The 54,756-nt window shown below is 40.0% G+C and overlaps 1 protein-coding gene across 3 annotated transcripts; it reads left to right on the forward strand.

Annotated features, from left to right (window-relative positions):
* Nucleotides 1-358: 358 nt before the first annotated feature.
* LOC110962640 (CD166 antigen homolog) lies at nt 359-44,305 on the forward strand. Of its 3 annotated transcripts, XM_022210636.2 has the most exons (16): nt 361-735; nt 28,255-28,361; nt 28,601-28,817; nt 28,951-29,015; nt 29,460-29,547; nt 29,781-29,954; nt 32,086-32,210; nt 32,361-32,493; nt 32,845-32,957; nt 33,056-33,182; nt 33,715-33,836; nt 37,972-38,104; nt 39,514-39,543; nt 39,992-40,103; nt 42,427-42,566; nt 42,667-44,305. In XM_022210636.2, the coding sequence occupies exons 1-15, from the start codon at nt 666-668 to the stop codon at nt 42,527-42,529; spliced, it is 1,719 nt and encodes a 572-aa protein (XP_022066328.1). In that variant the 5' UTR covers nt 361-665; the 3' UTR covers nt 42,530-42,566; nt 42,667-44,305. The 3 variants fall into 3 exon arrangements, with proteins under 3 accessions (XP_051813931.1, XP_022066328.1, XP_022066329.1); XM_051957971.1 differs by lacking the exon at nt 42,667-44,305 and having other exon boundaries at nt 359-735; nt 42,427-42,571; XM_022210637.2 differs by lacking the exon at nt 39,514-39,543 and having other exon boundaries at nt 362-735.
* The last annotated feature ends 10,451 nt before the right edge of the window (nt 44,306-54,756 follow it).

Raw genomic sequence — 54,756 nt, forward strand, 5'->3', positions numbered from 1 at the left:
GGGATTACTTTTTAGTGCTTGTTACTAATTAAGATGTACTGTTTTGGCGTTTAAATGCAGGCAAAGTAGGGGGGTCTGTGTACTTGTTCCACAAGTCTGACATGTTGCTGCTTGAGTAAAGACTTCCCTTTGTACCTGTGTGTGTGCAGATGGAAGATGAGGGTGAAGAAAGAGTGGAGGGGGGAGGAAAAAGGGGGGGAGTTGGAGATGAGATGAAGCAGAGGAGGAGGAGGAGGAAGGGGGTCTTCAGGAAAGAGGTGGAGGAGTTGGAAGGAAGAATGGGAGGGAGGAGGGAGGGTGAGGCTGGTGCTGGAGGGGAGGTGGGGGAGTGAGGGGGCGGAGCTGCAGACAGGATCCTCCGCCCCTCTCTTCTCGCCTCTGAGCCCCTTCTCCTTTTTTTTCCTTCTTGCAATTACCTGTTCCACCCGAACTGATGCGAGCGCGACTTGGCTGAGCACATGCCACGTTGGGAGAAGAGCCAGAAAAACTGAAGTACAACTGAATCCACAGCAGCCAGATTCGCGGGGACAATTTAATTTAATCCACCTCCACACACAAGAAAACCCAACTCATCCAAGTGGGGGTTTATTTGCTTATTTTTTCTTTTTTTCCCCCTGAACAAATAACAAACCACTGCCGACAGAGGATCTGCGAGACGCGCAAGGATGCACTTGTTGTCCGCCAGCTGCGTGTGCGCCCTCCTCACCATCACCACCACCGCGCTGCTCCGCCAAGGTAAGCTTTTGTTTCATTCACTGGCCAGCGGTGTTGGCGGAAAGCCGCAGGTAGGAAGCAGGAAATTCCCAGCTGTCACATGCAGGTGCCTCCAAAACTTCAGTCCGGGTTATCGACCGCAATCCCCGGGAGACGTGGCGCACTGGTGTCGGTGTTTCCAAGTTTTGGAGTCAGAGATGCTCCTCCTGTGTGCCCATGTTAGATATGATTTCCACTTGAAATTGCTCTTGTTTCTTGCTTATAAGCCACCTATAATCCCATGATCACCTCTTTCCGTCTCTTTTGTGTTAAATGATAAGCAAACTTCCCCCTAACTCCACTTTGTTCTATAGGTAGCCTAATCCAGATTCATATCATTCAAAAGTGACTTTTTTCTGTTCAGAAACTGCTTATTATGCCACACTGAGATAATCATCACCCCTCAGTATTCACATGTGCTCATCCCATGATGTAGTCCATGACTCATATTTTTTTGCTCTGTGTGTGTGTGTGTGTGTGTGTGTGTGTGTGTGTGTGTGTGTGTGTGTGTGTGTGTGTGTGTGTGTGTGTGTTCTTTCTTTTCCTTAAGGCAGCCTGTTGTGTTGAATGATGCTGCTCTCACATCCTGTATGATTTCTTGTAATTATGGGCTGCCTGTTAGGTGGAGGAAAGCTCTCCTGACAGGCTCCTTCTAGTAATTACACGTAGGATGTGGGCAGTTTGTAATGGCTCGCACAAGTGAATGCACCCAAGTTTCAGAAAAAGAGAAATTATTTCGGGTGCATGATGTGATTGGAGCAACCATGCATTAAGTGGTGATTTTAAATTATGGCTTTAGAAATGGATGATTTGTTTCCCACTGTGGTGGCTCTCAAACAAAGAATGCTTTCCCCTCCACAAACAAGCTCTTAATTTTGTAAATTTTTTTTGAAGGGGGGATGTTTTTGTGTTTCTTTTTTCCTCTGCTCTGTGAGGCCAACAGGTAGCATGTGTTCCCATCACTCAGCCCGGGCCATAAGCAAAGCCATAAGCTCAGAGTGCCTCCTCGGGTTTTGGGAGGGGGAGGAAAAGGGGGGAGGCGGAGGAGAGGTTGATCTCACTGTGCTCTCTTTCACCTCGTCACACTACGGTGGCGCCTGTTGTTGTAAATTAACACCATGCAGCACCTATCAGTCAAGCTCAGGTGGTGTATTTGAGAGGAAACGAATGGCCCCTTTTTAGGGTGTTTTTTTTTTTTTTTGCACTGCTGTGCCGCTGCAGTGCCGTGTGCTTGAGACCGGAGGAGGAAGAGTGCTCTGAGTTGGTAATGAGGTTAGACTTTACGGTCGTCCAGCCACTGCTGTGTGTTCAGCAGACACATTGCCCTCAAGTGATGGTCAAAGCATGTGTGTTTGCTTACACTACCGACGGCCCAAAGAAGTGGTGCAAAAGGTGAACCAAACCTGAGGAGGTTTCTTTTGCCCTGTTTGCTTGGAAATCTGCCTTGAAGCTGGTTATGTGGAGTTTCTGGATTTGCAATAAGAGCCAGAAACTGTGTTTACTATATTTGAGTGAAAAGAAATAGAACCATGTGCTCGAGGCGAAGATATAACAAGATAACACAGTCTGGAATTAGTCTTGGAACAAATTGCCTAGAAAGATGTTTTTTTTTTGTTCACTCCCCCCCTGTCTCCACCCTTCCCCCACCCTCCTCACCCTCCTTCCTGAATAGACAGACAAGCGCTCGGTGCCACAGCTGGTATTACTTGTCAGGCGAGTGGGGCTCTCCCTTCTGCTAATGGACTAATCTGTTGTGGGGGGGGGGGGGTCACCCAATTTCACCTGAGATAGATCCACTCTCGGTCTCTTCATCTTCGCTACCTAACAGGGTTGTGTTGGGACTTGCGTCGTGCGTGTTGTGATGTTAATGCACAGGAAAAGGAGGCCAAAAAAGTAGCTTTAATTGTATGTTTGGGCTACATTTGAGATTTTGTTCAACTGTTCATTTGTGTGCTTGTGCACGTCTCGTCTTGTTTATAGGCGGTTTCCTCTTGATGTCTGAAGACTGCTTGTGGTTGTTTCTTCTTTCAAAAGGAGATTTCTTTGTGACTTGCCAAGTATCGCATCCCTTCATGCAAAATTCAGATGCATTCATGAGAAGTATGGCAACTCAACCGAATCATGGCTTTGAATAGAAATCCCGCGTCTATACTTCATTTTCGAAGCGATCACTTTGATACTTCATCTCCTCAAGTGGATAAATTGTTTGTGGATCAAAAGTTTTTTTTGCAAATGAATCACCGGATGTGACGAGAATACAATCAGCTTCTGAAATCAGGACGGAGTAAATATATGACTGGATTGATTGGGCAACAAAACGTGTGTAATCCGAGGAAACAACACCTCAAACTAACAAAGGGAACAAACCTCCTATTAATCAATAGTTCCTCACATTTACTGTAATAGAAAAGCTTAAACTGCTCCCATATGTGATATCTCTAAAAGTTATTATCCTGCTGGATGCTTAACCCAAATTGGCGGCTCATAATACCTCTCAAAAGACTTTGTAGGACTCTTAGTTCTGTGTGTGCAGCGAAAGTGTGAAGTGGAATCTTTTTCCAGCCTCGCACAGTCGGTACACTTGTGTTCTGGATGATAAAAGGCTGTAATATTAAGTGTAAAGTGAGACAGATGCTATTAGTCAAGCAAGGAAGTAAGTGAGATATAGGAAGGAGACAGATGTTCACTAAAGAGAATTGTTTGTTTATGTGCGTCACGTGCTCCATTGGTCTTGATCAGAATAAGGAATAAGTGGAAATCTGAGTAGCTCCTCAAACAAGAGAGGCCCCATTGAAGACATGCAAGGTCGTACTGTAAATTAAAGCAGCGTCAGGGTGGAGGGCCCAGTGTCACTTCCCATCAGGGGGTGCAGAATTCCTCCCAGTGCCCCTGGCAGCGGCGCTTTATAGCCGAGCATCAAGCCTGAACAGCTACTGACATGATTACTTCAGTTTCGGCGTTACAAACGACTAATAATAAAACCGGGAAGCTTTGGGGGTGACGTCAAACTAAAAATAACCCAGGGTTATGATGAAATTGGAACGTGACTGTTACATAGCCTTTGATGCCGCGCTTTAAGAGCAAAGAGCAGGTTTTTCTGCAAAATCTAGATTAAAGTTGATGCTAACCTGCTCTACTTCTAAAAGAGAAGGGGGGAAGCTTTGGATACTACAGTTTCTAAGAAATCAGGCCGGTGCATCAGTGTTTCCCCTGAGAAATGATGCTCGTAACATGTGCATCTTTTACCATATGGTGCCTGGAGTCTGCTCAAGCACACCTAAAATTAAACGTAGACTAATTTATGGATCGTGCAAGTAAACGCACAGTTATCTGTAATACAGTTCATTGCATTGCTGATTTCGTGTGGTCTTTGTCTGCCCGGCACCCCCCACACACACCCTTCTGTTCCACACCACCCACAGCAGGACGCTGAACAGGTGGAGGAGTGTTGGTTTTTTTGGGTCGTGAAGGGGGTGCGTGTCTCTTTATGATTCCTCTTTGTGTGTGTACAGTTGTTGAAAGAACAGCTTGCTGCCGTCACTCACGTTAAGCCAAGTGACAACTTCTAGCCTCATTATTTGCTAGCAGTTTACGAGAACAGCTCTGAAACTGTTTTTTTTTTTTTTATAATATATTGAGACGAGCCTGAAGAAATATGAGCTTCCACATGAACATGCTGAGTTTTGTACACGTCAGAACAGAGCAATTCCCTTTTCTGCTGGACTCAACAAGCTGAGAGATGTATGAGTGGCTTTGCCTTGAGAAAATGAAAGGACCTGGGTGGCAAAAGTAATCACTCTCAGGCAATGACTCAATGAGAAAAAGGTCCTTTGTTCGCCTGTGACAGTTTTACACGCAGGATTATCAGTAAAACAGCAGCAAGTGAATCTTAATTACACTTTGGTGATTGGCTTGCCCCACTTTTACAGCCGGAGTGGGAGATATATTCAATTATTATAATCTCAGCTAAACTTGCCACTTCAGCTGTCCATTTTCTTACTTTCATTTGCAGGTCAGGTTGAGGGGAAAATAGTTTGAATGTAGCACTTTTTATTGACTTTTTGTACATGCTGCTTTACAATTCACACAAGGTGAGATCGTTTTCAAGCCAAAAGAGAGAGAGCTTTCATAATGTTCCACCAGACAGACTAACATCTCAGTTTCTGTCTTTGCCGTTTCCTCATTTTCCTCATTGCACACAGGTTTGTCGCTCTGCCATGCAAAATAATGGTTTATTTGTGATCCGAGGGGGAGGGACCAGAGTTCCATTGTTTCTGCTGTAAAGAAAGACTTAACAACAGGAGTGAGATGACTGTGCTATGCAGTAGTGCTTCTTTCTTTATGCAAGAATACCCCCATTGAAATGCATGAAGCTATCCTTGGTTTTGGTGAAAGCAGAACGGCACTCTGAAATTGGGCAGCTCTTGTTTCAGGGACACACACGCACAAAAAAAGTGAGGTTGTCTCTGTCTTTTGTCATTGACGCATCCCCCCAGCTTTCTCTGGATTCCTGTGGACTCCCGCCGACTATTTTGTGAGGCTGGCTCTTTTTAAACAAATGAGTGTATGATAGCGACTTCTTGCTCCCGCTCCTCTCTTTGTCATTAATATGGAACAGCACACACCCCTGCTGCCGGTCCCTGCACTTCACATGTGCAACCTGACTGAAGGAAGGAGGGGGAAGCATCTCTCCTTCATATGAAAAGCCTGTGGCCACACCCATCTTTAACAGGGCTGGGATCTTTGTTCAAATTCTCCATTAGAGTCATTGCTCTGTTTTAATGAATTCTCTGAGTGGCCTCCATTAACTGTGATGGTAATGATTCGACCTGTGAGGATATCTAAAGAGCGCCACAAAGGAGCCACATGTATATGGGAAGCAACAGGGCCTGGTGCTCATGTGGCTTTTGTTTTATGTGAATTACATTTAATTAACTGCTTTGTCTCATTAAATATTTCTTATATATTAAACAAAGACGAAGCGGCAGCAGCACAGTGTCACCACATGGGAGCACCAGCAGCAGGAGGCTCACACTGACCCACAGAAGGGGGGTGATTCTCTTGATATTTATGCCAGCACTCCCATAAAGTCGGTATTTCTGCCCATTTACGAGGGCTGCTCGGCAAGGCAGGAGGTTGCTATTGTACCGAACTTTCATTTTGACTTTGTCTGAGGTTCAGGCAGGTTGACGCAGGTTTTGTCCAACAGTTGAAACATTCATTTCAAGCCTCGGGCCAGCTAATAAAATGACATGCAGTTTTGTCTTCCCATTCATTTCTGAATCATCCTCTGTTGGGTCAGAAGCTCTTTTGCAATACAGAGAAGTAATCTATTCATTCCCGACACTGTTTAGCAGTTTTTCATTCATGAAACATTGCACCACTCCACGTTATGTCCCACCCTTGGGACTCAACAGAACAGTTTTCTGTCTGCGTTTGACCTCTGTATTCACATTCTTGCCATTTTAAAAGCTGTTTCTTTGTGTTGTGCTGATGTCCACCATCCTTCCCGCGAAGACTGCAGCAGCAGCCTGCAGCGCCTGGAGCTATCTTTGATTATATGCTGCTACGGTTGAACTTGTGGGAGACAGGAGTTCTCATTCAGGGAGATTCTCTTTCACAAGGGATTGCAGGAGTGAATCTCCGACTGAAATTAAAAGCCCATCAGTCTGGCAGCGTCTGAGTAACAAACAAGATGAAAGATTAAATGGTTGGCCCATCTCTCAGGGTCATCAGTGTATCAGTGCACTTGTGACTACCATTAGCTTTTTATTATGGTCTAAAACATGCTTTCGGAAACAAATAAGTACCTTAGATGCTGTTTTTATGGTTCATCCTTCCGTGACATTCAAAAAATGACAGTATTCTTGCTGTGAAATTGTTAGATTTCAAGCTTCTCAACCAGGAATATTTCCACAGCTGACATTCACATATCTGTTAATATGTTATGTAGTAAATTTATGATCACAATAAACACAACAAGACAGAGCTGCAATACCTTATAAGTGCATTTTGTTAGCTAATTTTAATGTTTACCTCAAATTAATGAATGGTTCTTATAACTAGAAGTAATTTATATAGTTGAAACAATCAGCCAGAAGTGAAAGACAACCTATAAGCAGCAGATAAACGTTTGAAGGAGCATAAACTACAAAAAATAGCAGAAAAATGTGTATTTCTATATATATGTATATTGGATAAACGGTTGAAGCGCCCTGCTACATAAATCATAACCCCACATTTCCTTCTTAAGGCGAAACCTTTTTACATTCCTGTCTGCGGCCAGTTAAGACTTTCATTCTAGCCTCGGGGCATGTACTTCCTAATGTGCAGCTGCTTGGAAAAACCATGATTAAGTGAAAAGAAATATAATCCTCACAACAGATTACAGTATGTTTCTCAAAGAAGCACCTTGTTGTGAGCGAAACGCATCAGCAGTATCGGCGCTGTTCCCCTCACATTCAACTTTCATTCTAAGAAGTCAAGTGGCAGCTTTTTTTTTTTTTTGTGCAAGGCAATTACCCCACAAGTGATGCTTTTGGCTGATGCACGACTTGTGGATGTGTTAGATGTTTCCTGATAAAACACTCGGCCGTGTTGTTAAGTATTCAGCTGTTCCACTGGCAGGCCTTACGAGGAAGGTGAAGAGATACTTGTCTGGTAATTGGATGCAATACTTAATTTTATAATGGGGCGTCTTAAGAGGTCAAGTGGCCTTGTGTTCCTGGAGAGAATTTCTAAGTATTAGCACATCCCACTGGTGTAATTTAAACACACATGCTGACTTATACTCTTGATGAAAAGACGAAAAAAAACCGCAGTATGAGCATGCTATTCGACTGCAGGGTGGTCACAAAGGAAAACAGCAGGAAGGTTTAATAGTAAACTCACAAGCAGCGTCTTACCGCAGGCCCTTGTCACATAAAACTTGCATTACTACCGCGTCAGGCTCATGTATGGAATGAGGATGCTGGTAAATGAACTCTGAAGTGTTTAATTTTGAGTAATGATGAAGCTATAGGCCATTATGCTGCCATTCATTCCCCCCCTTAGTACACGTAATGGATGCAGAAGAGATGACACATCATTTCCTCATATAATGATAGTGATTTCATTTGGGGTCAGACGGCAGAAGACCTGACAGTGAAAAATGATGAATTCTTCAGCAAGTGCAAGTTTCAGGACATTACGAGCACAGCAGCCTGGATTTTCTACTCTTTTGCAAGGAAATCTCAGGATTACCTGTTTTATTGTGGCGGGGCTTGCCAGGATGCGCTCGTCTATAACAGATACTCCAATCCAAGACACCCATCACAGCCACGGTTTGTTCAGACTGTAATGGTTCCTAGTGGGTTTCTAATAATTGGACAATTTGGTTACCTTCCTGCTCAGGGCCGCATTACTCCAGATATCATGCTTGAATGGACGCACTTCTTATTGTAATGCCTTGTGTTGAATTCATTTTCATATCTCAGGTCATTACAGCTGCTAATATGCAGGGTTTGTATTGCAAGAGTAAAGACAGTGAAGGAGGGTACTTTATATGTTGTTGGTTTTTTGTTTTTAATGACTCTTTACTTGGATAAACAACCTTAGCATGCTAGCATGCTAGCATGTTAACATGGGCACTTCAGCTAGTCATTAATTTAAGTATTGGACAAACTGAGCTGATGATTACATTGTATGGAAAGAGAAGAAGTTAATCTTTACTCGATGTGTGCTCATTTTTCACTGTGGAATAAACTTCTGCTTCTCTATGGAAACAGCCCAAACATGGCGAGAAGTAGAGAAAACTCAAAAATGTATTTTGGTCAACATAGCAATGGAATAATGCCATAAAACAGAAAAAATATTGTTTAACTTCTGTATTTATTTTAGAAAAATTGAAAACACTAACAATTTTTTAAAAAAATGGTAGCATCGCTCCAAGTCGCCTCAGGTGTTACCAATCCTGGAAAAAAGAAATGTTGGCTGTATATAGTATAGATATTTTAGAACTTACATCTTTAATACTTTTCTCCTTTCTGCCCTGTCTAAACACATCCTGCAGTTTAGTCCAGGTTAGCTGACAATTTTGGATTTTTTGTTGGATGACTGTTGGTTACAACTGAATCACTAAAGACTTTCTCCTTGCACTGAGGAGTGCAAAATTATTTTGTTTTTGTTTTTTACAGAATCTGGTTAGAACAAAGTGTTTAATTTTGGTGAATTATTTTAAATGTAGAATGAAGCAATATTGATAAAATATCTCAATTTTAAGTTTAAATTTGATTAAGTTTTAAATTGAATAGTTCAAGGGCTGCTAGAAACTACAAAATCTAATCATTCTTTCTCTGTTTACAGTTTTTGGCTCTATTAAATGTTATTTCGATGATTTTCCAAAGCCCTTCAAACCCCTCTGGCGGGTTTTAGGGTTCAGACGGTTAGTCTTATGGTTACTTTCTTGATTAATTGGCAAGATAATGGTCAAGATGAAATCAGAATTTCCCATTTCCTGCTGTACCAGGAGCCAAAGATACTGGATTTAAGGCAGTAAAAAGCATCACATCTGTGCATTAGAGGATCATTAAACGTTCAATCCACTCAGCCTTTGAGGACACATGCCGGTCAAGTGCTGGTCAAGTTACAACTCTGTGACGTCAGATTAGCAATTCTATGGTGTTTTTGTTCCGGAGCTCAAATGTCTGCATAAAATTTCACGGCTATTTGTCGAGTAGTTCAGTAACTGACTGGGCCAAAATGGTGGACCAACTGGCAAACCAACATTGGATTCCTCACATCTCCTAGCAGGACCAAAAATACATTCACATCATAAATTTGCAAATACAGGCAGCACTGGGATCTTAATTATCAGAGGTGTTTTTGTTCTGTTACAATTTACCGTCTTTTCTGGACTTTCAGGGGAGCTTTCGCCCCGGAGCTGCTGCTTTTGTCTGACCCTGCAGAAGAAGCAGCTCATTGCTTCAGAGGACTTTGTGAACAGCAAGTTGACTCAGTTTGCTTGAAGGGGGAAAGTCTGCGCAGAGCATTTCCACGGAGACTTTTACTCCTGAGCTCTTTAGGCCACATTGCAGATATTTTGAACATCTTTCAGCTGTAGAAGAGTTGTTGGCATATTTTTATTTTTTTTCTGCTTATTGACAGGTTTTGTTGTGAAGTCGGGTGTTTCACCGCTGCCAGTACATCTCACTATCAGACAGATCTGCAGGGCTTTTTTTTTCCTGCTCGAGATGCACCACACAGGACAAGAAGCAGGAAGAGGGGAAGCGGTTACAGAGTGCAACTGCGGTGTGCATGGTTAAAAGCACTTACCTTGATGTATAGCTTCTCCTCATGTCATGATGGAAGAAGAAAATGCAATAGCCACCACTAACGAAATTATTATACCCTAAAGGCTCCGTGTACCCAAGCTGACTGTGACATATGCTGAATTACATAAACTCGGAGTGGTTATCTCAGAAACAAAAGACGCAAACAAAAGAGCAAGATTGGGTTTGTTGTGACAGTTTTATCTGGTATGTGTCTTTGAGAAAAAGGAGGATAACACTATTAGTGACCTTGCTTTGAGACAAGATAAATCGCCTTTTGGATGTAAGTGAATTTATTGCACATAAGCAAACAATTCCCCCATTTATTGAACACACAAAAATCAGCTCGGCTCCACTGGAGTTCAAACCCCTCGGGCCAAATCATGTTCGCAGTTATCCCGCCATGTAAATCTGAAAGTCCCGAAGTCATAGGAAGACCCAGTGGTGTAGCAGCGCGTTTTAATCTCCTGCCTTTCACAGCACTCCATCAAAGCAGACGCTGGTTCATGGGTATTAAATGTGAAACCACACAGATTTGATGTGCAAGCAGGTACATAATCCTTTGTATGTATTATCTGCATTCCATGTATTCCTCCCGCCGCTCCCTGCTCTGGTTAGCCAGCAGAGGCTTTAGGACCCCCCTAGAGCCAAAATTTGAAGCAGGACACAATTTGAAACCGTCATGCCCCCTTAATACCAACCAGGCCTGTTTGGCTTATTGGAATGAGGAGCGTTGCCCGCTCAGTTTCACAGTGAAGGGTTAGAAGGTCAGCTCTGTCATTACGAGTGCGCGACGGCGTACGCGAGTCTTTGCCCAACTAATGCAAAAGTATCAGCCCTGCCGCGCCAATTACCGGAGATGAAAGCTACCATCTGCCGAACAAATGAAAATATCTACCTGTGTTAATATTTCCCGTTGTTTACAGCATAACAACGCGCATATTATTGACACAAAAGTAGGCGCCGTGCATTGCATTCAGACAATCATAAAAGTCTTGCACATATTTCCATTAATCATCCATTTTGTGTCGGGGAAATATTAGGCCACGGCTCATGCAGCATCTAATGAAGCACTTTAAGATCGATAATTGGATGCGTTCTTGTTTACCCACGTAGTAAAGTGATGGGCCCTGCATCACCCTCTTTTTGTTTTGTTTTTCCTGTTCTTCACTACTCTCTCCAGTCTGGACTGTGAGGAGTTTTTGTTGCCAGGATCCATTTACCTTCAGCTGGGGCGTGTTGTGGCAGCAGGTTTGATTGGTATCCTCAGGCACCATCTGAAACTGTAATATGGGCACACAGATAGTATAATAGTAAACACAACTGCTCCCCCAGGACCAACGAGCTACAAATGTTCAAAGGGTTTCCTACAGAAGGAGGCGTGGGGGCAGGGACTGGGTGGGGCTGCCTTTTTTTTTTACAGGAGAGCGAGCACTTGTGGTGCAGACAGACAGGCGGGCACTCGAACAAAAGACGACTGCAGTTGTGTAAATACAGAAATCTGTTGCTGCCAGCTGGACTAATATTTCAGAATAAAAGAAAATGATTCACTCATTTTGCCACCAGTAGGAGGATGCTGTTGCTCTTGACCTGCATGTCTGTTTTTTCATGGAATATTTTGAGCACGAGAGCTGCAACTAATAGTTATTTTCAATGCGTGCTGTGATTTCAGTCAGAAAATAGTAGAATTATGACCATCACATGTTCCCAGAGCTTCTTGGTTTATGCAGCCAGTAGCTCAAAGCCCCAAAGATAAATTAAAAAAAGAGAGAAATGTCACATGCCAAAGACTGTGTGACATTTCTCACTTGATAAATGACTTAATTGAGTGATAAGAAATTAATCACACGCAGCTTTGATAGCTGATATTTAGCTTCAGTCATTTTTCAAGCAAATGTCAACCAGCCTCTGCTTGTCAAATAAGGATTCACTGCTTTTTCCCCTTTTTGTGTTATAAAATTGATATCGTGACGACTGCTGTTCTCATTTTTTTTGACATTTCTTTGGCCAAATGATTGTTCCCGTTACATAAAAACCATCAAAAAATAAATCATTTGACTTACGAAAATAATCACGAGTTCCAGGCTCATGTTTTCACAGCATTTGTAATGAGGTTCGGCTGCAACATGTGATCATTACAAAATGTCATGTAACTACAAAATAATCTGTCAGACTTCCTGTTATTCTCTTTTGAGTAATGCTTTAACTGTATAAAAGGTCAGAAAACAGTGAAAAGCTCAAGGCGACATCTATAGACTGCCTGCTTCTCTTTCAAGGAGCCCAAAGACATTCAATTTACAGTTAGATAATGTGGAAAAAAGCGGAAAATCCTGCATTTTAAATGTTGGAGGCAGCAGTTTGTTTGACATGTTTGATAAAAGACACAAACAGCAAATCTGAATAGTTGACTCTGCATATCTATTAATCAATGACCTGTCTGTCATTACTTATTTTTGCTGTATGGCTTTAATGCTATTGCTGGCTATTAATAAAAATGATTACATATGTTCCATCTTTAATCCAGAGAGCAGACACCCTACAAGTCAGTCCTCCTCCAGTTGGCTCAGTTGCTTGGGGCGAGACAAGCTGGCAGGTTTATGGCCTGTATGCATAAAAAAAAAGCCTGATACCTCCTGTCTGATGTGATACCTCTTGAAGAGACCTGGTGAGACGACGAGCACTTTGATGTCAAGGAGGTTGTTTTGAATGTGTGAGGAATATTTTAAAGCTGCCTGTTAACACGTCTGACTGGACAGGGGTGAACCCCCCTCGCTTTAAGAACTTGAGTTCTCATTTCTCAGATTTACGGATATCAGTTCAAACTCTTGAGTAATTCAAAGGGCACTATATTCATTAATGCAAAACGTTTCCCCACTGCTGCCTTCATCTGGAGTATCACACCATCTGCTGCACCTCTTTAACCCTTCTATTGGTTTTACCAGACTGTAAACGTTTATTTTATCATCAGTGCAAGTACATTTTAAGTCTTAATTGGGCTGATTTTACTTCCTGTGATTGCTGAAGGAAAAAAAGTCTGTAATTTTAATTACTTTGGCTATAAATAGAGTTTTCAAACAGCGAGCCCTACCCTCCGAGAAACCAGTGCATTTATCTGCGACTCATCTCCAGCGCAGAAGAAACACAAGGGAGCCATAGGAAGCATGTGATCAGATACCTGCTATCAAAGCTCTGCTAAACTCAGATGCATGCAGCCGAAGTTCTGTGAGTTTAGCTGAATCCAGAAAAATATACAGTAGGAACAGGAGTCTGAGCTACAGATGGTGTTTTCAGGACATGTGTTGCCTCTCATGTTCTTTTCAGCCACACACCCACGGTGTAAATGTTGGATTCAGTGTGTAGCGTGCCTCATCATCTGTGGTTTTACCTTGTAAAAAGCAGCAAAGTGTGCTTCATTAGTGAAACAACTGGCAGGGACCAACCACAGATAAAAAAAAATAAAAAGCTTTGGATTTAGCTCAACTTTACACCCAAAAAAAGAGTCTTAGAAGTGTTGCGGCAACTGCAAGATTAACTAACTTGAATTGAAAGCCTCTGTGATTAAGAGCGGAGGCATGCTCATCATGAGGACAAATTCAATAACGCTTGTAAGATGCTCCAGTTTATTAAAGTTTGAAGGCTCCTTGCCATATGAAAACGTTATCACATTTAAATTACTCCGAAATAATTAAGAATGAATGACTGTTTCCTAATCGTGTCTGAATTAAGAGTTAGTAGGCCTCAGCCTTGCCATCCTCTACACAAAACCAACATTTCAAATAAACTCGTGAGCGAATATTTTAAGCATCGTTTGGTGCTTTTAGACATGGTAGAAAATTTAATCAGAATAGTGAATTGCACTTGAGAGCAGAGTAAATATTTATTTTAATACTTTAGATCTATTTAAATGAAAACAAGGCATAGAATTAATTCTTGTGAGGTTGGAGGTCTTTTGTTTTTCGTCATTTCAAAAAAGTTTTAAACTTCATATTGACCCATCATCATCCACAGATGGCCAGGAGAAATGTAACTTTAAAGGTTGTGTCTGATGATTTCCGCATGTCACAACCCTAATTAAAACGAGCTCTATCTGTGTGGCAGATGGATTCAAGTTGGGAGCACCCTCGTTTTCCATTTTAATACGTAGGAATGATTTGATATTCCCTTTTGCCCCATAAACTAGCAATTTGCTAGCAGGCTGAGTCTATTTTTAGGAGATGACTTTAAAGGTAGAAGAGATCGGGGGGTTTGCGTGTTGGAGGGCTTTAATATCCTCACATTGATGGAGTTTTTAAAAGTCGTACCTGAGAAACATCTTGACAGAGTCAACACTTCCAGATCCATTAGCTTCTGATCGTGTCTGGCGCTGACGGGAGACCTACAAAGTCTGTTTTGCTCATTCATAACCGTGACACTTGGGTGAGCTAATGTGAGCTCTTTCGGAAACAGAAGAATGAAGTCACTACCAAACTGTTAGGCACCAAGTTGCATTAGTGAAGGGTTAATGGATAAGTAGGAAGCGGTGGATCTGTGCTTTGTTAATGGCCTAATGTTGCCTTTTAATGGTACGTCGCTAATGGGAGTTCACTGGTGGATGTTTGGAGTCAGTGAGCTCTCGTATGATCTGCCCCAAGTCTGCCCACAGGCATCTCACAACCACTTCTCCCCTCAGGCCCCGCGGCCTGGGCCCCTCAAATACATAATTCACGACATAATGGATGTGATTTCTGAGTGCACTTACCACCCGATCACTCCAGCCGGCTGTGATCTTAAGAGCCGTCCCCTGCACCCGTGCAGCTCATCTGCTGACGCAATTTATGACATTTTTAAAGAGGTTTTTACGGACGCTCGTGTGGTCGAGTGTGTGGAGGAGAACATTTCAAAGACTAACGATCATGCCACGAGATCAATTTCTAGGAAACCTTATGGCAAGTCATTTAGTGTGATAATCACCCTTCTTGTAATGTGCTTTTATCTTCCCCCATCTCCCACGCCCAGAGCAAAAACGTAACAAAATGACTCCAATACTGCCAATAATGTGAGTCATGCATCAAAGTATAGGTACTTATACACAGATATTCTCTATGAAAAGGTGCGTATTTGTTTTCCATCTTAATGTTATAGTCATAGGGGTGGTAAATTAAGCGGTGTTGGGCCACCACATGCTGCCAGAACAGCTTCAAAGCACCTTGGCATTGATTCTGTAAGTTTGAACTCTACTGGAGGGAAGAACACAAATCTTTTAAAAGATATTCGCTCATCTGGTGTTAACACGTCTCTCCAAATTCTCCCATAGATGTTCAGCGGGGTTTAAGCCACGGACGTTACTGACTTAATTGTAAATTGATTAATTGCCATGAATAATTTAACTGATTAAAAATGTATGTCCGAAAATGTATTCTACATTAGCTTTAGTACCTGAATACACCACCAGGCTGTCATTGTTACTCTGCCAAGGAGGTGGAGCCTCGGCTGAGTTATGTGACGGTCGCAGTTGGTTTGTCTGTTTTTCTGTCTGTTTGTTCGCAACAGATTTAGATGAACCCTTCAGGGAAGCTCAGAAATGACACAAGGACCAAGTGATTAGATTTTGGCAGTGATGCAGCTTATAGTCTGGATCCACGGATTTGTTAAAGGTTTCTGTATCATTGCCAGATAGTGGCATGGTGTCACTGTAACCATGACAACAAGTGAACACTACGGCAGCTGCATACTGACGATGACATGATTGCGATCCTACTAGAAATCAACTGTTGCCGACTTATCGGCACTTATCTGTTGGAAATGATACAAAGAACAAATGATTAAAATGTGAGGGTGTTTCTGTGTGTTTGAGTCCCATTAATTCCCTCCGCCTGCTACATATTTAGGTCATGCGATTTGCTATCCGTACATAACGTACACATGCATAACACACTCCTGTGTTCAGCGCAAAGTCATTTTGTGTGTGGGTACATCCGTATTAAATGGACACAGTCTACAGTGCCGTGATTTCTGCCGCAACTTTTTTCAAGATTTCATCCGTCGGAAATAAGACGACTGAGCAGCCTTGGTGAAGTACTACGCTCTCTGAGTGCTTTTCTTGTTTAACGCTGTATTTACTCGAGGAGGCCTTCACTCAGATTACTCGCAAATCTGTGTAGGCAAACAGAAAGCATTATGGGAATTTAGCTAGTAAAGTGCCACCATGATGGTTGTTGCCTCCCGGCTGAAGCTCCTGTTTTATAGGCGAACTAAAGTGCACTGCAACTGGTGATATCGACCATAGTGAATGATTTTGATGTCCACTGAGTTCATTTCATGCTACTAATTAATCAATTATTGATTGATAAGGCTGCCAATTGTTGATTAAGAAGATTATTCAAAATGTGCACCCCTAGTTGAGATCTGTTACGGTGAAAGCCACAGCAGACGATTCATATCATTTTAATGTCCATCTAACCGTTCAGCGACCCTTCGTGTCCTATGAATGGGGCCATTGTCTTCCTGAAGAGACAACTCCCATCAGGATGTTCCGTCTTGGGATAAAGGTGATCACTCAGTACTACTTTGCATTGATCTGCAGTGACCCTTCCCTCTAAATGGGACAAGTGGACCCAAACCGTGGCAGCAAAATGCCCCCAACGGTGTAACTGAGCCACCCGATCCCTTCCCTGTAGGGGTCGAGGGTTCAGGTTTTCTCCTTAATTTGTCCCCCATCTGTATTTTATTAAGCCTTATGGAAACATTTATGCTTCTTTTAACTACAACAAAAACGTTTCCTTCCCTTTTTTTTAATCCCAGATATTAGTTTTGTGATAATTCCTGGCTGAGCGGTTTAAGCCAAATCAAAGTGGGTTTGTTTGCTTTGATCACCCTGTCAGCATCTTTAAAGTGAGAGAGCATCCTTTAAAGTGACTTGAGCATAATTTATTCAAATACTTGACAATGGCTTTCCTTTTAAATTCTCATATTAAACTCACTCATTAATCAAAGGGAAAAATGAAAGAGATTCTTGGGTCTGTTGCAGAATAGTTGCGAAAGCTCTAAATGTTTGTCTCTTATGATCTGGCATCAAAGCTTGAATGATAGTTTGTTAATGAGTCACAGAATCAGATTTTTTATATGCATACATATATTGCACTTATACACAGACTCGTATTCTGCACAACTCTAATGTGCAGGATTTGTCTGCTGGAAATTAATGACACAAGGTTTTGGCAATCTACCTGGCAGTTTGAGGTCTATTTACTTGTTTGGCTCTATGTTTTTCTCATTACCTGGGATAATGGGTCAAACCCAGACAATGTGACAACATGTTGAGCTATTTCCACTGAGTGAAATTTAATGGAAAACTTTGCTATCTAAAACATCGACGGGAAATATCCCATTTTTTTCTCTTCCCGTCCGTCAGACTCGCATACTTTGTTCATTACTTAAACAGAGTGAAACGGAGTGAAAACGATTGTCCTTAATGGACCAGAATGCAACGCAGTCACAAGACGTCCTGTGTTTTGAGCTGTAGAGCAGGACATGCATCTTCCTTTGGGCTTATTATTTCAGCGCGCACGCTGTTTTTCTCTCTCCGCCTACGTGAATAACCCGCAGCTGATGCAAAGTGTTTGCACCTGTTCTCTGGGGATTGTCAACAGGTATTCTGGGAATTGTAGGAAATCAAAGAAGCCTGAGCAAACAAGATGTGATATGAGTCACGTACTGTTCCCCCAGAAAGTCACTCTTAAATTAACACCCACAAAGCAATTTTAAGAAACAGAAAAACGGATCTGAACTTGGTTTGGCTTGATAACATAAAAATTTCAAGATTAAATGATTAAAGTTTGTTTTGCACAGCAGTGAAAAGTGCCTCTTAAACCACACAGATCTATGCAATGAAAGATTTTTCCTTAACAACACAATGTTTTCTTAAGGGACGCTGGCGTTAAATGCACAAGCAGCTGCAAAACCACCTGAAAAACAAAATAAATCTCTTCCTCCTTCTCGGGCCCTCCTTGCTTGCTTTGTCCTCTCATCTCAATCCCCGATGAAAGGCAGAAGCAGCAACCTGATCCCTCAGCAGCAGGTCTCCACAGGTTCTGAGGCCTCCGTGGGACAAATCTGAAACCCGAGAAAATGGAGCCAGCATTTCCAGACACAAGGCAACAATAGGTGCTCGACAGGTGATACTGCAGGCGATGCATTAGCCCTGTTCCCTCCCGCCGTAGTCTGGAGGTGTCTGTTGACCACACATGACACGGCAAATGAACATTGTTTTTCCTTGCTTGAGGGGGAAAGGGAGCAATCTGTGTTGCTCTGGAAAATATATGCTTTTCTCGGTATAAGCTGCATTTTCTGTCTGCTGAGAGAGCAAGCAAGTCAGACAATTCACCGCTCAGAAAGTGTAAAGATGCATGAAGAGCCCCGATGAGAGTTTGGAGCTTTTCTCCTCTGTGCCTTTGCAGTCTCATGTTTTGTAAACCCTCTTACACACACATTAGAGCTCCTGAATAACATGCAGAATTATCACGAATTCTGTGATTGGGTGTTTTTGTTCGCCAGGCGTGAATGCTTTTGTTGGTTTTGGAGCACAGTGGTCCAAAAATGTGTCCATGCTGCCGGGGTGAAGGAGGGGAGCCATTATGCTTAATAGACTCAGGCTAATAATGCTGTGTGTTGTACACTCTACATAATTCTCCATTTGCTGTCCGTCCTCTTCCTTAGCTGAACACAGGCTTGTTCTGCCCCGAGGTGATAGACATGGCTCTGCTCTCAGTGCAGGCTAGGAAATTGTGAGGGGATTTATTTATTTATTTTATTTTTTTGTTGCACTCCAGTTTATGAGATCCTGTTTATAACAAAAAGTCAGTTGCAGAGCTGAAGCAGTCAGTTGATTAGCTGATTAGTTGGTGAAAAGAAAATTTGTGAAGATGTGCTATTTGTAAGCTGAACATGTTGGTGTTCTGGTCTGTTAGTAGGACAAAACAAGACATCGGCTTATACTACAGAAAATCCTCAATTTAACCAGAACCAGCGAATGCTAAATATAATTGATTGGTCAATTAGTCAGAGATGTGTTTGGTTCATCAAAAGTAAAAAAAAAAAAAAATCTGTGAAAAATCCCATTTACTGTATGTCATAACCCACTGCAATTCCTTTATTCTGCATTTTTTGCTCAAAACTCTTAAAATAATCCAACAAAAACAGCCAATATTCACGATTATAGAGTCTGATACCAGTACGAGTGGCAGATTATTTTTCATGGTAATTTCTCTTACAGCTGATCGATTAATCAGTTGTTTTATGAAGATAAATATTTTACAAAAGGTGTTAGCTGAAGAGGTTTTCAGTTATATCAGTGTTTGAAGTGGATAAATTCTTTAAAGGTTTTTGAGCGCTACCCTTAAAAATGATGCCTTGTCTAAACGCCGCACAGAGAGGATACTGTTGTTTCTGATAAGTGTGAAAATAAATTGGCCTGCTGTTCTTGAGACTAATTTCCCATTCCAGTATTTTTTTCGTCACATGGCCATGCATCAATTCAGTGTTATATTAATGTCAAACAATATCACACTCTCTTTTCTGTCATAAAACTAATAAATGTGTTGGACTTTGGACAGCGTTTCTTATGGAACTTGTAGATAAGAATCCGTAGAGAGTGGATCACTTATTAAAAAAAAAAAGACTAGACAGGCCTAGTTCAGCTCAACTGCAGATAGAGCCTTTGGGGAACGTTGTCAGAAAATGAAACCTTTGTCCCAAGATTTTCTGTCCATAAATGAACCTTCTCTTCGGATTGGCTCTCTGTGAAAGACCTTCTGAAGGTCAAAGAGACACTGCTGGGCCACATCTTGAGGGTGCTGTGTAGCTTCCTGAAACAGATGGTGTGGCATAAATGAGGAAAATGGCTCTTAACGACGAATCTCAAACCGTGTGATGTTCATTTCACATAATGTGGCTTCTGTCGACCGCAAAGTGCTTGCAAAAACTCCTAAGTGCTGCTTATTTTTGCAAAAAATACTAATTACTATTTTGAAAAATAATTGCAGGCATTTATCAATTAGAAGCACCAAATATTCTTTCGTGGCAGCTTCTCAAGTGTGATGATTTGCTAGTACTGCATGTCTTTGGGTACTGAACTCTTGTTGGTATTAAAAAACAAAAATGCCTTGTATTTTAGCATTGATCGATGAAATGGTTAATTGGTGAATCAATGAGGTAATCAGCAGATGTATGAAGAATTTAAAAAAATGAATAAACAGCTGATCTGTATGTAGGATTGACAAGGGTATGCAGAAACTGTATTCAGCAGACTTTACTGAATGAAAAACTGGTAAAGCAGCTGTCTCTAGTGTTGTTAGTGGTGCGAACTTTGCAAGAATGCCTCCATATTTGGTGCAATCAACTCTCTGTTTTCATTGCGATGTAGCATCCGACATCTTCGAGCAGGGCGTCAACAAATGCACGAAAACGACAAGAAGTAGTAGCTACTGGATGTACTCTGTGAACGCAGGAAACAGGGTTTGTTATGTTGGCCTTTATGGCGAGCCATTCATGATGACGGTGCTGTTAGAGAGTAAAGATGGCTACTAACAAGGCCATCAAGACAGCGGAAAATCTGATTACATTTTTAGGGATATTGGCATCATCGCGTCCGTCCGTATGTATGTCCGTCCGTCCGTATGTCCGTCCGTCCGTCCGTCCGTATGTCCGCATTTCGTTTCCGGAGCATATCTCAGGAACTAATTGAGGGATTTCATTCATATTGCACCCAGGCCATCTCTATGTAGTAGAGATGTGCCTTTTGGAGTGTATGACCTTGACGTGATTTTCAAGGTCATACTGAGGCACTTCAAATATTTTTTTGTTTCCAGGTTATATCTCAGAAACTACTTGAGGGATTTCATTCATATTGCGCACACTAAGCCTGTTGGTAATGCAGATGTGCCTTTTGGGGTGTATGACCTTGACCTGATTATTTTTATTGTAGTCACAATGTATCATTTTGTTGGTCTATCGTCCACTACAGATTATCTTACACTTCCAGGCACTATATATATGGCAGGGGATGTTTTAAGTGAAGCGTGTTTATTCATAGCTCCAATTCGCAGAATCTCAAGGCACTTCACATAGCAAGGTGAAGACCTTACGGTATTGTATTAAAGCTGCTGTCCGGAGTTTGAATCGCAGCGTCTCCCAAAACGGTGTTGGTCCCACCCTCCCTCCCTTTGATTTCGCCCCTTTATTTGTGCACGCACGCAGTACATGAGAGAAGTGCCCGGAGTGCTGCAGCATCTCGCCTGTTTTGCTGTTTTCCCCTCTTCTGCATTTAGTACATTTAGTAAATAATAAAGGAATTACGTTAGAATGCTGTATTGAGTCTAACTTGTCCTAATACCAAAATAACATGAATCTGCTAGGACGAACGAGTAAAGTTTCAATATGTGATTACACTCGTGTATCCCTCTCGATGACGTTGTTTATCAAACTTAGTGCATTTAAGCGTGTATATGTGTTACATTGTTTATTTATTTCTATCTAGAGTTCAGAATTGCATGACTCCTCTGACGAAGAGTATGTCCCAGACGCCCCAACATCTTCCTCCAGAGATCGGGCATCTAAACGAAGCCGTCAGCCGGGCTATGGAGGCCGTGGTCGGGGAGCGACGCGAGCACCCCGAGCCAAAAAACGTCCTGCAGTCTCTTGGCCTGACAAGCCGTGGGACTGGTAACTTTTCTGGAAGTTGCTGAGCCCTGATGCTCTCTCCTCCACAAGCAAAACAAATGTGCGCGCGGTTGCGTAGTGCGTAGCTTGCCCACCTCTGCATGGGCTTGCTTGCTGTGCGCGTAACCGTTGATTGACAGCATGACAAAGCTGAAGCTCGAACTTGATTGGTCGGCAGCAACCGGCGCTTTTTGGAATAACATGGGGGTCTATGAGAGGAAGGCGGAGCTCAGGAATAAATTTTCATATCGCGTCATACTAACTTTATATTATAGTATCGAACTAGACTAACACATTTAAGCTTTGTTAAAAAATGATACATAAATTGAAAACAAACGGAAACTCCGGACAGCAGCTTTAAAGAGAGAAACCCAACAAATGCAAGGATTCCCTTTAAGCAATGAGAAAAAAACCTCCATCAGAAGAAGGCTCAGGGAGGGCGGCCGTCTCCTTCGACAGACTGAGGTTGGCGTAAAGGGAAGAGACAAAAGGACTGCAGATAGAAAGCAGACAAAGAACACAGAAGTGATGCTCGTTGTCCTCTCCACGTTTAGCCAATCAGCTTCAAAGCCTCACAGAGCAGTTGTTCAGTGCCGCTCAGAAGTGCCCACCACTGAGTAGGTACATTTTTCTGTGGTTGGAACACCCACAAAGGTTCAGGCCACCCTAAAACAGCCCACAAATTCCTGCAGGGAAAAGCGATTTCATGTCATCCTGATGGTGGTGCTGCAGTATAACAGCGTTTGGGCATCATGAAAATGGCAATCCATCCGACAGTTGTTGAATTTCTTGAGCTTGGATCAGTGTGGTGAACCAACAGACGTATGGATGAACTCACAATGTCACTAGCATATCTAGAAAGTTCATATCCAACCTATAAAAGTTGTGTTTGCTTCCCCATCGCATGTTTAAAAATCAGAGAGCCGCTCAGCTGTCGACAGACCGGTATAAAAAATAAAAAACATACAAGCTGATGCCCTTAGTTTTATGCTATAAAGACACTGACAGGCAATTACAGTGGGAAGGAAAAAGCAAAATTACAGAGCACACAATGTTGACGTTTAGAATGGTGCTTCCATAGTTCAGCCTGCAACGAAAAAAGATACTGTGAGAGGGATGTTGTGCAAGCTGCGCTGTCAGTTATCCATCAGTGACATGATTACACCCAGAGACAGACGGAGATTGTGAGGATGTAGCTGTGTATTTTTTTTTATTTTTTTATTTTTCATTTTTTCCAAATCTCTCCTCAGTTAGCTGGTCTGGAACACTTCTTCAGCGTGAACTGATACTGTGGCAGCATTCAAATATAGTCATGTGCTTGTCATTGTCAGTAAAATATGAGCTGCGGATGTGCACAGAGTGGAAGAGTTGGCGATAAAAAAGCAGCCTATAGAGTTTAAGGATGCAAGAGAGGGGGAATCTTGGCGGTGGGTAGAGCAATTTTCCAAAACACACCTTTGTGTATGACAGCAGTTCGGCAATTTTTCTTGACAGCAAGTAATAAAAAGTTGGGTTTAATAAATTACCGCTCCTTCGCTCATCTGAAGTGCTCCATCTGGCTAATCACAATTCAGTTCAATTATTATTTAAAAAGAGAAAGCGAGTCAAAGGAGGTCCGGTTTTCTTTGATTTCTTGGTCCTTAGGCAAGCTCTGTTCACTCCGAGAATCTTGCCCTTACCTCAAGTATTATTGATCTAGTTGGAGTGGTTCTGTCTGCCCCCTCACCACTGAACTGCTTCTGAAGTGAGGCTATTTGCCATCAAGTCTTTGTAGACATGCGCCATGGGATCTCCATTCACCGCACAATCCTCATTTTCAGCACTTAATAAGTTTGGGCCCTTTTCTTCTGGATGTTGCAGCTGGAAGACACACACACACACACACACACTCGCACAAATGGAGGGCGTAAGGTAGCAAAACAGGGATATAGAGACTAGTGTGAGGAGGTAGCTGATTTCCCTGGTGAGCTTATATCTGAGCTGTCGTCACCTGTCTCTTCTCAGGGATAGAGGCGCCTTAATCAGGAACATGAAAGTATCTCCTGTGGTGCTGCCTCCTGTCTCTGTCACTCGCCTGTCTATTACTTGATTTACCATTTCTGGAGTATTAGCTAATTTTCTTTTTGGGTCCTGCATGAGAACTCAGCTTTTATAAGTGAAGAGCAATTCACATCAGACCTGACGAGCCAAGTTATTTCGGCTTTAGAGGGGCTAAAGTGCTCATAAATGATTTGTGAAAACACAGTGAAATTTAACCCAAATCTTTTATTTGGCATCCTGGAGACCCTGAAGGCAGTTTGAAACGTACTCCGCATTGTTTTATCGGCTTTAAATGATGACATTTTTCCCAAATCTGCTATAGAAATCGCTGCGTTACATGTGTTTTGAAGATCTCGGCTGCTGCAAAATGTGGTTAAATACAACAGATTTTCTTTCCACTGTGTAAGCTGTGATGTTGACAGTACTGCATCATCCAAATCCCAATAAGTCTATTTGTGTTTCTGTTGGAGTTTTAACACCATCTGCTGTTAGTTATAATCAGGATAACATACTGTGCATGCATTACTTAAGGGAAAACAGAAGGAATGCTTTTTGGTTCTTGTGTGTGTGTGTGTGTTTTTTGTTGCACATATGATATGAAATATTTATATATTTGGTATAGTAGTGTTTTTTTTTTTTGGCATTGCATTCTTCATAAAATCCATTTGGTGCTAAAGGGCAGAGCTACCACCTGAGGGCAAAATTACAGAAGCGCGTTGTTACTGTTTTTGATCATTCACCAGTAATAAAGTAAAGAAAATCTAAAGAAAACACTGTTATCGCCCTAAGTTGCCCCCGTCCTCATCATACAGACAACTGTTAGCAGTGATGAGTCTTGGTATGCATGGTGTGCACTCTTCTGTGTTTGTCAATGCGAAGTCACTCCGTTCACCTACTTTTGTTGCGGGGGATTACCTTATCTCAGTAAGCAGCAGGAGCTTTGTCTTCTGTAACTCAACATGTGCGATTAGCTCTCATTGTGCAACAGTGTAATCTGCGCAGATAATGCCGTTCCCTTAATGCGGACTCTTTTAAAGTTTGCAGAGACGCAGCTGTATTTGAATATTCAAACATGTCTATTTGAATTTGAAATGTAAGGAGAATATTATACAGGAGGGGAGATAACCTTTCCAACAGCAGTGCAACCTCAATATAACTTAGTCTTTTTTTTTTTTTTTTGGCAATTGACTGATTCAGCAGAGCAGGTTGTGCAGCGTGGTCTCCTGGGAAGTTTTCAGCACAACGTTTGCAGACTTGGTTGCCAAGTAGAGAAGCATTTGGATGTTTCCTCGACCATTACAGCATTCTGGCACCAGCACGGCCAGGTGTAGCACATAATCGAGATACTGACAGATTATTTTTGGCACCCTAAACACCTCCCCAAAATGAAATGTAGCAGGGTGTCATCAAATGTGACACATATGCAAAGCTGTGCCCCGATGTCTTGCGCAGGGAGCTCATTAATGGCCTCCCCTTAATGTATTCACAATGTCTCCATTTTCCTCTTTTTTTTTTTCTCCACCCAGCGTGTGCAATCGTTTCTGCCTGGATCAGAAAACCTGCACGTTTCATTAGATTTACATCAGAAAGACAACACATCGGACTGTGGCATAGCTACATCAGCATGCTGTGTTCGCACCAGCGGTCTACATTACCAGTTCAGGTGGATCGGACTGATGTACAGCCAATTGCTAAAATCTAGATGTGAGCAAGCCTCTGTGAAATGCAGGTTCACGTTTACAGTCCAGCAAACTGCCCATTTTGTGCATATGTTCTTGGAATATGCACTGCAGCTCAGTAGAACCTAATCGAATGCTTAAGAAATTAAGTATGTAATTCTCCTCATGAATAAGGGACAAAATGTACAAATCCTCAAAGTTGGGTGGCATTTCACGAAACAAAATGGCTTATTAAAACTGATCAAAGCACGGCTTGATTCTAAAATAAGCTTTTAGTCCTTTATAATTCACTTGATAGTGCGAGAGGAACACATTTTAGGTGTGGCAAATCACAGACAATGAGGGGAATCAATGCAGGAAGTAGCTGTAATTGTACTTTCGTTGACAAGTGACAGAGCTTATCCCTGTGTTTGGCGAAGAATTCCTGGTAAAACTGTCAGCGGCTGAAATGTGGCGAGGTTTGTTTTGTCCCGTGCTGTCACGATTAAATGTCGCCGAGCCTTATTTAAATGCAGGGATTGTATCTATGTGGGTGAAGTGCTGTGGTAGTGCTATGTGTCTCTCAGATAGGTTTTATTGGCTGCCTTGCTCTGCTTTGATGCTCGCATAAGCTGCTCCTGCTCCATGGATGCAGCTGTAAGCATTGATTAGTCCCCTACCAGAGATAAACTCTGCCTCACACCTTTTTGGTGCCCTTTGCTTTCCTTCTCTGTATATTTTGTCTCTGGGTCTCTGTATTGATAATTCCTGATGTTTATCCATCCATCGAGCGTGCTCATTGCACACAGGCGTCTCAGTCAATTAGGAAACCTGTGACAAAAAGTGATTCCGCTCAGTCTGCTACCACCTGAGGTTATTTTGACTTTGCGAGTTTGAACAAATAAAACAATTGCAACATCAGAAATGTATTAAAATAGAAATAAATGACACTCTGTTGCCAGAAATAGATATTTCAGTGAGGTTTAAGGTGTCATGTGCATGAAGCGGCTTGAGTTTTTATTTAAAAGGTAGTTTCTGGGAAGTACACCTGCTTACTTCTCAGTCCTGAAGGTCACTACAGCTTTCATGTCTATCACACAAATAGCTACAGCCAAGAGATCCAGGCTCAAACACAACTTGTGGCACTTAAATTTTATAAAGAACAACCAAACAAGGTACAACATGTTTATTGGTGAGCCTCAGAGGTCACCTTTCTGGACAGATCCAGACCGGCTGTTGGCCTTTGCTTCATATTTAACCGACACACATGAGCGGCGTCAGTCTTTTCATGTCATTTAGCTCTCTTGCTGAAAACGAAGTTTATTTCCCAACTATTCTTATAAAGTGACACTAGTGGCCACAGGGCAAAAAGAAGCCTTACCAGCAGCCGAAATGGCAGAAAACTACTTTAAAAGCAGCAGAGCGATGAAGCAGACATGAACTGTTTAAAATCATATTATTAAACTGTCTGCTTTTTTTTCATCTTCTTGCTGTCATGGCTTTAGAGACGAGCTCTACAAACGCTGGTTAGTTGGGCGTTGGACTCGAATGTTGTTTCAGAGCTGACAGCTCATAACGATGAGTGACAAGTGTCGGAGTGTGAACTTGTTCGGCTGAGTGTCGGGAGGGCGGCAAGAGCAGTAGACTTTGTTGACTTGAGGCAAACCGTTTGATTTTGTTGTCTTTAGTTAAGTAATACATCACACCGGTACATAACTATTTTATGGACTTGTTTAATAGTTCCGGATGTGAGAATGAGACTCGGGTTTTAAAGTGTGGGAAACAAAACAGACAGACAAACGTGTGCACCTCCGAACTCGCCCGATCAGCCTGACATTACATTCAACTGTGTAAACACGCCTCAGGCTCTCATTTGTTACTCTGTCCTGATGCAGACAATGGTTACCATAGTAAAAGTATTTACTTTCATTCAAACAAGATTCAAATGAGCATCACGCACAAAGCAAATGAATTCACTCCAGCGCTGCACCACTCTGAGGAAGCCTCCGAGTCTGATGAGTTGAGAGGGAAACTAAGAGTAAAACTTTTGTCTCAGTGCAGAGGTGACATTAGAGTGTGCAGCTGCTTTTTTTCTTTGTGCATGAATATAATTAGATCATTTAAGAGCTGAATGCACACAAGATATTTGAACATCTTCACTGTTTGTGCACTATTCCCGTACATATCATTGATTTACTAGACAGGGCACTGCTTTGCTTTTGCTCCCTGAACTGCTGTGGAGCTGTTTTGGATTTTCAGATTTATGCCTCCACTCGCCCACTCGTGCGTTTACCTTAGCCCGAACACTGGGAGGCCTGAAATGTAAATTTGAATGTAAAAAACAAAAAAAACAAAAACAAAACTGAGCAGCACCTCATTTTCAGTCAGGCCATGGCAGCCTCCTCTTCCCTGCAGCCCTCTGGCTGTAACCCCTCATTGCAGTCCATTGAGACACTTCTGCTGGCACCCTCCTCCCTCCCTCTGAAGCACTTTGTCTCCATGGCAATGTTTTGAATGAAATTTAGGGCAGGAAAGGTTTTTCTGTTTTTTTTTTTACCCAGGGAGCTGTAAAATTAGCAGAACTCTATAGAAACTGCCCTCCTTGTGTGTTTAAGCGAAAACTAAGTGTTATTGATGAATGTCAGTCAAATACGTACAGAGAAAGGAGGCACTTTGAAGCATTCAAAATCGTAAAGGAATACCATTTTCACTACAAAAAAATCCTGCTGTGTTGGAGCTGACAAGATTAGCCCTTCTGAAAAAGTAACCAGAATATGCTTTTTCTCTTGCATCTTGCACAGTTGCCGGTCTGGAGACTGTGAGCGGCCTGTATGGAGAAACACTGGAGATCCCGTGCCACAATGGAGCCACAAAGGAAGAAGACATTGTCATCACTAAATGGAAATATGTAAGTCACGGTGGAGGTCAGCGGTTTCAAAATGGTGAAATCTGTCTGACACCCACTTATCATGTCTGGACCACACCCAGTCTGAGTGCATGTCGTGCATTAGACCATGCATCTGTCCCTCCATATGACACCGCATGAGGCTGGAGGGTGTGGAGCAAAATGCTGTGTACTCTTTATTTGAACTGGAAGCCAAATACCATATTGCAGCAGACATGTAACAAGCTTGCTCTGCTCTCCAGGACAAAGGAGAGGGAATTTCAGGAGACCTGCTGGTCAAGCAGCCGAGCAAGAACGCCGTAATCATGGCCACTGATGAATACAAGGACCGCGTAAGCATGACGGCTAACTCCAGCCTGCTGCTGTCTGCTGCCAAGTTGACCGACCAGCGGACGTTCACCTGCATGGTGGTGGCTCCTGAGAACATCATGGAGTACCCGATTAACGTGATGATCTACAGTGAGTACAGGCCGCCATAAGCCTAAATTAACATTCCAGTTATTAACTGCCTTAGTGAAGCGCTGCTACGCTTGGCATCAGCAACACCTTCACTAAAACCCTATTCATTAACACGTTTTTTTTTTTTCCACAGAGTCGCCGGAAGGCCTGGAGATTTCTGACCAAGCAGAGGCGCTGGAGATTGGCAAACTTACCAAGGTTTGCCAAGTTTTTTTTAATGATAACATTGCTTATCCCTACATTATATTAGGCAGCGAATCGTCAAGGGAAATCCCTCACTTGAGCGAAGGTATCTTGAGGCCTAACAGAGACCATGCATGTTACTGCAGTAATGAGTTCTTTGAAGTGATACTCATGAATTAGTAAAGAGCAGAAATTCTGCCCCCACCCTCCCACTGCAATTAAAATACCCAAAGGGTCTGAGGGGCTTTAGAAATGCTTTGGGCATTTCATGGTCTGTTGCGTAGAAAACTCTTAAGTCCTCAAATGATGGAGAGGAGCTGAAAAAGCTCATTTGCTCATGTGTTTGGTCATTTCAAAAGACTCACCAAGGTCCGATTTTATTTCTCTCTAAATATTTTGTCTTTGGGTGCTGGTTTTCTTTTCTGCATTTCTCAAAAGTTTATTTTCTTTATTCCACAGCTCGGAACATGTGTCGCAAAAGATGCCAGCCCAGCTGCAAACATCACATGGCTGAAGAACAATAAACCTCTGATGGCTGATGGCGAAGGTGCGCGTCCCTCATCCTGTTGCACGTCTGTTAAAGTCTACCATAACATGACATTTGTAAATATTACATTCATAGATATTTGTATTCTGTCTGACTGTGACAGCGGCTATAAATTATTCTGCTGTGATCAGTTGTGCTACACTCGCCAGAGAGCATGTGTGCACTGTTTTGGTCATTACACAGCTTTTTCCTTGTCAGACCTCTCACAGAATGTTTGTTTGTTTTACGTCCAGGGATTTCCATTCAAACCTCGGTGCTGCTCGACCCTGTTACCGGCCTCTCAACCACGGCCTCCACACTGGAGTATTCTGCCAAGAAAGAAGACACAGACGCACAGTTCACCTGCAGCACTCAGCCCACCGTGGGCTCAGAGCTCGTGTCCTCTCCGGTGACCCTAACTATCACTTGTGAGTCACGCTTTTCTTCTGTTTCTAGAAGAGCTGTTGTAAGAGTAGACTACTCATCAAAAACTATAAAAAGTTAATATGCTGGCTTAACTTACCCTCATGAAAAAGTTATTTTTTCGCCCCAAATGAATGTTTTTTTACTAGTAAGCACGATATCTTAAAAAAAAAATCACTTCATACCCTTTGATGATATTTAATGTGAAGTTACTCCATGTGCAGAGGAGCAGATGGTTGGTTTTGTTATAGATTAGGATCCAGCTGTGGATCCAGGATTGACTGTATATAAAAGATGGATATAGCCCTAAGGCCTGAAGAGCCAGCAGGGGGCAACTAGTCGGGTTGCAAAAACAAATCAGATTGTATAGAGGTCTATGAGAAAATTATTTGACTTCTCACTGGATCTGCTAATTTTTAAAACATTTCCAAGCAAGTTTATGGTTCTCAATTGCTAGTTTTAGGACAGCATGGTGTTTATTCTGTAAATTATGGTCCAATTTAGAGGAAAATGGATGATGAATTAAGATGTGTTTAAGGGCAGGGCTATAACAATAGTCCACAAACCAATGAGTGACGTCATAATCGCGACATCCATCTTTTTTATACAGTTTATTGGGCCCAAGCATTTTAAAAATCTCCATAAAGAGATTTCCTAAGAGACTGAAATGTGTCTTTTTCTTGCTGAGAGTTTAAGATTGAAACAACTCTCGCTCCTGTGTGCTAAATGCAACATCTGCAACCAGCAGATGGGAGCCTTAAAGACTGCAAACAGGTGGAAACAGCAAATCAAGCCCTCCTTGTTTCATATACTTTGTACAAATCTAAATAAAATTACTGAGCTTTAGGGGCACTCGTAGGTAGATTTGTTACCCTCATTACCCTTGCTTCCACTCTTTCTGCTAAACCAAGTTACTGGCCGCTGGCTGTAACTTCCTACACATATGAGAGGCTTTACAAAATGTTCAACTATTTCTTGCAGGAAATACCTTTTCTCTTTTGGCTCATGTACTTCTTGACTATCACAACTTTCTCTTTTGCAAGAGATCCAAATTCCAGCAGAGACGAGACACTTTTGATGATTTCTGCCCTTAAACAAAGGGGAAAATAGATATTTATGCAGGTTTAAAGGAAGCACATATTGTCTGAATGTGTCCAATTTGTTGAAAATAAGAAAAGTTATAAAAGTGCTCTGCAGCAGGGTCTTTTTTTAACACTCTGAAAAACACTGTGGTCACACTGTTTAATACCAGCTAGATCTGTTTAAGATTCTTCTTATTGGTGTCTGTGCTTTTTCACCCAAGTGCATGAAAAGCAGCTTTTTCTCATTTAAAAAAGAGTATCGACACAGAAACGGTAAAGCTGTTTTCATTTCCAAGCTTCAGTTTTATTAGCTTTATTAACATTGTTATGTTTCTGCTGATTTTATTATATTTCTGGTGAATAAACAGCTGCCAAATCTCATTTAATATGACAGGATAGGAATTTAAAAACACAGAGAAGAGAACGCTGGTCTGACTGTTTAATTGAAGGCGAGCTTTTTCAACATCACATAACACAGCAGTAGCTCCTGACCCAGAAGAAGACCAAGAAACACTCTTTGCAGCTTCAGCCAGTCGAGACAGACAGCTGTCTGCCTTTTTTTTCTTTTTGAGGCTACATCAACGCTTTTTCTCTGTAATTCTTTCGCTTCCAGCCAAGACAGACAGCATTAATGACACCTTTTGATGGATAAAGTTGAAAAATACAGGTTGGATTCTGTAACGCTGCAGTGAGGTTTATCCCGAATGCAGCATTAAATATTAAAGTTACCTGCTCAATGTGGCCGAAAGTAGAACTTATTGGAGTTGGAACACTTTCTTACAAGAAATTCTTGAAAGAGTTTGCCTCAGATCGAGCAGAAACATTGCATTTTGAAAGGATCGTTTGGTCGAGCGCCTCAGATTATGACTGCAATTCAGCCATCTCCTCAGCTGCATTTTGAACTTGGTCGTAACCAACACTGAGGTGCAAAGTTAGAGCTTTCTGTGGCGTTGCTCTGCGGTCGGCTGGTGGGGGAAACACGCTCCACTTGTTACGCTCTCCACCCTCGCATATGGCACCTCTCTGACTTTCTGTCTCATATTTTTCTGCACAGACTCCACAGAGAACATTGTCCTTCAGGTCATTGCTCAGGACCCTCTTGAAGAAGGAGACAACGTGACTCTGAAGTGTGTCGCAGATGGAAATCCAGCTCCTACCAGCTTTAACTTTCACCTTCAGGTGCTCATAAATATCTCACTAAAATTCCTTTCTTTCATGGTTAATATGAGAGCTTAGAAAACTATTTGATTCAGGTGGGTCTTTTTCCCCTTTGGCAAAGCATCATGAATGAACTTACCTGTCATTTTTGTTGATTTTATGTCTCTAAAGGGAGAAATGGTGAAAGTGGAAGACTCAAACACCTACACCATCAGGAATGTGTCTCGTGAAACAAGTGGTGAATACAAATGCTCTCTAACTGATGACCCCTCAATGGAAGCATCCAAGGACATCACAGTCAACTGTAAGAAAAAACTAAAATTGTATTTCTTGAAAAAATAACAATTCAAAAAATTCATTGCAATTCATGCAGTTTTGCCTGCATCATTGCAGATGTAATTTCTCTTTTGTGCTAGGAATTTGTTACAATGAGAGTGAAAAGTGTTAATAATAACAAAAGTCCCAATATCTGCTTTTTGCCAGACTGCCTTCTTGTGATTTGTGGAGGAAAAGTGTTGTGTCAACCGCACTGCCTCTAATAAGCTGCATCTGCAGGGCTGTGAGCCAAGTGCAGGGCTGTATGGTTAACAACAGAAATGTTTCGACCCTTATCAGGCTTCTGAACCATCTTCTCGCCCTCCTCTTCTCTTTTTAGACCTAGACATCAATTTAAGCCCCTCTGGGAACATCGTTGAGCGTGTTGGCGAGGCCCTGCCTCTAACTCTGAAGATTGATTCTTCCGGAGAATCAAAGGTCTTCTGGACAAAGGTAGAAAAGGCAATCTGTTACACAACAAAGCTCAAATCGCCAAGTAAAAGTTTGTGCCTGCTATTGACAGCGGTGATATTCTCCTCCATTTAATTTAGGATAACATTATGCTGGACAAGGAGCCCAAGTTTACCGCGCTCACTTATTCGGACTCCGGTAGCTACGAGTGTGAGGTGACGATGGGGCTCCTCAGCCGAAAAGCTTCTTTTGACCTTAATGTGGAAGGTGAGAGTATAACTAACTTGACTGAAGTTGAGAGAAAACAGAGAACAATAGCCAAAAGTGAAAAACAAAAGTTTGAAACCTGCCTGTAAAGTTCACAAATTATTAATTGTATTGTGTTTGTTTAATTCATGCAATGAATCAAAGCGTGAAAACAACCTGTTGTGGTTTTAACCGGTGGTTGAAATCAAAGAAAACTCCTGATAGTTATTCACAGCCACTACTTGTTTTTGTGCTTCATTTGCTCCATAGATTAAACATACATGACATAGTCTGTTAATTGGGGAGCTTTGGAGGTGCCGCTAGGGTTTTTTTCTTTCCTTCAAACTGAGCCAGACTCCTTGTTTCTCCTTGTATCCAAGTTTTAGCTGCTGGCTGTGGCTTCATATTTAACACAAAGACACTCAGAGTGGCATTTATCATCTCATCTAATTCCTGGCGGGAAAGCAAATACGCCCAAAAAATCAAGTAATTCAAGTTGCAACTGTTTTCTAATTCGGACGCCTCTGAACTGTTACTGTACGTCCTGCTTCAGGTGCTCCGGTTATCAAGCAGCTTTCCAAACAGCGCAGTGAAGACGCCCAGCATAAAGTCCTAATTTGCGAGGCTGAAGGGTCCCCGAAGCCGGCTGTTTCCTGGAGCATCAACGGCACCTTGGTAAGCACGCTTAACGCTCAGCCTTCATCAGGATCACATGAGATTCGTTCACATATAATTGTTACAATTTCTGAAGGTCATATTCATCAATTTTCTATAACTGCACATACATTTATTCATCCTGATTAAAGATTTAATTTTGCTTCCATCTGTGCCAGCACACACACACACACACACAAATGTCCTCTCATTCTGCCAGGCTTAGAGGCAAACATGCTTTATTAATAGCAGCATATACACTACATTTGTACCATAATTGTAAATGTATAATTAGTATTATGCATTATTCAGCTTATTGTCGCATCATAACAAACAAGAAAACTATTTTTTGTAGATAGAAACTTGTTGTGAGAAATTTACAGTTGCAAATCTGTCTTTATGGTTGAGCATATAACACATCTTTGAGATTTCACAAGATTTAGTGAGATTTCCAGTGCAGTTAAGGGCACTTTCTTAATAGATACATGCAATTAAAAACACATTCTGTTGAAATGATGGATGTAAAATGTCAATATATTAGCTGTTTCTCAAAGTAGGTAGATGGATGGATAGATAGATAGAGCCGTGTCACAGCAGCAGATGGAAAAAACAAATACAAAGAAATAAGATATATAATAGTCACTTTCTCCTTAGGGAAGAAAAGTGAATGTTTACAGAAAAATGTATGTGAAATTGCACTTGGTGTCCTTATTTATTCATTTTTATACAGTGAGAGTGTAAAACAAACATGGTGTAGGCATAGGAAATTGCAATTAAAGGGTTGTTTCTGGTTGAAACTAACCATTTTCTCTCTTCTCTAAGTGTGTATGTTCACTCTGCGCTTTGCCATTCTAGTAGTTCACACCATAAGTTCTCCTCTTTGCGACACGATATTGTTTACAAGTGCAGTTTAAAGTTACAGACCAAACACGCCAGTCCTGTGATTACTGTGTAACAGTCAGTGTGATTTATTACTGCAGTAAACTGAGTCACCCAGTTGGTTGGAAATACAAAGGAACAAGAAAGCAAGAAGTTTTTTTGTAGTTCCATTTTGCAAATGGTCACTTTCTTTGCTCTTTGAATTCAAAAGCTGCCAAAAGCTTTGAAAGGCATGTTCGTTTTCTTTATTAAATCGCCAAAATCGCACTATTTATCAGAGCCAGAACCGGTCAAAAACAGACAGAATGATTGTATTTTCAACTTTTCAAGGTTCTTTCTACTTATCTGAAGTAAAAAAGTACTCCAACTACACATCTGTAGTTGCTTGTGTAGAGCCATTGAAGAACTTCACCAATACTAGCCCTGAAATTGCAATATAGAATAAAAATCACTTTGTTAATGTCTAATTTAAAAAATACCAAAAATAACACATTTAAAGTAATCAAATTTCATGAAAAATGATTATTCTGCACTCCGAGATGCCACCAAGAGGCCATGAGTGACTCAGCTGCAACAACAGTCGTGTGACAAAAATCAGGGGCTTTTATAGCTGAGCTCGCCTGAACTGCAGGCAGTGTTACACAGAGACAAGTATGGAAACTAATAAAAAAAAAAAAAGTAATTTGTAAAAAAAATCAATGGTTTCTGGAGTCAAATAGTTGTGCATATTGAGTCCACATTTTTCCATCCATCCATTCTCTATACACCGCTTTATCCTCACCAGGGTCTCGGGGGGTGCTGGAGTCTATCCCAGCTGACTCGGGCGAAGGCAGGGGACACCCTGGACAGGTCGCCAGTCTGTCACAGGGCTACATATACAGACAAACAATCACTCTCACATTCACACCTACGGACAATTTAGAGTAACCAATTAACCTCAGCATATTTTTGGACTGTGGGAGGAAGCCGGAGTGCCCGGAGAAAACCCACGCATGCACAGGGAGAACATGCAAACTCCATGCAGAAAGATCCCAGGCCCACCCCGGGATTTGAACCGGGGATCTTCTTGCTGCAAGGCAAAAGTGCTAACCACTCCAGTTTTTCCAAATTTAAAAAAATCAAAGAACTTCCACTTTAGCTTGCCCTTTTTTTTGATCTAAGGCATTTAAACTGTGTCATTCTGCACAGAGGGCAATGTGAGTTCTCTCTACTTCTTGCCGTGGTTTTATTGTTTAAGGTTCAAGACGGAAAAATGAGCCCACAGTGAGTTAAAATGTGACAAGAGCAAACGGCATCCCAAAACTACACGAGGCTCAGCGAGTTAATGAAAAACTCAAAGTCAGTTTGAGCAATTTGCCAGAAAATGAAGCTGAATTCATTGTTACTTCATCACCTGTTGATCTCTTCTGTGTAGGAGGCGGTTTGAATCCAGCAAACAATAAATCAACTTATATAGACGTGGAGTTCATAAATGTAAATGCATGAAAAGAGCTATTGTCTGAACCTAAACAGCACTTGATTTAATCACCTCAGCAATTATAATTTTAAAGCCATGATGTGTATCTTTTCTGCAACAATGGTAAACAATGTCAGTGCTGCCTTAAAAGGCTGTGCCGGTTGTTGATGTCTGCCCTTTGCTTTAATAAGCCACTGTGAAAACCTGTGAAATGTGCCAGCGTGTGCAACTGCTCAACCTCGTGTTTAATTTCAGCGAGTGAACAACAGAATTTATCATCATTGTCATGGCGGACAGCTGCAACCCATCAAGTAATGACAAGCCGATCTCTCAGTAGCAGATGATGGAGGAAGAGTTTCCCTCATGTGCTTGTTAACTTGCGTGTTTTCCCATACTGGTGAAGTAACAGTTTATTAAAAAGGCAAGATGTGCATCGGCTTCAATAAGTCACCCCCGCGTCCCATTTATTCATGAGGTCATCCTCATTATCATCTTGAAACGCACTTGCGACCAAAAATAAGTTTTCAAGTTACCATTAAGAACGCTGTGAGTGTCTTCTTTCCCAATCTTTATTCTCTCGTTGGTGAAATCAATGCTGGTTGTCATAGTGATGCATTCTTGCAATAGTCTTCGTATGCAAGATGACAACAAGCTTGACCTCTGGCAATAACTGCAGCGACATCTATGGATCCCAGCATCTACATGTTGTCCACAAAATAGCCAATTTGTATTGCCGATGGCTTACAGCAGTTGAAAGGAAAACCAATTCTGACTTCATTTAGAGCCAGAACCAGCATGTAGTTTGTGATTATATTTGAGATGAACCACTGATGGGCTCGCGTGGCTGTTAGAACGTGATGGCAGCGTTTTCCCCACAACAAACCCATGAATAACATCAGCAGTAGATGTGAAGGTGGGATTAAACGGATGCAGTCTTAGTCCTGAGACAGTCTCTGCTTTGCTTTTTGTACCGCTAAGTAACTCCCCGTCACGTGCACGCTGTTAGTATCCCCCCTTCTGCCTGTCACACTTTTTTGAACTTATCTAGTGCGACCATTTCCACGCGGTTGTGCTGCTCAGTGTTTCGAAACAGTAAATTTCTTCATTTTCTCTGAGGCTCAAACACAGTATTTTCTGCCATACTGTCATGAAGACAAAAATTGTCTGTTTTCTAAATGGAACTTTTTTTTCTCCCTCCCCTCACCTTTTGTTTCGCTGCTGTACCTGTGCGCACACTGATAGCAAGAGCCACTCAGTGAAGCAGTGTGTGAATCATATGTGAACCCGGGGGTGGGTGCAGGATAGTCTTTTCAGTCTTTTCACTCAGTTTTAAACCACAAGAATCACCTTAAAACCTCAACCTGTGTGTCATAATTAATCAGTTCCAAAGGTGTGCACTGCTCTTTTACTCAAGAACAATGTGTTTTGGAGATAACACACATTTCTACAAATCCAACACATTCTTTTTGTTCCTCCTCCTCTTACATCCCATTTTTAGCCCTATTCACTAGTAGAATAATGTCAGGCTTGAATACTGGCTCGGTAATGGGTATTTACAAAATTGCCACATCCTCTTGTATATGTAGAGGATGCAAAAAGGGTGTTGGCAGTTTGTCTTTGTGTCTGGGGTTTTCCTCTGAGACTCAGGAGTCTACATCCCAGAGGCACACATGCTGTTTCTTTGTCATGGAAAAGGCTGAGTCACTCGTCGGTCCAACATCGCCCCCTAGTGGTGCAAATAGACCCTCCTAAAATCAGGCTTTCTGATATATCAGCACTAACGCTTGTTTTTTTTTTTATTTTACTCCTCTTATTGTTCAGCTTGATGAGAGTCCCTTCATCAATGGAAAAATCACACACAAGATCAAGGTCGTGCCCTCCGCAAATCTAACCGTCTCTTGTACAGTGTCCAATGAGTTTGGCATTGATACCAGAGCCATAAATGTGTCATCTTGTAAGTACAAAGTGACAGTAAAGTCATCTTCGCTGTCTCTACTTCATAATTTTTCTTACTCTGATTACTCACTCTTTCTGTCTGCATGTTTACTTAACCTAATATTTAGATGCTTCAATGTAAATTTAGCAGAAAGAGTTGTCAAATTTAGGATTTTTCTTTCTTTTTTTTTAAGATTAGGGTTAATCCCTTTACAACCAAACAATCCTTTTGGGTCATTCCGACTCAGTTCACCAAATGATTTCTTATTTAAGTGGTGAATATTGATTTAGTTCACCTTGTGTAAAGCCTGGGGTCAATGGTAACAATAGTTTTTGAGTTTAAATATCTTAAAGATTGTTGGCTCCTGCTGATTTTTCGATGCACCAATCCGTGGATGAATGTTTGAAGTGCCATAATATGAAAAATAGTGCAGCTAGAGTCCTGAAACGCTGCACGCTTATTGAGATATATATACATATATATATATATATATATATATATATATATATATATATATATATATACATATATATATATATAACCCTGTATATATGTATGTATATATATATATATATATATATATAACCCTGTATATATGTGTATATATATATATATATATATATATATGTGTGTGTATATATATATATATATACATATACAGGGTTTTCAGTAGTACATGATAAAATATGTCAATTTGGTCAAAAAATTCCTATGTTTCCGTCTACCAACTAGGAAACCTTTATTTTTCCACGCTAAAAAGCTGAGTTTTTTCTTTATGACTGGTACCAATAGAAGCTTTAAAATGTAGAGTTCAGTGCCAGTCAGAGAAACCTTTTAGAGGAAAATATTATTGACTTTTTTTGAATGGCCAATATTAGTACAATCACTAAGCAGTGAACAACATTTTTACACATTTTACTTAAAAAAATCAGACAAATATGAGGTGGTCAGGTGTGACATTTTATTTAAAATTTGGTGAATTGAATTCGCAAGACCCTTTTGATTTATTTTGCATATTTATCTTAATTAAAGCAACAGTCCTAAAGGATAAAAGTATTACATAGCCGCTAAAGCTTAACGCTCTTTTCAAGGTATCTAGACGTTATTGCTCTACTACCTTGGTGATACCATGGCTGTCAAACTGTAATTGATGCATGCAATTAGCTCATTGTCCACGCTGTTGTCTACAAGCGCTTTTATCTTTCCTTTGCTCTCTCCTGCTTACTCATTCCTGTGAGTTTGGGACAAGCATTTTCACACCTCTTTCCCCTCCTTCTCGCTCTGTGTTTATATGTTGGGATGCTGGATTTAATCTGTTCCCTCTTTGAACTACTTGCATGCACACGTAGAGTAGAAGTAGCAAAGTAGTCTTTTTTTATTTTGGACTTTTTGGTTGGACTTTAATTTTATTTTATATCTGATTTCAGTAAATGGGGAGGTGAGAATGGATAAACAAGGTAAGTTGTAGTGGTCTTCTTGCTTGTAAGAAATGGTGGGAGGGGGCTGAGTAAAGGCTTCAAGGGAATCAAATGTTGCTCGCTAAAAAGACGTCTCTGAAATATTTACCCTTTACAACGCTTTTGGAATGTACAGCTGGAAAATCAATGTTTAGACAGAGTGTTTCTTGAAATACGACGCAGCTATGAAGGAGTGAGAGGAATGGAGCTGCCAGCATCCTGACAAGATGTCAACATTGCTCATAATCTCATTGGCTGATTAAATTTAAATGGCGATTATGTGTCATTGGCTTTTAATCATGTACAGTGCGGATGTGTCCATTCATCAATGCTTTTACAAGCATGTGATTGCTTTTTTTTAATGCCTTTTTTCATGCATTTAGGCTGGAGTTTATCTCAGAAATGTTTGTCTCAGGTTTATGATATTTCTGTTTAATATTTTTTGCAGATCAGTTGGATGACAGCGACCAAACCAAGTTGGTGGTTGGAGTTGTAGTCGGGCTCCTCATCGCCACTTTGGTTATAGGTCTGGGATACTGGGTTTACACGAAGAAGTCAAAGTAAGGAGTCATTCGGAACATTTCTGCACATACTGTCATATAAAAATGCTCCTCATCCTCATAAAATTCCTCATAAATTCACTTTTCCAGTAACCTTTTGAGATCACAGTGCCATTTTATGTCAGTAATTTTCTCACAAAGACCAACTTCGCATCCATCTATGACTGCTTTTATTTAATACATTATGCCCATTTTTAACCCTCTTAACTTTTAAATCAGCAGACCAGTTTGAAAGGGGTGTTGACTGTAAAATATCAAAAATACCAAAATTCTGCAATTTATCAGATCTACAAACTGTAAAAATACAAAATATTGCTGGATTTTTATGCATCCAACAGTGTTCGAGTGAATCATCTGTTGCATGCTGTTCTACTGGGAAACCAAACTAAATGTAAGCTTAAAATTGTGATTTTTTTTTAAAACAAAATTGCACTATTTCATATGTTTCATTTAAAATTTTGTCCAAAAAATTCCCACTTCCATTTCCCAGATTGGGTAAAAAACAGAACTTCCTGTGCTTCTCTGCCCAGCTAGTCATTGCTGTCTGACAAAATATTCAAGCACTGTTCAGGTGAACTGCAGGTTTTGTTTACAATCTAGTAATAGTAAGTAAAATATCTAGTATATAGTATGTAGAGGCACCATTTCCCCCAGTATTGGTCCATGTGTTGCACAAATGTTGTTCATGTGAATTTATTTTTTTTTAAAGATAGATCGTCAAAGAAATTCAACTTTAGTTTTTTCTTGTTTATGATTCATGCACAGAATACATTTTTAGTTCTGCTGAGTTCTGGTCACAGCTGTACTGTTTCCATAGAGGTTCAGGATTTTATATTGTAGTGAAAAAGGAGCCCCCAGTGAGCAAAAAACACTCAAACTGCTTGGAGTCAGGGTGTTAAAAGTCATGCAATATGATAGTTTTGACTTGTTACACCTTCTGCCCTATTTCCACGCTCCATTAACAGTTGCACAGCTTTTATTTAGATTCCCTTCAGTCCTATTTAAAATGTGTATTTGCAGTATTAAGGCAGCAAAAAGCAATTAAGCAGACAGCAGAAAAAAAGACAGACCTGCCTAGAAATGTGCCTAGAAATGTGATGTATACTTTATCCTCTGATCTACTTCATCCTCTGATCTAAGCTCCTTCACTTATTTTATGAGTCCAAATATGGATATGTTTGTGAAATAAACAGATACATAGCTTTGCATTATTCTATGTGTGTACATAGTCACTTCCAAGTCCCCTTCAAGTCCACGCTGAGTACACAGCAGACAATGTTTGCTTCAATTTGCCCAGAGACCAGCGCTCCTGTTCTGCAATAACACCACCTGGCACCACGTTTTCTCTGTGTAAATTTATGCTAATTTGATTAAACACAACTTTGTGTAGGATTGTGAAATATGGACCATATGAGCACAATGAAACCAAAGCAATTAACTAAAAACTCCATTTTCATACGAAGCGACAAGTTCGGGTAATAAATGCAGCTGTGGCTAATAATCTACTTATGATGCATATTTATAACATTCACTTCAAATTTATGGAATAGTTTGACATTTGGGGGAAAATATCCTTCTTGTCCTCGTTGCTGACAAACAAAGAAACAACTAGCTAGTGAGAGATCCACTAGTTGTAGTTGCACGTGAAGTCTTGGAGTACAGATACATGTTCGTGGTAAAACTCCATGAATTACATTATTTTAATGTTTGCTGATTTTATATGTGAAGTGTCTTTGAGTGTTTTTGAAAAGTGCTATACAAATAAAATACATTATTATTATTATTATTATTATTATTAAGTCACTCTTCACAGCCAAATCTTCATGTGACTCTTTGCAGCTGAATCATGAATAACTTCACAGTTGCAGCAAGGATTGTAGAACTTTTTTTTAAAGAGGTATTTGGGAAATAAAGTAAGTTTGATAAAATATCAAGATTTAGCTTTGGCTAAGGATCCTGATGGAACAACACTTCAGAGATGAGTAGTTGGAGGACTTTTAGAAAGTTGAAAATCTGATGTTTAGTTTTGTTTTTACAGTTTCTGGCTTTCATAAATGATGTGATGGTGATTTATTTTGAAAACAATACGCCTTTGAAAGCCAGCAGTGGGTTTTGGGGTTTGGAGGTTTAAGGGAATCTGCTCTTTACTCATAACTTTCTAGTATAAGTACGTAGTTGTAGTACACAGAGATATAAAGCTTACATTTAGTCCAAGTTTAGAACGTGCTCAACATGTCATCATACTGTGCACAGTTTTTATCAACCAAACGACTGAAGGGAAGGATTATTAGAACATTATGTAACAGCATTTTAATCTAAACAGGCAGGGAAGCTGGAAGACCGGCGAAAAGGAAAACGGATCTTCTGAGGAGGAGAAAAAACTGGAGGAGAAAGTGGAGGAGAACAGCCAAAAAGCTGAGGTGTAAAGAAACTGCAACCATTCTTGAAATGGGGAAGTGAAAGGTAGAGATCAAAACATTTTCCTTCATGTACCGATACGAAGATGAACAAAGTCAAACGGTTTCAAGTAACACTCTGTTCATTTCATCTCTTCTTTTCACAGTGAGAACACAGAACTTTTGCACATTTCTCTTCACCTCTGTCTTTGGGGAAAAAAGTGTACATTGGGATGAAGACAGTTTGGATTTGGTTTCAGGGAGAATTTTACTAAAATGCATATCCAAACATCCACACCGAGCCCATCAACCCCTCACCCCGCCATTCCTTAAAAAAAAAAAAAAAAAAGAGAAAAAGAATGGATTCTGTATGCGATATACATAACTTGTCTGCACTACTGATACATGTGTAAACTTGTCTACTATTAGGATTCATGTTTGTTAGAATGGAATTTGGGAAACTGAGAAAATGCAAATCTTTGGTTTTGTTAGTTGACGCAATTAAAATTACTACTAGACCAGTTGCCTTTGCTGTAAGGATGTGTAGGCCTGCATTAGTCTGTGTTTGACTCTTTGTCCCTCGAACTGGGACAAGGGGATTATTGCTTCTTAGAATCATGCCATGACAGTCAAACAACCTCTGCCTTCAACATCGAAATCTGTTTATCGGTGCATATAACTCAGTTTGTTCATTCAAAAAAAGTTGAAAATGAAAGGAAATCCCTGAAAGGGCTAAGGGTATTTTGTTATACTCAGCGTTAGTTCTAGCTGGTAATATGATTTTCATGTGGAATTGCAGGACGTAGGTGAGCTCTTTGGTGTTTCATGATTTTTTTGTTTGTTTGTTTTTGTTCTTCGATTGTGTGTAACAAGGAGAGAAAATGACAGCTAATTTTTCGTATTTTTATTTTTCAAATGTACTGCACATTTGGCATAACCACTGTACAACACAAGCAGGTAGATTACTGGGAGAATGTATAGCACAATGCAGCTCATTTCTCTGGCTTTAGTTTGACTGCGCACGTTCTGCATTGAAAGCCATTTTCATTATTTTCACACTTCTCCCACGCAAATGTCCTTGAGCCTCGAGTAACGAAAGGATATTTTTTAGTTTTTATCTGTCAGAACTGTAAAGTTTGTGCTCCATCAGTGTTGGAAGTATGATTGTTTATTATGTAGCTAAAAGGCATAATTTTGTAATTGAGGACACAGAGTGGACAGGATGTTTGTCTCAAAGTAGCCTTTATATGTTTGCCTTCTTTTAAAAAATCTACCTGTAACTGCTTCAGTTTGTGATGTGCACTAGGGTTCATGTTTCATGTCAAAATTTGTGTAGAATACGATGGAATACGTGCAGCTGTACATGTCACGATTTTGGTCCTTTCAGAGCATTTACTAAATTTGAAAAATGTGTCAAGACCAGGATGTAGTTGTGAAGTGTGTGATTTTAATTTTCTTTTTTGCTATTTATACTGTGCAAGATTAAATATCCTGGTAGGCAAATTCAATAGCTGTCACATAACTCATATCTTGGATTTAAGTCGTTGATCAATTGCTTGCAGATTTTCCCCGAAAATGTAATTAAGTTCTGAGTCATCAGTAGTTTGCTCAGCGTCTGGTTGAATAATATATTCGGCATGTAATAATCTCAGACCTCCAAGCTGCTGTTTGTTGCCTACCTTGTGTAAAACCATCAAATTGGAAGAATGACCAAAGAAAGTGAACATTGCCATGCAAGTATTGTAAATATCTGATGTTTGTTTTTTGTACTTTTGTTTAAAATAAAGTGTACATTTGGAAAAGTTATGCCCACTGAATATTAATTATGTTGTTAGTTTTTCTTCTCATTTTCTTTTGAAATAAAGAACAGCACAGTTCAGGTGTTAATTTTCTTTTTCAGCACTTGTATAGACACAGAGAAGTTCTGGGATGATGGTGTAGAGACTGACTGTATGATGAGGCTGGATGTGTAATTTCACAAAATTGAAATATTTGTTAACACAATCTTGAAATTTCAACTATTTCTGCTTCAGATGTACAACATTGGATCTAAGATTTGGTGAAAAGTTTTGCAAATATACTTATCTTTAATCATGAGGGCACAAAACTCAGAAGTCAGAAGTCTGGACTTCATCCAAAACCTTGTTAAAAAGTGATCTGGCATTTTAAAAAAGAGACATTATTACTGCATCATATTTTCGTCTACAATATCAGGATTCAACTCCTTGCAGAAACTGACGTTGACATTTCATTGAGGTGCTATGTCAGGATGAATATGGATGAGGCTGTACAGTGCCATGAAAAATATTCGAGTCCCTCCTGATTTCTCCTACATTTTTGGCCTGTGTCATACTAAACTGTGTCCGATCTTTAATAAAGCAAAGGGAAAGTGGGTGAGCGCAAAATGCAGTTGTAATTGAAGCAAAATCCACAACTTACATATGGAAAAATAACTGTATCCCTGAACTTAAGAGCTGGTTGAGGCACTTTAAGCAGCAACAACTGCAACCAAACACTCAATAACCTGAGAACTATGGCAACACTTAACAGTGAGAGTGGACATGCATTGAGGAGATCCGTAAATCAGTTTCTCGTGGTCAACCTTTCAGATATTCACATTACCATTCTTTCAAGGATAAATAGCATCACCTTTGCCATTCATTAGTGTTGGGTTTTCAGTTTGAGAGCTTCACAATTACGATTTTTATTATCCAGAATGACCGTTTCAATTGTTGCTAGTCTATTCTACTAGTTTTCATTCTGGAGATCTAAAATAAGAAATGCTACTAAAATTTGAAGCTTGGACACCTGAAAGGGGAGCAATTCTATTTCTGATATCCATGATGTTAAGTCTGGATATAAAAGTGGTTTGTCCAAGAAAGATTGATCCTGATGATGTGAAATTTTCTCTTTTTTTTTTTTGGCTGAATGTGATGAATTATAGATATCTGTAATAAATATCCACTTGATGGAATTAAATCTTAAAACAGCTTGCCGTAGATCAGTCCCTGACATCGCTGTGCCTTTTGTGTCTTTTTTGTAGAACGTCTTATTAGCAGTCGCATGGAGAATGAACTGCTCATTACAGGATCCTGGTTTCTCAACAGGGTTCAGACTTTCAGATTTGACAATCCAGATGTGGACTTACTTGTATGCTTCATCTCACAGACTGATGATCTGATGCTCTCCTTCAGGATCTTCTGTCAGAAAGCAGGTTTCACGGTTTCCTCAGTTATGGCAAGTCATCCCGAAGCCACGAAGCTGCAAAGCATTCCCAAAATATTGCACCGCCGTGCTCAACTGTGGGTATAAGGATGTGGAATTCTGTGTTTGGGTTATCTTGCCGCACAGTCATGTTCAGCTTTCAACTCATTAGTTCATTGAAAATTTTCCCAAATCAGTCTTAAAGTTCTGGGTTAGCAGTAGCTTTTGTCTTGTCACTCTTTAACAAACATTTTTGCACAGTCATGAATCTGAACTATCGTCGAGGTGAGAAGGCCTTTCGTCTACTTCCTGCATGCGTCATCCCTGTGCTCTGGGAGGAATTGTAGATTTTGGAAGGTTGATCACGTCTGGGAAGGTATACTATTATTCAGAGTCTTCTCCACTTGAAGATAATATCTCTCACTGTGGATCTGTGGAGTACACAGCCTTCGAAGCAGCTTTGAAAAGTATCCCAGACTGTATTTCAATCACATTCTTCCTCAACTCGTGGGGAATTTTGCTAGATTTAGACATTTCATCCAACTTCATGCTTCCAAAAATGGTCCATTTAAGTGATAATTTCATTGAACACTTGCTGGTTGTTATCGGAGATGGGTATGTGTAGTCCAGCTACAACCACTTATCCATGCAGCTAAGTAGTTTTTGAATTTATTTACTGCCAACAATTATACTTTGAAACTCGTATTATGTATTTAATAAAGTTCCATTGTTTTCTGTAAATTTGTTGAAGATATGACACCGTTTAGTATGAGATACACACAAAAATAGAAGAAATCCGGAGGAGGTTGAGTATGTTTTCACAGAACTGCACACATGAGATGCCACAAGATCATTGTGATTATATCAAATCTAAAACTCATTCAAACCTATTCAACATTAACAAATGATGGAAAGTAACTACATTTACTCAGAAATTTTACATAAGGATGCATTTTTCATACTTTCCACATGTCAAAGAGAAATCTTTCACTTTTTGCTCCACTGTGTTTATTTTACAGCTATAGTTCTTAGCCACATGTAACAAAGTGGGAACATCGCTGAACGATACTGCTTGAGTGCCAAATGATTCAACATTATATTACCTCTTAATTGTTGCATTATTTTACAGGTTTAGACACAGTTGTTTAACAGCAGATCATTTACTCTTCCACAATATAAACACTAACAGTTTAGATTTACCCTAAGTGCAGCAAAAGTTATTACTAAGATTTTCAATACTTCCATCTGTCCAGCTTTATTTTTGATGACGGACTCAATTCTCTTCAGCGTGGAAGATATCAAATTTCTGGAGAGTTGTCCTGTCATTCTTCAGAGACTATTTATTTCAACTCCTCTTCGCTGGAGGGGTTGTGCTGCTCTACCTTTCTCTTTGAAATGCCCTAAAGGTATTCTGTTGGATTTAAGTCAGACCCTATACTTTGCCAGGTCTTAGTTTTCACTTTTTTCTTCTTGAGAAACTTTTATGAGAGGTTTGGCAGTGTACTTTGGATCGTTATTATGCTGCAACAATCTTCTTCAGCCAGGCCTCTCCAGACTGAAAGTTGTCCCATCAGCCAGTATTCTGGTGATGCCGTCTAAAAATGTCATCTCCTCAACAACTTTTACACTCATGTGGTCCCATATCATCACACTCCTAGCTCTGTGCTTCACTGTCAGGGATACGCATTCACTGTGGTAGTCTTGATCAAGTTCATGCTAAACATGCTGGACACAAACTAAACTGAACAACTTTACATTGTTCTCATTTGATCACAGAATGTGCTCTCAATATTTATCCAGTCTTTTCCCGTGTATTTTAGGAGTTTCATCTTGCAGTTTAGGATCCCCCCCCCCCATCCATAGAAGTGAAACACTGTTCTTCACACTGGCTGAACTGTTACAGGAACTCCACTTTCTAGAGATAACGACTGTTGCAAGTCTGAAGCCCTTTCATGAGCAGACTTTGAAAGTAGCGCACTGTGCATGACGCCATTTGGGAGGACGACCACTGTGGCTCTGATTAGTGGTACTATGACTTCTTTTCTGCCTCCTAATTACTGCTGCAACTGAATTTTAGCTGAATTTTAGGTTGACAGATGTTTCATTGATGTGGCTGATTACTTTTCCATCTCTGTGAGGTCATACAAGTAGCTTTTAAATTTATCTCATCATCCTTTCCATGTCTACATCATGCAGAGCCATGATGCAGACACACAGATACACACATCTTATAGGTCCAAAACTAAGACAGTCCTGGTGTTCGCGAGTTATTTTATAGCCATTTCTAGTTAGCCATTGTTCTAACTTGTGTCGGTGATCACAAGTGTACTCACTTTTGTTACATTAAGTTCATACTTTGATGTCTGTGTTTTCAGCGTAGTCCTTAAAAAGTATGTGTTTTCCATTGTTCACAAGACGAAGTACTGAACTCGTCAAATTATAAATAATGCAGTTTGAAGTAATTTATCTTTTAAGTGATGTTATGGGGTAAACTACCAAACAACATATATTTCAAAGTGGCCATACTTTAAACTAGTACAGTACTGCTGCTTGCATGCTGAATCTCTAAAAATGCTGTGATAAAATTATGTATAACTACTGTATATGATTCAGCATAATCAGCTTTTAATGCTGTATTTTGTTGATGATATTGAATAACTTTACTCAGACACCTTATCTGAATGCCATGTTTTTAGACCGTAATGTCTAATACACTTCTTCCATCATTTACTCTAATTTACAATCCCATTAAAAAGCAAAATAATATCTTTGAAGTGTGTTTTGACACAGTGCTGATGTCTGTGTGGACTTTAACATTATGTTTTAGTGTACAGCATAGGACAAACACCATTAATAAATTGAAAAAGCAGGAGTGTTTGATTTGATTGAGCCGTGAAACCCCACAAGGACATAACTGATGTCATTTAGGTGAAGACGCCGTGAACATGGAATTGCAAGGACAACTTTTACTTCACCTTGGGAAAAAAAAATGCTGTTTCTTGGAGTCCAAAAGCACATTATTTGTTTGACAATCATATGAAATGTTGGGTCATTTAAAGGTATCACCAGTTCATTCAGTTACCCTCTGACCTTTAGGCAGCAGTAGATATGACATGGTTGGATAAAGCGGTGTATAGAGGATGGATGGATGGATTTTAAGCACCGAATACTTCATCAGACTTGCATAACACCAACCAAAATGAACTTCTGCTGCCATCCTGTGGCCAAAGAATATACTGTAATACATGGTGTTGGAAACAAGGAAAACATTAGATTAGTTTTTTTTTCTCTCACTCTGGGTGCAAAGACTGTACTGTCATGACAAATAAAGCTACACCTGACAAGCTGCACAGTATAATTTTATTTCTTAATGTTTTTTGAAGATGTGAGGAACCATTTAAGTACATTTCAGTGCTTTAGTTGTCCGTAAGACATTTTAAAGTAATATTATTCTTGAAATTATTTCTGTTTTCAGTTTAATTGCTGTCAAATGCAAACAAATATGCAATTAAAGATATTTTTACCTACTAAGTTTGCTAATTTATGGCTGTGACCACTGCGGAGTGTTGTTGTGACCATTTATTGTAAATATGTGGAGACACAAGTTTATAGGAAAAATGCGGGAAAAGACAACAATAGATTCTCACGCTGATTCCTGAGACATTAGCACATTTGCAGTAAAAGTGAGAAATTAAAAACAGAAATAAATGAGCTGAAATGACAAAATTATGTGATTACTTAAGTCATGTGTGCCATCTGGAAACTTTGAATTTTAGGAAGGTTTGTGATCATTCTTCTCTCCTGCTGTGCCTCATTTGTTTTAGTGACATCTAAAACAAAAGTCAGCTGACCTTGCAATTTTGGTACATTTGTTGTGGTTATTGAAAACTATTATAGTCACATTTGTTTGAAGTAAACTGGAACTTAAGAATCTGGCTCAGCAGACAAACAAACAAAACAGGAAGGAGACAAATAGACCTCAGATGGAATTAGAGGAATTTGTAACAATGAATTGAAACAGTTTGTCATGTTAATGGTTGCAGTATTTGTTTTCCAACTATTGCCTGCTGGTTTTCCTTCTGTGTGCATTTGGGTGAAATGTAGCTATTTTAAAACCGAACCAACAAACATCACCTTTTGAAAACAAGTTTTAGAGTTAACATTTTCAACTGAGTTAACTAAACTAGTTTCCTGAAGGAATATTAGCACAAAATGAATACTTAGTAATAACCTTTATGAATGTGGTTCAGCTTCATTTATCCATTAGAATCAGTTTAAACAATAACGAGGAAGCCCAGCAGTCAGTAGACAAGTACAGAACTTACTGACATAAGAAAGTGATGCAATGATTTTGATGAAATTGGTTCCTGAAACCATTTTCAAATGTTTACATTGCAGTAGTGTCAGAAAAGGGAAACTCTACCCTCTTCTCTCCAGCTACAAGCCAAATGTGGGTTCTTTGAGCTTCTTTCATTGAGTAAAACTTTATTTTCTTTGGTTTTACCAAAAGTATGTGCTCAGTTTTTATGGATTTTTAGTATAGATTAGCAACGTCTGAGTGCACATATACACAGGGCAAAATGTTTAAATTTAACTAAGAAGATTTCCTCAAGTACTAAAAATTTGACTTAACTTAAGCTTATAACACTTTAAACTCATACTCCACTACATATCAGAGGGAAATATTGTGCTTATACTTCTTCTTTTCTGCATTTATCAAAAAGTTTTAGTGATTAATTCTCTTATGTAGCAGGGGCACTAGGACCCAGGTGCAATTTTGGCCAATCAAGGTGAGAACTCCTCACCTGGTAAAAGAACAGGCAGCACAGGTGAGTTCATTTCATTCTGACTTTTGTGATGATTCCTGTTGGTAAGCCAAACAGATTCTGTGTTATAATATGCACTGTTTTAATTGTCAGGGTACTGTATGAGGTGAAGACTCATCCTGAGGTCATAGATTTGTAAATGGAATTTGTCTGGACTGTTTAGAAAATGTAGATCTTCTAATAATTTGTTTTATTCTTTTCTATAAAGGGTCAAAGATCCAGAAAGAGTGGTGGCAACAGGAAAGTATGATTAGTTTCATGATATTTGACTCTGTTTTCACCTGTGATGGCAAGAACTTGATTTGTTGCATGTTAAATTCCCAGCCAAAGTTCTGGTTGATGCTTACTTATATCATTTCTTTTTTTATTGTTTTGTTTAAAGTACTTGTCAGGTCAGTCGACAACAGTAATTTTAGTGTATTTGATTTTGGCTATACACTGTTAACACACTCATATTAGAGGTGTGTTGATTAGTGTGCCACATTGGATTTAAAATAATTCCTGTGAGTTCCAAGTCAGCAGTTTACAACAGCAAAATGCTGACTTTTACATGAATGCATGAGTAATAGTAATTTACTCGTGTTACATTTAATATAACAGTCACATGAGACATTTATTCTACAATGACTGCTTTACTTCTAATACTTTAAGTACATTTTTGTGATAACGTTTACATACTTTTACTTAAACGCTTTCAATGCAAGAAGAAGTTTAATATTGTCTATATTTCCTTTGCTGTTTAGACATCACATGTGTAAGCAATAATGTAGGTTATTATATTAAACTTTAGACTACATAATCAAACAAAACTGAACTACTAACTGTTCTTAACTAAGGTCTGGTTTACTTCACCGCCTGTTTTTACTAAATGATACCTCACCACTTTGCTGATGAAATCTTTTTGTTTTCCACCTAATTTTAATTAATCTGTGTTTTCTACTGTTTTTCCTGTGATGTTTGACCGTTGGATTTAGTTTAGTTTGTCTGTAGTCATTTATTCATAATGCAACGTGATGTTTCTTTTTGTTCATCAGAGTCTCTGTGGTGTCTGAGTTGTGGTTTAATGATGCATGTGATCGACTACAGGTTACACTTTATGATGAATCATGCACTCATACCACTCACTTGAATATATTCTGCACTGGACATTTTTTTGCGATAAAGTAGGCTTTGCAAGTTAAACCTACACGGTCAAGCGGTAGATATAATTCTCTTCAGGGTCAGTATGTGTTATTTCAGAGAGTGGTGTTGCTCCACCATCTCAGATTTTTTTCTGAGTTTATCCATTTGTGAATCAAAATAAAGTTCTGCAAAGTTAGACAGAATTTTCAGAGTTTCTGCTTTTCTCAGAATTTTTGTAAATCTCTTCAGCCATTTAAAGGGTTCAAAATTTCCAGAAACGTAACTCCCACAGCCATGACGTTTAGTGAAGACATTATTTCGAGCAGAATTTTTATTTAGTTGCCCTTAAAAAATGGTGAAAAAAGTAGCAAGAATTTCAAATGAAGGCAGCATTGGGCACCCTGAAATTTTCTCTGTCTTTATGTGGATGTATCGATGTTTCCAACTAAAATACTGTCTTTGACATTTCGCTAACTTTTCAGACCTCTAACATTAGTAGAATTTGTTGAGTGTCAAGTGTTGTAAGCCAAGGGTCCATTTTTGGGCGATTGGGGCATGGACTCAGTCACAGGACCACAAAAACCGGTGAATAAACATGCCTATATAGTGTAATTAAATGTGCAAAGTTACAGGTTGTTTTCATGTCATCACTGTCATTAAGCTTATTTTTCCGAATATTCCCATATTTAAAATGAACAGAGAAGCTGATAATTAATCACACGTCACAATAAATCTTGTTTCTTTTAAAAAAACACACACACACACACACACACATCATGGTAAATGCTATAACATGACAAGTGAAATAAGTATTGATACTGTGCTAGAAGCAGCAAAAGAAAATGATGCAGAAGAGTCCTCGTACCTCAGTGGATTTATACTTCATTCATTTGCAGAACAGAAATCCTCAAAACATTTCAATGTCTCTATTGGTCCTAATGCTGAATTTGTATTGCTTTTTCTCTCCTCATTGTAGTTGGTGCTGGTGAAAGAAACGGCACTAGTGGAACCCAGAGTTCATAAACTTTCCTTCACATCATTGTTGAATCCAGCCATCGCTTACCTTCATATACGATGGCTGCATCTTGTGAAAGCAAGGTGAATCATGACGTCTTAAGTTATAATTTATCTATTTCTTTATTTTATGTACATGTATCTCTGTTGCTGTGGAACTATTTTATGTTAGTAGAGATACTTTCCTGTAGCGCAGCATGATTGTGGAACAGTTGCCTAAAGGTCAGCCTTAGAAGGGATGTTTATGGCTCTAAAAGGTTTTTTGTTCTTGGGAAGAAAGATTTCTTATATAGTATGTAAACTGATCACAGGGTTAAATTTGCATCTATGTACACTGACTGACTGACTGTTCACTATAAAAGCTGTTAAATTTGTACTTCCTTGGAAGAGACAAGAGTAAGGTCTGTACTTTCATTCTCCATATTGTAAACAATAATAAATCTGCCCATGACCCAGCAAAGTGTTTTGTTTTTTCTGAGATTAATGATTAAGTGAAAATTTCCATGACAGTCCATTCAACAAAATTTCTTTAAAGACATGAAACTCTCAAAATTAGGCCAAAGTATTTCACACAACACTGGTTTGGGTCCCAAATAACAAACAAGTTAACTGTGAACAAAATTTGAGGTGATGTAGCAGCATATTCTCCTATCTTGAATACTGTCTGATTTGACACAGACTGACCCATAAAGCTTCAAAATGCAAATCTTTCTGTTCAAGATATCTGCCTAGAAAAGTTGAGGAACTGATGGAGAAATAATTTTTGGATAATGTATTCATTTCAGCTAATGTCTAGGCTCAGGACTGGGTATGATTAGCTTGATAACTACTACTGAGAGGCAACAGTAAATTCCATCACTGCACTATATGTTTGCACACCTTGGCCAAGAAGTAGTCGTGGTGAAATGTAGAAAAGCTTCCTATCTGTTGAAATATAATTTGTGAAATTTTTCAGAAATCTTACTTTTAAACCATAACTGAACAGAAATCTTTCACCTGAAAGGCATTAAAACCAGGCTTGTCGGGATGTTTTGTTTGTCGTCGGGTCCAACAGGAGTGGCAAACAGAAGGGATGAATGATTAAAATAAAAATGACAAGAAAGCAAAATTAAAGAACAATGTCAAAAGACGGGAGTCATATTTTTTTTTTTTTAAATGAAGAAATGAGGGCTGATGTGGAAAAGATATCAAGGTACATGGCTTTCAGTAATGGTAAATTACAATCCACTGCCTTCACCTACACATTTCACACAGTTTCACATAAGTTATTACAAGCTGATCACATTAGCTAGCTCTATAATAACTTGCATGCTTTTTGAATTAAACACTGAACAAAATTAACGTAATTTTACAAACCTGTTCATATACGCTGAATATATTAGATATTTCTTGTGATTTGAATTAGACTGACTTATTCTTTAAAATAAGACTTTACAGTGGTTTAGAGGTGTGGTTTTAGGCCACACTACAGTATACAGATCAATATTTTAATAGTATACCGTGAGAGTCTCATAACAGTCTCTGCATATCGTGTCATGGTTATACCAGAGGTTCAATGACATCCGTGTCTGTAATGCTCAGTGGGAATGAAAATTCTGGGCAGGACAGTCATAGTTTAGGTATGACAGTGGTCAGCACTGTTGACTCAGAAACAGTTTAAGGTTTGAGTCCACTGATGGACTGAAGTCTTTCTCTTTGTTGTTTCATGTTCCACAGTATTTGACTTGTGATAGATGGGCGACCTGTTCCACGGATACCTAAAAGCTCTGGGACAGACTTTAGCCCACCACAACCACAACACAATGAATAATTTGTTTAGAGAATAGATCTGCTTATGTAGGAATGAACACATCATTTACCTGAATTGATTTGGTGGTAAATCCAATGGAGTTATGAGTAAAAGAGAGAAATACAAATGGCAACACAAAAATAAGCTCTCTCGGAAAACTCCCAAGCCAATAGGCAAGAAGCTGTGGTGTCATATTTTACCTAGAGCTAAACTTTTCAGGCTCAAGTGGGGCATATTACCACTTCTTGCTCTCAAAATGAAATTCAAGAGCTGCCATTTCTTTTTGATACACCAGACTAATG

The sequence above is a fragment of the Acanthochromis polyacanthus genome, chromosome 13, assembly GCF_021347895.1.
Source record: "Acanthochromis polyacanthus isolate Apoly-LR-REF ecotype Palm Island chromosome 13, KAUST_Apoly_ChrSc, whole genome shotgun sequence".
Taxonomy (NCBI): domain Eukaryota; kingdom Metazoa; phylum Chordata; class Actinopteri; family Pomacentridae; genus Acanthochromis; species Acanthochromis polyacanthus.

Coding starts and splice junctions, on each gene's coding strand:
- LOC110962640 (XM_051957971.1), top strand. CDS start 666: ATGCACTTGTTGTCCGCCAGCTGCGTGTGCGCCCTCCTCACCATCACC. Junction 28,362..28,600: donor TCATCACTAAATGGAAATAT/GTAAGTCACGGT, acceptor TCTGCTCTCCAG/GACAAAGGAGAGGGAATTTC. Junction 32,494..32,844: donor CAAGGACATCACAGTCAACT/GTAAGAAAAAAC, acceptor TTCTCTTTTTAG/ACCTAGACATCAATTTAAGC.